Below are 62,963 nucleotides of genomic sequence, written 5' to 3' on the forward strand. Positions count from 1 at the left end.
ACGAGGGAGAATCTGATTGAAACTTACAGAGTGCTGAGAGGCCTGGATAGATTAAACATGAAGAAGATGTTTCCACTAGCAGGAGAAACTAGGACCCAAGTGCACAGCCTCAGAATGAAGGGACAATCCTTTAGAACTGAGATGAGGAAAGATGTCTTTAGCCAGAGGATGGTGAATCTGTGGAACACATTGCTACAGAGGACTGTAGAGACTAAATCATTGTAAGACAGTATGTAAGACAGTGATAGATAGGTTCTTGATTAGTAAGGGGATCAAAGGCTGTGGGGAGAAGGCAGGAGACTGGGATTGAGAAACATACCAGCCACGATCAAATGACCATACTCAATGGGTCAATTGGCCTAATTCTGCTTTCTGTCAGACAATTAAATTGAGGAATTTTGTGTACTTTCATAAAGTGTTTAAGTTTTGTGACAACTCCAGGAATAATTGGGGGTGAGGTGGGGGTCTTGATTTCCAGCGGAATGTTCCAGTGAAGTGTGACCCACTCTTCATATAGCAAAGCTCTTAGTTTCTGCCAATCCTGGTAACAATTGTGTCTTTTGTTTGGCAATTTATCCTGCGAGTGTAAAACCACTCATGGCTCTGCCACTCCACGGGCCCATTTTTAACGAGGTTAAAATGAGGACCTTTGTGCCTTCTTCCATCAACACTCCCAACAGCCTTGTTTGTAAACTGGATTCCAGTCAGTATAAACTTTAACTAGAGTACAAATACTACGGGTCCTATAAATCAATAGTCCAGGTCAAGTGATAGGACACACAAAATCTTTTCACGTTGTGTATTTCCATTGAAGATGGCATTTCATATTTTAGCATGTTTGTTATGTACCTTCACCGAAGTGATAATTGCCTCTTCACCAAGACAAGTCAGGTAACTCTGCGAATCTTACTCAAATTCCAAACTGTACCAGGGTAATTTGCATGCTATCAATTGTGACGATTCTTAAGTGTCCTTTCGATTAAGCTGGAATAACAGCTAAAAAGCGAGGCTTACTGTTTTTTTCATTCCTGCGCATTGCTCTTTCACAATGGAAATCAAAACAGCTTACATCTATCCACTCTGACTTCAGCCATGGTCCTGCACCTGCGGCAATAAACGTTTATGTGGATCAAACGCATATTTGAAGCATTTGATCAATAGTCACCTTCAAATATGCAGTAAGCGTGTGTGAAATCGCCCATTGAGAAATGGTTCAAAATTCTCTTCATAATCCATCACTAACTCAGTCTCACATTGTTTGCTTTTTAGAGACCAGGTTTTAGCTATTAAGCCGCAGTCGGATGAGGAGATTCAACTTATCAAACAAATATTCGACCAATATGAGGTGATGGTTCATTTTACTTATTTGGGCATTGGTTAATGTTTTCTTACCTTTTGCTGAACAAATTGCTTTGTTTTGTAATTTAGGAATCCTTGTACAATTTTCTTTAGAATTCCATGTGTTGGAGCAGTGTTCAAATATAACAGTTTCGACTAGATGTCATCCCAGTCCCTTTTAACCAAGATGCAATGCCTTTCTTCCATTGTCCAGCCTGTGGAATTACACTTGCTTAGTTCCACTCTATCTGATTGAAGCCAGAGCACATGCAATAAAATTGTATTAGGTTTTTTGTCCTAGATTTATTTTTCTTGACAAGCGACAAACATTCTGCCATTTTGTGTTTACCAATCGGCCACTATTTATCCCTTGACCAAAATCATTACTGTTTCTATCTTTACATAATCAGTTACCTCATCAGTTAATCAGTTAAGCCAGTTAATCTGGTACCCATGTTTATTTTCACACTCCGTGCTATCAGAATTTGATTTATTGTTGTCACATGTACTGAGGTACAGTGAGAAGTGTTGTCTTGTGTGCTTTACAGACAGATTGTACTATACAGGTATATCAAGGTAATGGATCAGAGTGCAGGATACAATATTACAGCTGCCTAGAAGGTGCAGAGAGAGAGATCAACATTAACATTAAAGAATTCCATTCAAAAGTCTGATTATGTTAGGCAGCAAGAAGTGTAGGTGGAGTCACTGGATGGAAGGTTGGCTTGTATGACAGACTGGGCTGTGTTCACAACTCTCTGGAGTTTCTTACGGTCCTGGACAGAGCAGTTGCCACACCAAGCCATGATGCATCTAGATAAATACTTTCTGCAGTGCATCTATAAAAATTGGTAAGGGTCTTTTCTGGACATGCTGAATCTCCTTAGCTTCCTGAGGAAGTGGAGGTGTTGCTATGCTTTCTTAACCGTAGTGTCAATGTGGGTTAGCCAGGACAGATTGTTGGTGATTGTCACTCCCAGGAACTTGATGCTCTTCATCATCTATACCTCAGCATCACTGATGGAAACAGGGATGTGCTCTCCACTCCGACTCCTGAAGGCAAGGACCAGCTCCTTCATTTTGCTGATGTTAATGGAGAGATTGTTGTCTTTACCCCATGCTGTTAAGCTGTTATCTCCTTCCTGTATGCTGTCTCATCATTGTTTGAGATCTAACCTACAACGATGATGTCATTTCCCAGCAAACTGGTAAATGGAGTTGGTGCAAGATTTGGTCACACAGTCGTGTGTGTACAAGGAGTTTAGAAAGGGGCAGAGTACGCAGTGTTAAGGATTATGGTGGAGGAGGTGTTGTCGCCTGTCCTTACAACTACAGTTTATGGGTCAGAAAGTGCAGAATCCAGTTATAGAGTGTGGAGTAGAGACCTAGGTCCCGGAGTTTGAAGATGAGTTTGTTTGGAATGATGGTGTTGACAGTGAAGCTGTAGTCAATAAGTAGGAGCCTGACGTGAGTATTCTTGTGATCCAGATGTTCCAGGGATGAGTGTAGGGGCAGGGAAATGGTGTCTGCTCTGGACCCGTTGTGTCGGTAGACGAATTGCAAGGGATCAAGGCAATCTGGGAGGGTAGAGTTGATGCGAGCCATGAGTAACCTCTCAGAGCACTTCATAATGATGGATGTCAGAGCTACCAGATGGTAGTCATTGAGGCACGCTGCATGAGTTTTGATTTGGCACTGGGATGATGACGGTCTTCTTGAAGCAGGTGCGGACTTCAGCTGGTGGTAAGAAAAGGTTAAAGATGTCAACAAATTCTCCTGTCGGCTCGTCCACGCAGAGTGCACGGCCAGGGACTCCATATGTGCCAGTCGTTTCCCGTGAGTTCACTCTCAAGGAGGTTGATCTGTGGCAGTGATTGAGGGTACAGGTGCACCCAAGGCTGATGGGATAGGTGACATCATTTCACCGACCTTCTGTTCAAAGTGAGCATAGAATGCATGGAGCTCACTGGGTAGGGATGCACTGTTGCCTGCGATTCTGTTCAACTTTGCTTTGTAATTCTGAATGCTTACAGACTTCTTGTTGTTTGTTCTGAGGAGAACTGAGTACAAATGTAGGTAGGTTATCCTTCAGTTGTGCAGGACATTGGTGAGATTACATCCGGAGAATCATGAAAATTGTTAGTCGCATTATTTAAGGAAGGCATTAAATCTCTGAAACATGTTCAGAGAAGGTTGACCAGACAAATGCCTGGAATGAACGGGTTGCCTTATGAGAAAGTGCTAGGTTTGTATCCGCTGGAGTTTAGAAGATGAAGAGATTATTTAATTGAAACGTTACAGATCCTGGAGGACATTGACAGGGTGTGGAAAGGAACTAGAGAGCCACTGTTTTGAAGTAAGAGGCTGTCTGTTTAAGACAGAGGTAAGAATTGCTTTTCTCACAGAGAATTGAGAGTGTTTAAGGCAGAGATAGATAGATTCCTAATAATCAAGGAGGTGAAAGGTAATTGGTTATAGGTGGGAGTATGGAGTAATGTTACAAATGGCGGAGCTGACTTGCAGGGCTGAGTGGCCTACTCCTGCTATATTGTCTGTTTGTATAAATCTGTCTCCTCTGGCTACCAAGCCTCCTGGCTGTGGAAACCATTTCTCTTTGTCTAATTATCGAATCCTTTCACAATTTTGATTTCTTCTATCAAATCTCCTCTTTATCTTCTCTGCTCTGAGAGCAACAATCCCAAAATCTCCAATTTCTCCACAAGTTAAAGGCTCTGATCTCTGGTACCTTCTTGGTCACATCTCCATTATTATCTGGTACTTTTGCACAGACTATTCCTCATTTAAGTGAAGGATGGTAAGTGTGTAGGACGGAAATTCTGATTCCAGTTCAGGACTCCTTTGCTTTTTTCGGGAGGGCATTACTTTTTGAACTATGAATAGGTGTTCCCTGAAAGTTGGCGATCATCGACTTGAGAGGTAAATCTCTCAATCCAAAGACTGGCCTGAGCAGTAGAAGCTATGGATCAAGGAAGTGGAAACATTTGGATTCACTAATACATTCCTTGTCACAAACCCCGTCCGTTGAATGGTAGGCTTTGAGCTATCTCAGTGGGAGTGGTCCTTACCAATCAGCTTCAGGAGCAGCCATAGCCATTGGGCAATCCACCTGCACTGCTGAGACTTGAGTATAAAGCCCTTACCTACTTATGGAGAGACATAAAGAATGTTGCAAGTTACTGATGAGTGACCCTTCTCCAGAGTAGTTGGCAGGCTAATCCACTTTAAACTCAGAAAATGAGGAAGGTATTGTTGAGTTTTGAGGTTCTGCACCCACTTGACACAGAAGGGTCATTGTAATTGTGATGGCTCCTAATGTTATACGGGATGTTGTTTCACACAGGCACTGAAATAACGTCACTTCTGGAATCTTTCTGGTCTCTATCAGCAAGTGAGAAGACTGGACAGCATAGGCCATTCAGCCCATCGAATCTGCCCTGCTGTCCAATGAGATCACACCTGATAATCCTCAACTCCACTTTCCTGCCTCTTTCGTTACTGATTAAAAACCTGTTTATCTCAGTCTTGAATATACTTAACCACCCAGCCTCAACGGCCCTTTGCAGTGAACAATTCCACAACTTCATTACCCTCTTGAGAGAAGAAATGCCTCTTCACTCCTCTGTCTCAAATGTGACTGTCTCTTACTCTGAGATTTGTAGGCAGAATCATGCAGCAACGTTTTGGTGCTTTGTGTTGGCATCTCCTCTTTGAAAGTGCTTGGCAATCTTCCCTCATTGCTGTTCTTTCCTCACAGCCTTGCAAGCATTTTGTCCTGATTGTATTTTCCATAAATCAGACAGTGGAATACTGGATGACCCAATGTTCGGTGTGTTTTAATCATTGATGCTGTGTTACTGTTTTAGTGAGGGGACATGAGATCTCTTAGGGTGGCAAGGTGGCTCACAGCACCAGGGACCTGGGTTCAATTCCCACCTCGGATGACTGTTTGCACATTCTCCTGTGTCTCTGTGGGTTTCCTCCCACAATCCAAAGATGTGCAGGTCAGGTGAATAAATTGTCGATAGTGATATGTGCATTAGTCAGAGGGAAATGGGTCAGGGTGGGTTGCTCTTCAGAGGGTCGGTGTGGACTTGTTGGGCCAAATGGTCTGTTTGCACACTGTAGGGAATCTAATCTAATCTTTAACTTAGTATGGTGCATGAGCTGTGGACAATCCCTTTAAAACCAAGTAGCAGGCAGACCCACTGAAAGGTGTCTTACTCACCTGAAAGACTGATTAAATGTTATCTTTTTCTTAGCAGCAGCTGAAATCTTTCCTGAAAGACAAATTAAAGTTCATTTGAATGTAGTTATGTGGAGAATAAATTTGTTAATGTGATACAAGAAGCTAATACCTGATTTCATTACCTGCAGGCTGATCTGTGGCAACCAAGCTCAATTGATAATATCAAAATCAACAAAGAAATCCACCTTTACTTCAATATATCCAATGTTGAAGAGGTGAAAACTCAGCTAGCTACATCAAGCATTGCATATAGGTATGCCAAATACATTTTTTAATATGTTATGATACAGATAGATAGAATGCAGAACTAAAAATGTTGCAAACCCCTCTAGTCTTGAAGTTGTACCTGACATGTGTGGATAGGCAGTGAGTACTGACAGCCAAACCTGACTTTTATACTCACCTAATATTCACACACTTCCAGCAGGGGGCAGTGGATAGCAATTTGCACTGATTGGAACCTTCAAGTGTTCCTCCTATTCCCTAAGCCAGTGGGGCTAAGTGCTAATTGTAGCACTCCCACTGCTGCACCAAATAGTCTTTTGGAAGCCAGAAGGGGCATGGGGCAGGCCAAGAGCTGGAAGGGGCGTAGGGGCAGGCTGCCCTAGAGTGGCTAGAAGGTGGAAGAGACAGGTGGCTTGCTTGGGGGGGGGTCTGTATTTTATGCACTTTTTAAAATGTAATTGGACTGTCTTATATGTATTTGTTACTGTTTTGTGATGACTGATGATTTGAGGTTTGTCCTCATTTCCCTGAAAACTGGTTGAACGGTAGGGTTTGGGGCCTAGCTTTGCTGCTCCTCTCCCTTGTAAATTGCTGTTACTCTGTATACAGCTGTTAATGTTAATTGTTTTGTAAATTGTGTATTGTTTAATAAAAGTAGAACCAGGAAAAGAAAAATAGTCTATTGGACTCACACACTCACACTGACCCAATGAACTGACCCCTTTGGCGGGGGGGGGGGGTTCAAATTGCAAATTCTACACTGTTAGCCACTGATATTTACCTCTTCTGTGCCTTTTGTTTGGTTGATCACTTACTTTCCTGTAAGCTCAGAATGTGTATCATTTTCAGGGTGTTGGTTGAGGATGTTCAACAACTCATAAAGAAACAAAAACACACAAATGTGGCTCTTACGCCCCGTGGCACTTCTTTGTATTATGAGATGTATCATCCACTGGAAGAGGTAGGCACTTGTTAAATGTTTTCATTTCCTGTTTATGTAAATGTGTTAAGGGAAAGTGAGTGGTGGAATATATGGTAAACTACAAATTCGCTGATTTAAGATACTTTTCTGGGAAGTTACTACAGGGATTTGCGATGGTAGGTCATATCTGCTAATCTAGTTGAGTTTTTTTGCACTTTCAGGATACATTTAATAAGGTTCCATGTGAGAGATTATTGAAAGTGCACAGACTTGCGGGTATCTTTGTGAAATTGGATGCAAGATAGAAAGCAGAGAATTAGGATACAGGTGATATTTTCTGATAGGTCAGATGTTATAATAAGTAGTGTTTACTGAGAGTTCAAATTTTAACAATTACAAAATATATTAACAAAAACTTATATTTTCAAATTTGAAGACAACAATACATTAATATCTACCCCCCCTCCCCACCCCACCTTCCACTGTCAGCCTTCTGCAGGGACCGCCCACTCCTCCATCACTCCAACGCTATCTCACTGCACCCATGGCAACCACACAAGGCTTAACACTTCACCTCCTCCCTGTCCATGGTCTCACACACATCTTCCAGGTGAAGCAGCGCTTTATTTGTATTTCATTGAATCTATTCACCTTTTTTCTCTGCACACAGAGTGGCCTCCTCTGCCACAGAGGGACCGAATGTGGAAATGGGTGACCATTTTGTGGACCACCTCTGCTCTGTCCGTAGGAAATGACCCAGCCCTCCCAGTCGCTTGCCATTTCAATAAACCACCATGCTCTCCCACTAACGTTTCATTCTAGGTCTCGCTGCAGTGTTCCAACAAAATACAAATCCAGCTCAAGATTTTCCTATCAGCATTTCAAGGCCTCTCAGACTCAATTCTGCAACTTCAGAGCCGGACCTTTTGTCCTCCATTTTCTTACCTCCTCTTTCTCCTCCAGCCCTTTCCTCCTATCTGTTCCTCCATTTCGGGCATTTTGGGTAACTCTCCCTTACAACCCAAGCCTCTCCAGGCAGGAAGAGCTCTATCTTTAGTGGTGTTTTCATTTGTTCCAAGTTACAGATTTTAACGCAGAAATGTTCCACTAACAATTTGTTTCTTAAATATCGGCTCTGGCAGAAAACTAAGCCTCATTTGTGTCACAGAAGGTGGGTGCGTTGTAAATATTGGTTTATGAGCTTGTTTCAGCAGCTTTTCAACTGCGAAGGGAAAAATAACTGGAGGGATTTGCTCCCCATCAACAGATTTAATCATGATCCTCACGACAGCAAGTAGCACTGATGATGCTGTCTGTCAAGTTTTTCTTGAGGTAAAGTTCCAAATGGGGAGGGGGGGGGGCGGGGAGGGAGGGGGGTTGGGGTTAAGGGGAATGATGTAGCAGTCATTGGAATTTGTGTAGGGTTAAATTTCAAACTCAACCTCACCAACATTATGTCCCACTACATTCCTAACTTTTTTTTCCTCAGCAAGCCTGGCCTTTCCCTCTGAAGGCAAAAGTGAGGACTGCAGATGCTGGAGATCAGAGTCTAGATTAGTGTGGTGCTGGAGAAGCACAGCAGGTCAGGCAGCATCCGAGGAGCAGGAAAATCGACATTTTGGGCAAAAGCTGATAGGCTTTTGCCCAAAACGTTGATTTTCCTGCCCTTCGGATGCTGTCTTTCCCTCTGTCGACCTTTCAACCATTCATGCAGTTCCAACGTTTTTGCCTCAAGGTCAGTTCCACCCAGGAAGATACCTCTCATCCACATTTTCAGCCTGTGCAGAAGCAAATCTCGCTTTCTTAACAGGAGGTTGGCATCGTTGGCTGGGCCAACATTTGTTGCACATCCATAACTGCCCTCAAGAAGGCGGTAGTGAGCTACCTGTTTGAATCACTGCACTCCATGTCTTGGTAAGTACATCCACAGAGCTTTCAGGGGGCATTATCCAAGCAGCTCTCGATAGCACATGGAGTGAATCTAAGTGGCATCTGTGATGCTGGGGAACTCAGGATGGATCTAGGAGAAAGTGAGGACTGCAGATGCTGGAGATCAGAGCTTAAAAATGTGTTGCTGGAAATTAGATTAGATTAGATTACTTACAGTGTGGAAACAGGCCCTTAGGCCCAACAAGTCCACACCGACCCGCCGAAGCGCAACCCACCCATTACCCTACATTGACCCCTTTTACCTAACACTACGGGCAATTTAGCATGGCCAATTCACCTGACCTGCACATCTCTGGACTGTGGGAGGAAACCGGAGCACCCGGAGGAAACCCACACAGACACGGGGAGAATGTGTAAACTCCACACAGTCAGTCGCCTGAGTCGGGAATTGAACCCAGGTCTCTGGCGCTGTGAGGCAGCAGTGCTAACCACTGTGCCACCGTGCCGCCCTTGAAGAAGGGCTTATGCCCGAAACATCGATTCTCCTTCTCCTTTGATGCTGCCTGACCTGCTGCGCTTTTCCAGCACCACATTTTTAAACTCAGGATGGATCGTCCACTCAGCGGTTGAAGATTGCTTCAGCCTTATCTTTTGCACTGGTGTATTGGGCACCCCACCCCCATCGTTGAGGATGGGGATATTTGTGGGGCCTCCTCCTCCAGTGAGTTGTTTCATTGTCCATCACCATTCACAACTGGATTAGGCAGATCTGATCCATTGGGTTATGGAATCGCTTAGCTCTGACTATCCCTTGCTCCTCCCACTGTTTGGCACATGCAAGTAGTCAGTCCAGTATTGTAGCTTCATCAGGTTGCCATACTATTTTCTTGTTATGTGGGATTGGAAAAGCACAGCTGGTCGGGCAGCATCCGAGGAGCTGGGGAATCGACGTTTCTGGCATAATTCCTGATGAAGGGCTTATGCCCGAAACGTCGATTCTCCTGCTCCTCAGATGCTGCCTGACCTGCTGTGCTTTTCCAGCACCACACCCCCGACTCTAATCTCCAGCATCTGCAGCCCTCACTTTCTCCAGTTTTCCTGGTATGACGGATGCTGCACCTTACATGCTGTTTCACAATTTTCATTGAACCAGGGTCGATCCCCCGTGGCTTGTGGTAGAATGCCAGGCCTTGTAGTTACAGATTGTGATGTTGGGAAGTTTCATTCAGATGTCAGTAATATTCGAAAATGTCTACACTTCTTTAATCGGTAAAGGTCTGGCTGGTGAGAAGCTGATGCCCTTTCAGTGCCACATCGATTTACGTTCTGGCCAATAACTAACATGCTATCATTCTGAAATTTGAAAATGGAATCTCATCACTACTCAGTAAAGTGTTTGACAGAACCAATCAGTAAAGTACAGATTGCTGGAATAGGTCAAAGGATCGGGTAGTTGGAGTGAACTGATGTGTGGCTGTGGCAGCACCAAGTGCTAATGGATGATGATACTGACCCCAGTGCCAGACAGTCTTGGGATAGAGCATACCTCAGAGGCTGGTGAACCTTTTGCCAGGATTTATTTATGAACAGCAGAATCAGCCATCAAAGGCCAAGAGTTGATGGATTTCAGACTCAGACCCCAACTGATGCTGTAAATTAGTTTTAACTCAAAAACTTGGCTTGGTAATATGGAGATGATACAAAAAGAAGGAAACGGATTTCAGTACAGTTACTCAGAGTCTTGAGCTCTCTGTGGAAAATACTCAAGTGAAGTCATTACTTCCCAGTGTATGTTAAAACAGTGCTTCAGGACAGCGGGAGCTGGCTGGTTATTTTAAAATCTTTGAGGAGAAAGTGAGGTCTGCAGATGCTGGAGATCAGAGCTGAAAATGTGTTGCTGGAAAAGCGCAGCAGGTCAGGCAGCATCCAGGGAACAGGAGAATCGACGTTTCGGGCCTTATCAAGAAGGGGTGCGACGGAAATCCTGGGGTTGGAGGGTTTGAGCAATAGGGAAAGGTTGAATAGGCTGGGGCTGTTTTCCCTGGAGCGTCGGAGGCTGAGGTGTGATCTTATAGAGGTTTATATAATCATGAGGGGCATGGATGGGTTTCTCCACCTCTTTCTGTTTTTAGCTCAGAATCCCAGCATCTGCAATATTTTGCTTTTATTTTAGTGCATGTGAATAAGGTAAAATTAGGTAGCACTGAGATGTTAATGACTGCAAACAGATCCCTGACCTCTCACAGATGGGATTCTCAACTGCCTGATAGGACCTTGGATGGAAAATTGGACATTTTCTTCTCAATGATGAGAACCTCACTTTTCCAATCTCCCTGTATTTTCCACCAATGCCCAGGTGCTCAGGAGCTAGAAAAAGAACCTATCCTTTTCCCTCTGTTCCATTCATTACCTGAACGGCATATAATTTAAGACAGAAGTTAGTTATGAGCATATCTCAACCAGCTTACAGGACATATCCTCTACAAATCCTGTTCAGCAATATCATTGAGTTCTCTTTTTACACAAAAGCCATCTTAGTTCAGCTGTCTAAAATGAACCTCTGGTCCTCCATTTTGATATGTCCAATTGTTTCATAAATGATTCGAGGATTTTCACCTCCATCACTTCATCTCAGAGTCCTTCCATGTGTCAATCGCTGTGAATGAAGAAATGATGTCCTGCGATCTTACCTTTACCTTTTAATAGATTGGGACCATATCCTCTGGTCTCACTGATATTTACCTTCACCACAACCCTGACTATCCAGCATCTCTCCGAGAAAACCTCTCTTTCAGGCTGAATAGACCAGTTTAATGCTAGCTGCTATTTTCCCTTGAATGCTCAATTGTTCCCTTTTGTTTTGGTGCCTACAATTCTGTACAGTTTGTCCATCAGTTTCTCTAAGCTATAAACGAATCTCCCCACTTCTTAACTTCCCTCCGTCAGAAGTGAGCGTGCTCACCAATGATTGCAAAATGTTTGACACAATTTGCAACTCTTTAGGTACTGAAGCAGTCCCATGTTCAAATGCAACAAGATCTCGACAATATCCAGGCTTGGTTTACGAGGTAACATTTGCACCACACAAATGCCAGGCAATGATCTTCTCCAATAAGATACAGTCTAACCACCGCTCCTTGATATTCAATGATGTTACCATCACTGAATCCCCCACTATCAACATCCTGGGGGTTACCATTGACCAGTAATTCAACTGGACTGGCCAGAAAAATACAAACTTTTGAAATACTGTGTTCAATTCTGGTCTTCCTGCTATAGGAAGGATATTGTGAAACTTAAATGGGTTCAGAAAAGATTTACAAGAATGTTGCCAGGGTTGGAGGGTCTTAGCTACAGGGAGAGGTTGAACAGGCTGGGGCTGTTTTCCCTGGAGCGTTGGGGGTTCAGGGGTGACCTTATAGAGATTTATAAAATTATGAGGGGCATGGATAGGGTAAATAGACAAAGTCTTTTCCCTGGATTGGGAGAGTCCAGAACTAGGGGGCATAGGTTTAGGGTGAGAGTGGAAAGATATAAAAGGGACCTAAAAGGCAACTTTTTCACGCAGAGGGTGGTACATGTATGGAATGAGCTGCCAGAGGAAGTGGTGGAGGCTGGTACAATTACAACATTTAAAAGGCGTCTGGATGGGTATATGAATAGGAAGGATTTAGAGGGATATGGGTGAAGTGCTGGCACATGGGACTAGATTGGGTTGGGATATTTGGTCAGCATGGACGAGTTGGACCGTAGGGTCTGTTTCCATCTCTGTGACATTGGAAAAAGATTAACATTACCAATGCATTCAGGAAGTGAATACCACTCACTCTTATCAATGTCCAACATCTCATTTACCTAGGCCCCGTGTGATCATCGAAATCATATTAATTCCTTGCCTTTCTATTTTGATACTTTTTTCCAGATTTATTTGTGGATGTCACAAATTACGAAAGCGTACCCATCTGTCATTCAAAAAATACTTATTGGATCTTCATCTGAGAAGCGACTAATTTATGTGCTAAAGGTAAAGGCTTTCTTCTATTTTGTTTGTGCCCCTTTTTTCCCACTTGAAAGAATGGCCATACCCTTATCTTGTTGCTGCGCTTCTGTGCCCAGGTTTTCAATGGCACCGCCTCACCAAGGGGTGCATTGTGGATTGATTGTGGCATCCATGCCCGTGAATGGATATCGCCTGCCTTCTGCCAGTGGTTCGTACAATATGTGAGTTTTATCAATTGCAGATTATACATTTTTAATGAATGTCTTCAAACGTATTACAACATATGTCTGGAGCAGGAGGGACTTGAACCCACACAGAGGGAAAAATCCAGTTAAAAAAAAACAGTAATATTTGGAATTGAACGTACTGGTTGTACTGGAGCACTGGTGTACAAACAACAGTCCTACAGCATGGAAATAGACCCTTCGGCCCAACTCATCCATGTTGTTTTCCAAATTAAACTAGTCCACTTTGCCTGCATTTGGCCCATATCCCTCTAAACCTTCCCCATTCATGTACCTGTCCAAATGTCTTCTAAATGTCATAACTGTACCTGCATCCATCACTTCTTCTGCCAGTTCATTCCGTATATGCACCACCCTCTGCATGAAAATGTTGCCCCTCAGGTCTCTTTTAAGTCTTTCTCCTCTCACCTTAAACCTATGCCCTCTAGTTTTGAACTCCCCCACTCTGGGGAAAAGAACTTTGCTATTCAGCTTATCCCTCATGATTTTATAAACCTCTATGAGGTAACCCGTCAACATCCTACACTCCAGGGAAAAAGGTCCCAGCCTACCTAACCTTTCCTTATAATTCAAACCCTCCAGTCCCAGTAACATCCTTGTAAATCTTTTCTGCATCCTTTCCAATTTAAGAATAACCTTTCTATAGCAGGGTGACCAGAATTGTACACAGTACTCCATAGGTGGCCTCATGAATATCCTGTACAGCCACAACATGATGTTTCAACTCCTATATTCAGTGCTCTGACCAATGAAGGCAAATGTGCAAAATGCCTTCTTCACCACTCTGTCGACCTGCGACTCCACTTTTAAGGAACTATGGACCTGAACCCCCAGGTCTCTCTATTCGACAACATTCCCCAGTGCACTATCATTAACTGGGTAAGTCTTGCCCTGATTGGCCTTACCAAAATGCAACACCTTGCATCTATCTAAATTAAACTTCATCTGCTACTCCTCAGCCCATTGGCCCATCTGATCAAAATCCTGTTGTACTCTTAGATAGCCTAATTCGCGGGCCGGTATACCACCAATTTTGGTGTCATCCCCAAACTTACTAACCACACCTCTTTTATTCACATCCAAATTGTTTATGTAAATGACAAACAGCAGTGGACCCACCACCGATCCCTGCGGAACATCGCTGGTCGAAGGACTCCAGCCCAAAAAGAAACCCTCCACCTGTCTCCTACCTTCAAGCCAATTTTGTATCCAATTGACTAGCTCTCCCTGAATCCTCCGTGATCTAATTTAATAATCAGTTGACTGTGCAGAAAGTCAGGCCTGTATGCTTCATTCACAATGTTTTCCCTTCAGGCCCTATAGTGGAAAAGCCCTGATAGCTGAGGGGTGACCTTATAGAGGTTTATAAAATCACGAGGGACATGGATAGGATAAATAGACAAAGTCTTTGCCCTGGGGTGGGGGAGTGCAGAACTAGAGGGCATAGGTTCAGGGTGAGAGGGGAAAGATATAAAAGAGACCTAAGGGGCAACTTTTTCACACAGAAGGTGGTACGTATATGGAATGAGCTGCCAGAGGAAGTGGTGGAGGCTGGTACAATTGCAACATTTGAAAGGCATCTGGATGGGTACATGAATAGGAAGGGTTTAGAGGGATATGGACCAAGTGCTGGCATGTGGGACTAGATTGGGTTGGGATATCTGGTCGGCATGGACGGGTTGGACCGAAGGGTCTGTTTCCGTTGGGTACATCTCTATGGCTCTATGACTCTATAATAAACAGATTATATGCAAAAACAAAAACGGCTTTCAGATTATATACAAACACAGGCCTGTTATTCTCCCACCACAACTCAGTAAAAACCAAGTCTCTATGAATTAGAAATTATCTCCAGACAACTGCTGTGAGAAACCCTGGCGAAAGCCCATGAAGAATTGAGATTTGTTTTGAAAAAAAAGGTGGCGAATACTTTTGTTTACTGCTGATAGAAATAATGATGCTTTGCTCAAAAGCCTATTTGCCTGGCAGCAGGGGAAAAAAAATCAAGCATGGAGTCATAGAGTTATTGAGATGTACAGCACAGAAACAGACCCTTCGGTCCAAGTTGACCAGATATCCTAACCTAATCTGGTCCCATTTGCCAACACTTGACCCATATCCCTCCAAACCCTTCCTATTCATATACCCATCCAAATGCCTTTTAAATGTTGCAATTGTACCAACCTCCATCACTTCCTCTGGCAGCTCACTCCTTACACGCACCACCCTCTGTGTGAAAAAGGTGCCCCTTAGTTCCCTTTTATATCTTTCCCCTCTCCTGAACCTATGCCCTGTAGTTCTGGACTCCCCCACCCCAGGGAAAAGCCCTTGTCTGAAGAGTTTGTTCCCTTTCCATTCAGCATGGAAAGGTGATGTGTCACTATTATCGGGGGGTCAATGGGAAAAATGTGGAGATAGGGCAATTAGAGGCAGGAAGTCAGGAGATATGGTGGCTCGGTGGTTAGCACTGCTGCCTCACAGCACCAGGGCCCTAGGTTCTATTCCAGCCTCGGGCGACTGTCTGTGTGGAGTTTGCACATTCTCCCCATGTCTGTGCGGGTTTCCTCCGGGTGCTCCGGTTTCCTCCCACAGTCCAAAGCTGTGCAGGTTAGGTGAATTGGCCATGCCTAATTGCCCGTAGTGTTAGATGCATCAGTCAGAGGGAAATAGGTCTGGGCAGGTTACTCTTCGGAGGGTCGGTGTGGATTGGTTGGGCCGTAGGGCCTGTTTCCACACTGTAGGGAATCTAATCTAAACACTACCTTCAGGAATATATCCCACTGAAATAGGAAACCCTACAATTTACAGAAGAACCTTGATTATCCGAATGTCATGGGCAGGAAGTATTTTGTTTGGATAAACAAATGTTTGGATATCGAATGCCGGATAACACAGTTTAGCCAAGCATCGGGACCTTGCGATCTTGTTCAGATAACCTGAAGTTCGGATAATCGAGGTTCCTCTGTACTGAGCACACAGTGAAGCCAGTAACACAGTGGCAGTCACTGGTCACATTCCTGAGTGTTCTTGAGACGCCAGTGAACCCTCCGATGTAAGTATAAACAATTCAAGGTTCCTTAAGATCCCACAATTTGTTGAAGAGACAATCTTCGTGGGGAGAGAATCTTGGGTGGCATTTGCTATGGGGTGGTACAGTGGCTCAGTGGTTAGCACTGCTGCCTCATAGCACCAAGGACCCAGGTTCGATTCCAGCCTCGGGCGACTGTCTGTGTGGAATTTGCACATTCTCCCCGTGTCTGCGTGGGTTTCCTCTGGGTGCTCCAGTTTCCTCCCACAATCCAAAGGATGTGCAGGTCAGGTGAATTGGCCATCCTAAATTACCCATAGTGTTCAGGGATGCATAGGTTAGGTGCATTTGGCAGGGGTAAATATAGGATAATGGGGTAGGGACGTGGGTCTGGGTGGGTTGCTCTTCAGAGGGTTGGTGTGGACTTGTTGGGCCAAAGGGCCTGTTTCCACACTGTAGGGATTCTATTCTGTGATATAGGGCCCACTTTGTCTCATGCATATACAAAGTGCTCAGCTGTAAGGTGAGAAACCATATTGTTGGGAACCAGCAGCTCTTCCCTGGGCTGTCAGTGCAGATATTTATTAGTTTCGTCTGATCAATTTATAATCTCTTAGAGTTCTCCCTCTTTGTAAGGTACTGTCTTCCCAAACTCCGACCGACAGGTTAGTTCAGTGACCTAGAGTCATACAGCATTGGAAGAGCTTTTGCCTGAATCATTGACTCTCCTGCTCCTTGGATGCTGCCTGATCTGCTGTGCTTTTCCAGCACCACACTCTCGACTCTAATCTCCAGCATCTGCAGTCCTCACTTTCGCCTTTGGCCTAACTAGTCCATGCTGACCACGTTTCCTAAACTGAACTAATCCCATTTCCCTGTGATTGACCCGTACTTCTCCAAACCTTTCCTACACATGTGCCTGTCCAAATGTCATTTAAATGTTGTAATTGTACCCACTTAACACTCCCTGTGTCAGCAAGCTCCATATACACACCGCCTTCTGTACGAAGAAGTTGTCCCTCAGGTCCCTTTTAAATCTTGCCCCTCTCACCTTAGGCCTATGCCCTTTTTTTTTGGACTCCCTTACCCTGGGAAAAAGGCTATTCACCTTATCTATGCCCTTCATGATTTTATAAACCTCTATAAAGGTCACCCCTCAGCTTCCTACACTCCAGGGGAAACATTAAGCATTTGGGAGGCCGATACAGATAGATTCATGACTATCTATCCCCAAGCCCTAACATTAACTGTATGAGTCCTGCCCTGATTTGCCTCACCAAAATGCAACGCCTCACATTTATCTAAATTAAACAGCATCTGCTGTACCTTGGCTATGAGTGTTAAATGGGTGAGTAGAACCCACTGTTGACATCCCCTCCCACCCCATTCCTGCCTTGCAAAGCTCCTCAGATTTGTTAAAAATAAATGCAAAACTATTTTTCCACACAAAACGTTTTGAGAACTTGGAATACACTATCTCAGAAGATCACAGATGTGAACCAACAGAGATATTCTAAGAAACAAATACTTACCTGTAAATATGAGATATTGATGTGGAATTAAAACAAGCTTCTACCGTTAGTAAATTGGTTAAACGAGTCGAACAGTTTGCACAATTCTATCGCAGCCTATATTCCTTGCACATCCTAAATAGATTCGAGCCTTATATACTTGTCTCTGATTTCAGTTAATGGTCTTTTGGGAGGGTAACAAAAGTTAAAGCGTTGGATCTGTCATGTTTTAGCTTGTCACTGCACAGAACACGGTCCTCACTAACATTCTGAAATCGTTCGAAATATATGTTCTCCCCGTCTGGAACGTTGATGGCTATGAGTACACATGGACAACTGTAAGTTTTTGAGTTCATTGTTAACTTTAGATTTAATGTGATAACTGCATTCGGAGTAACTCTATGGAGAGAAACACGTGATTAAATGAATGTTTTTCTCATAATTGTCTCATCTTAAATCTACATGCAGTTCTGATAAGGATAAGGGGAGTGTTTAAGAAGGTTTACCAGTGAAGGGTGTTTCTATCAGATGTGGAGGGGGTCACAGCTCCCCCCTTTTTTAACCCTTCTCAGTCAGTTGCAACTTTTTTTTTAACATGTGGCCTTCAGACTTCAATTAAACTTAGTTATCCAGATCAAACATGGAGAAGATCCAATTCCAAGATTTTCTTGAGTGAAAGAAATAATTATTGTAATGATTGAACCCTACAATCTTTTTTTTTGAGTCTTTTAAGTCAAAAATAATTTGAAGCAAATAGAAATCTGCTCAGTGAGCCACTTAACAAAAGGTCATTGGCCCTTTGACATTAGCTCTGTTTCTCACTCTACAGATGCAACCAGATCTGCATCATTTTATAGTATTACTTCAACATCTCCAGCATTTTACTTTGTCAAAGAAAACTGCTCAGGGTTGGTTTTCCTATGGAAAACATATATATAAAAGGAACTCAACTGGCAATATCTTTGCAAGGCCTTTGGTGTTGTGATTGAATTCATACAGAGTCATCATTAGAGAAGGATACCTTCTCAAGTTTAACGACATCCTTCCTATAGAAGGGTGACCAGAATTGTCCACAGTATTTGAAAAGTAGCCTCACCAATATTCTGTGCAGCCACAACATGGCATCCCAACTCCTAGACTGAATGTTCTGACTAATGAAGGCAAGCATGCCGAATGCTTTCCTCACCGTCCTGTCTATCTGCCACTCTGTATTCAAGGAACTCTGTACCTGCATCCCTAAGTCTTCTTGTTAGGCAAAGTCACCAAGCCCTAACATTAAGTGTATGAGTCCTGCCCTGATTTGCCTCACCAAAATGCAACGCCTCACATTTATCTAAATTAAATTCCATCTGCCACACCCCTGCCCATTGGCCCATCTGATCAAGATCCTATTATATTCTGAGATAACCTTCTTCACTGTCCACTATACCACCTATTTTGGTGTCTTCTGCAAACTTACTAAAGTTTGACTCCTCTATTCTACATCCTTGTTTTCCTGTCTGTGTGTGTAAGAGGAAGTTTATAATTGGATTAGAGTTTTAATTAGCAATATTATATACTGACAGTTTACCTGTAGTTGGAGTCTATTTGCTTGTAATAAATAGTCATTCTTGTTGCTAAGTGCGGATTCCTGGACTATACTTTCTGTTAACCTGGGAATTAAAATCGGGTGAATTGGGGAATGTCGGACTTGTTTTAAAATCTTTTACATTTGTCATAACTCCAGTCATTTGAAAATAGCAAGGCTTGATTTCCAGGTCACCACTCCAACAAAATCTGCTTCTCTGTAGTCTTGGGTATTTTATAAAATCCAATGGGGAAGATAAACCTTTGTTTGCCTATGTTTACCAGGTCAACATAGTCATGCTCCATTTTTTTTGATGGAACCATGGGATGTGGGCATCACTGGCTAAACCAGCATTTGTTGTCCAGAGTCAAGAATGTGGTGCTGGAAAAAGCACAGCAGGTCAGGCAGTATCCAAGGGGCAGGAGAATCGACATTTCAGGCATAAGCCCTTCATCAGGAATGAAGTTTGTGGGTTGGGGCTGAGAGAAGGAACACCTCATATTCCACCTTGGGACCCTGCAACCACATGGGATCAATGTGGATTTCAACAGTTTCCTCATTTCCCCTCCCCCCACATTATCCCATTCCCAAGCCTCCAACTCTGCACCACCCTCTTGATCTATCCATCGTCTTTCCCATCTATCCTCTCCACCCTCCTCTCTGACCTATCACCTTCTCCCTCATCTTCATCTACCTATCTCATTGTCAGCTACCTTCCCCCCAAACCCACCTCCCTCCCATTTATCTCTCAGCCCCGACCCACAAGCCTCGTTCCTGATTAAGGGATTTTGCCCGAAACTTCGAATTTCCTGCTCCACAGATGCGGCCTGACCTGTTGTGCTTTTCCAGCACCACACGATCTCAACTCTGATCTCCAGCATCTGTAGTACTCATTTCCTCCTTTGTTGTCCAGAGGACAGTTAAGAGGCAACCACATTACTGTGAATCTGGACTCACTTATATGCCTGTCCAGAAAAAAGACAGCAGATGGGAAGGTGATGGCCTCGTGGCATTACCACTGGACTATTAATTCAGAGACCATGGTAATGTTCTGGGAGCCTGGGTTCAAATCCTGCCAGTGGCAGTTAATGGGTTTTGAATTCAACAAATATCTGGAATTAGGAATCTAATGAAGACTATGAAATGACTGCCGGAAAAGCCCATCTGGTTCACTAATGCCCTTTAGAACAGGAAACTGCCATCCTGACCTGGTCTGGCCTACATGTGACTCCAGACCCACAGCAATGTGGTTGACTCTTAACTGCCCTCTGGGAAATTAGGGATGGGCCATAAATGCTGACCCGGGCAGTGACGCCCGCGCCCTTGAGTGAATTATTTTTAAAATTTCCTTGCTTCAAGAGACATTAGTGAACCAGACATGTTTTTACAACAATGGTTGCCAATACACTGGGTTTTAGTTCCAGATTTTTACTCAAATTTCACCATTAGGCAGGGTGGGAACCCATTTGGTACCATATCCCCAGAACATGCACCTGGGTTTCTGAATGACCAATCCAGTGACATTACCATGACACCACTGCCTCCACTGTTAAAACAAAATCCCCTATCTTGGACTTGGATGTTAGTGAGGCCTTTTGGAGTACTGAGCACAGTCCTGGCCACCCTGCTATAGGAAGGATATTAAATTGGAAAGGGTGCTGAAAAGATTTACCAGGACCTGGGACTGGAAGATTTGAGTAATAGGGAGAGGCTGGGACTTTTTTTCACTGGAGCGTAGGGGATTGAAGGGTGACCTTGCGGCGGTTTATAAAATCATGAGGGATATTGATAAGTTGAAGAGCAAAGCTCTTTTCCCTAGGATTGGAGAGTTCAAAACTAGAGGGCATAATTTTAAGGTGAGAAGGGAAAGATTTGAAAGGGACCTGAGGGGCAACCTTTTCACACAGAAGGTGGTGCTTATGTGGAATGAACAGCCAAAGGAAGTGGTCAATGCAGGTTTGGTACAACATTTAAAAGACATTTTGAGACATACCTGAATAGGAAAGGTTTAGAGGGACATCAGCCAAAGGCTGGCAAATGGGGTCAGTTTAGCGTGGGACGTTTGGTTGGCATGGACGAGGTTGGACCGAAGAGTCTGTTTCTGTGCTGTACGACTCTACGACAAATGTTGTGAATTGAATATTTCAGAGCCGCTTCTGGAGGAAGAACCGGTCCGAATATAATGGGGATCAATGTGTAGGCACGGACCTGAACCGGAACTGGGATGCGAGCTGGTGCGGTGAGCTATCTAAAGATTTCAAAGCACAAAGCTTAATCCAAGTGTTTCTTCTCACGTGTACTTTGAGTAATTTGTTTCCACCTTCGTAAGAATTAAAGTGACATTGCCAGGAAGCCCGTGTAACCAGTTTCAGGTGTGTGTGCTCAGTCTGCTGCTTGTGGTAAGTGAAACTACTGTCTGTGTTCTGACAACAAGTCGGAAGGAGACAATTTTTCACCCAGTCAGGTATGATCGAAACCAGGTTAAACATGCCAAAGCAACAGATTTTATTAATGAAATGCAGTAGACAAAGAATTGGCAATCAATAAAAACACCCAGGAAGTTTCAAATTCACTGTACATGAGGCTGACTTTGCTATTTACTACTGACTTTACTAAAGGGTGGCAAGGTGGCTCAGTGGTTAGCGCTGCTGCCTCACAGTGCCAGGGATCCCGGTTTGATTCCTGCCTTGGGCGACTGTCTGTGTGGAGTTTGTACATTCTCCCCATGTCTGCGTGGGTTTCCTCCCATAATCCAAAGATGTGAGGGTTAGCTGAATTAGTCAGGGGTAAATGTAGGGGAATGGGTGTGGGTGGGTTATTCTTTGGAGGGTCAGTGTGAACTTGCTGGGCTGAAGGGCCTGTTTCCACACTGCTGGGACTGTTTCCATACTGTGGGGAATCGAAAGAATTGAAATAAGCAGTTCCCAATCTCTGGAACAATTGTCACTTCTGATGTAGAGCAGCAGGAAATGGAGCCATGAAACGTGGTCGTACAGTGCAAATAGCAAACCTTTTTTTGAGAAAACACTTGCTAGAGAATAAAAATGACTTCATCATATAAAGGAGGGGAAGCATTTGTTACAGGAGATGATGCTTAATTGGCCGCTATGATGTCATTGGTAATTGATGATTGCACTGGCCAGAATATTGAACATGGGGTTAAAAAGACTAGGGTTAAGTAAGAGTCAATTATATCCCAAACTCTCAGCACTGAGCAAGAAATCTCTGGTTCTTATCTATGCAATCCCTCAAGTGGCTTTGTTGGGTTTCAAACGAACATAAGAACCAGGAGCAGGAGTAGGCCGCCTGGCCCTTCGAGCCTGCTCCGCCATTCAGTAAGATCAGGGCTGATCTTTTTGTGGACTCAGCTCCACTTACCCACCTGCTCACTGTACCCTTTAATTTCTTTACTGTTTAAAACATTATCTATCTTAGCTGGAAAAACATTTACTGAAGTAGCGTCAACTACTTCACTGGGCAGGGAATTCCATAGATGTGGGTGAAGAGGTTCCTTCTCAATTCAGTCCTAAATCTGCTCCCTCTAATCTTGAGGCTATGCCCTCTTGTTCTAGTTTCGCCCACCAGTAGAAACATCCTCTCTACTTCTATCTTACCTATTCCCTTCATCATTTTATATGTTTCTATAACATCCCCCTCATTCTTCTAAATTCCAATGAATATAATCCCAGTCTACTCAGTCTCTCCTCATAAGCCAAACCCCTCAACTCCGGAATCAACCTGGTGAACCTCCTCTGCACCCGCTCCAGTGCCAGTACATCCTCTCTCAAGTAAGGAGTCCAAAAATGTATACAGTACACCAGCACCCTGTACAGCTGCAACACAACCTCCCTGCTTTTAAACTGAATCCCTTTAGCAATGAGGGACAAAGGTCCATTTGCCTTCTTAGTTACCCATTGTTCCTACAGAGCAACGTTTGTTGATTCATTGCCATTGACTTTGTGCTAATGATGATTTGGAGATGCCGGTGTTGGACTGGGGTGTACAAAGTTAAAAATCACACAACACCAGGTTATAGTCCAACAGGTTTAATTGGAAGCACACTAGCTTTCGGAGTCTGATGAAGGAGCGGCGCTCCGAAAGCTAGTGTGCTTCCACTTAAACCTGTTGGACTATAACCTGGTGTTGTGTGATTTTTAACTTTGTGCTAATGAGTCAGTGACCCAAAAGCTCATGTTCAAATCTATTAATATATCGCTGATCAGGTCCAACAGTTTAGTTGATCAGGATACATATATGAACAGAGACTTTAATAAGTGATTAATTTATGCCAGCCCAGCCTGTTGTGCCCGTAGTTGTAGAAAACATACCTCAAGGCCCTGAAGCAGTACCACCATCGCTGCCTGCATGAGATCATGCAAGTCTGCTGGCAAGAAAGGTGCACCAACATCAGTGCCCTCGCCCAGGCCAACGTCGCCAGCATCGAGGCAGTGACCACCCTAGTCAGCAATGGGCTGGGCACATCGTCCCCGTGACCGACACGGGACTCCCCAAGCAGGTGCTCTGCTCCCAGCTCTGAAGCAGCAGGCAAGCCCCAGGTGGACAGAGGAAGTGCTTCAGGGATATCCTCAAGGCCTCACTGGGGAAGTGCAGCATTCCCACAGACACCCTGGGAATCACTGGCCCAAGACCATCCCAAGTGGAGGAGGAGCATCTGGGAAGGCATCCAGCACCTCGAGACTTGCCATCAGGAAAAAGCAGAAGCCAGATGCAAATAGTGAAAGGAGCGCGCTACCATACCAATGCCCATCCCTTCCCATGATCACCTTCTGCCCCAAGTGTAATAGGGCCTACGGTCACCCCATTTGTCTGTACAGACACCCTGAGAGTGGAAGGGAATCATCCTCGTCTATGAGGAACTACCGTTGAGCCAACTGATAAAACTCTGAGCGACAAAGACAAGAAATGACAGAAATAAATAGCAAAGAGAATATTGGGAGAGAAGAGATCTGAAAGAGAGAATGTGTAGTACTGAGAGAAATAATGACACAAAATATAATACAGGAAGTTATAACAGAATTACTTACTGGAATAAGAAAGCAAATAGATGCTCAGAAATAATCAGAAGATCAAAAGAAACGTACTGAGAGAAAATAATCAAACTTTTCCTTCAGCCAACAGTTGCTATTCCAGTATAGATTGTGTTTCTTTTTATTCATTTATGGGATGTGGGTGTCGCTGGCTGGGCCCAGCGTTTACTGCCCATCCCTAGTTGCCCCTTGAGAAGATGGTGGTGAGCTGCCTTCTTGAACCGCTGCAGTCCATGTGCTGTGGGTTTACCCACAATCCCCTGAGGGAGGGAATTCCAAACTTTTGATCCAGCCACAGTGAAGGAATGGCTTTACGTTTCCATCTCAGGATGGTGAGTGGCTTGGAGGGAACTTGCAGATTATGTCACACATTCTGAGAAAATCTCTCAGGAAATTGAATGTTTCTGCGGGCAGTTTCACTTTGCATGGAATCTACTGAAAGTCTGCAAAAAAATTGGAGACTTTGGATGATTCTGACAGGATTAAGTAAAATAATTACACGGTCAATAAAGTATTAGGTACACAGTCTACCTCCCAAATAACTATTAAACTGACCCAATATTTACTTCACACACTGCTAAACACATCTCCTCCAGACCCATTACATGTCCCAGACCCTGACCTGACACTTCTGGGATTATAATTCCCTCCTAGGGATTGGCTATCCCAATTCCTTGCCACAGGACGCGACATCCCTTGCTCCCAGGATCCTACATTCCTCCAGCCTATCCCACCCTCAACACATCCAGAACCCTGAACCACACACCTTATAGCAGACCCCCATTTTCCCCCCTCCAACTGGCTTTCATTGCTGGAGAAACTCAGCAGGTCTGGCAGCATCTGTCGGAGGGAGAAACAGAGCTAATGTTTCCAGTCAGTGACCCTTCTTCAGAAGTGAAAAATCCAAAGCATGTTGCTTATGAAGAAAGGTCACTGACCAGCAAATCCAAAGGAGGACCTCTGGCATATGATCATTTGTTTGTGTGTCAAATTCACACCCCTAAAACATTCAGCGTCACTTAGTAGAGTTCATTCCCCTGATTATAGATAGCACATGGTACCATAAAATGCTGAGCAATCTGCACTACTAAGAGAATCAACTCATGAAAATCGATACAATATTTTCATAAAACCACAAATATTTCGTACAAGAATTTTCTTATCACTCCAATTGTTAAACAGCAAATGTCTGCAACTGATTTAAGATGGTGCAGGAATCTCTATACACTGTCCTTCATTTATTAGCATTTTTAACATTAACAGGAATCCTATGGTTAGTCTGCATCCTACGCTCATTTTGGCTATTTTCATGTCCAGGTCCTGGAGCATCAAATGACCCATGCAGTGAAACATATTGTGGACGTTATCCCGAGTCTGAACCAGAGGTGAAAGCTGTAGCTGCCTTCATCAGGAAGAGATCAGATCACATCATAAGCTACATTTCAATACATTCATACTCTCAAATGGTTATGTTTCCATATTCCTACAAATTTTCTAAATCTAAGGATCATGATGAATTGGTAAGCGATTTACTCAAATATCCACATGATGTTGTATGCACGTGGGCGCACGTGAAATTGCAGCCCAGTTGTGTAAAACTGTGTGGGTGAACTAACATTCAGAATTTCTCTGTCCTCCAGAATTATATAGCATGGAAGGCAGTCACTGCCGTCAGGTCAGTACATGGCACCAGCTACAGTTTTGGAAACTCAGCAAAAACAATCTGTGAGTATGGCTGTTCAATTTTTAAAATTAGGGAGATTGAGGAAATCAGTTCGCAAGGCAGATATTATGGCAGTCGGGCAATTAAAAGTTCTTTAAGACAAAAATTGGTTTCCACTCAGAATGATATAGCACAGAGAGACAGCCTGTTTGGCCCAGCGTGCCTGTGATGGCTTTTTGGAGCAGTTATCCAGTTAGTCCCACTCCCCTTGCGCTTTACCCATAGCCCTGTAAATGTTATAGCTAACCCGGGTTCAAATATCTCTTCTGGATGCTTGCACCACTCTTAGGTTTCTTCACAACACACTGTATAAAAACTTTCCCTCATGTTGACCCTGGGATCTTTTGCCAGTTGCCTTAAACACATGGGGGGTAGAAATTCATCTCAAATAGGTGGCACAAAACAGACACTATTAGACCAGCCAACCATTGTATGTAGCTCCTGCTTTTCAGTGAATGTCAGGTGCTGTGCAGAAAATGCTGACTGAGAAAGACATTTTTAACCTTTTACATAAAGCAAGGAACTGTGGACGCTGGAGATCTGGTATTCACCTTTGGCCGCTTTAAGAGTTTTGGCATTTCTTTTAAAAGTGACACTAACTGTGTGCAAGGAAACATAGCGGGAAAGCTGTTTAAAATCTCTAACAGAATGGACCTTTCCAAAGTAAATCTCTGTCTTAAGAGAATGGATAAATTATTGGTACTGAGCATTTAATTAATGTCTGAACTCTATCATTACTTTATCGCAGAGGGAACAGAAAATCAGATCAAAATTATTGATCATTTAAATGATGCAAGACAAAAGAAATTCAGATTTACAATCATTAAATCCCTCAATAACCTTAAAAAACCAAAGTTTGCAAAGATTTCATCGATGACTATCAATCAAAATAACATTATGACTATTTATTACTTGAAGCGGCTGTAATGTATTTTTGCTTTCAAGAGAGAAACATTAGATTTAAGTGCAAGTCCAACAGAAGCTGGCAAGTTTTCTAATGGAAGAATAAATCTGCCAGATTCCAACTTTTCCAATTAAGTGGCTCGACACAGAGGCAGTGTCTATCTGGTCTTGCCAGAGAATCTTTGTTCATCCTGCTCTCAGTGACACCACCCCACACCACACTACCCAAGGATCTATCCTTGGCCCCCATCCTATTTCTCGTTTACTTGCTGCTCCTCAGGGACAGCAACTGTAAACATTACATCAGGTGACACATTTACACTGACAACATCCTAATTGATCTCTCCCTGATCTCTTCATTGTCTAATTTCTCAAATGGCGAGTTCCAATCTTCCCTATCTGGTTGAGCAGGAATTTCCTCTGGCTACATATGACTGAGGCTGAAGACATCCTCTTTGATCAGTGCCATAAACTCTGTTCCCTAGCCCATCAAGTCTTCCCATCAAACCCCCCACCACAGCAATTATCTTTGCTCCTTCTAGGTTTGACTATTCCAACATATTCCTGGCTACATAAACTTGTGTTTGTCTATTACCTGTATCCCAACTCACTCCAGAGTTGGTATTGATGTATGTGGTTAGTAACAGAGTCAGAGGTGATGTATGTAATTAGTTCCAGTGTCAGTGTTGATATGTGTGTAGTTAGTTAGTCAGTGGTGATCTGTAGTTAGTTACGGAGTCAGTGTTGATGTATTTAGTTAGTTATAGAGTCAGTGGTGATCTGTGCAGTTAGTTGTCTGGTGCATGAGTATATCACAACCATCAATGATTCATAAAGCTAGTTGTATTTTGCCCTTTGACTTGACCTATCAATGTCTCTTTGGTTTGTGCTTCCATCTATATTAATTACTATACTACCAATCATCATGTCAGACAAACAAGGATATACGGCTCTTTATTTTATTATCTATAAACACAGTAAAGATCATTCTGTGACACCACAGTCACTTTATGAGTACGTATTGCATTATCCCTACTCCATGTTTTCTACTGCCTAACCAATCTACTAAACCAATATTTTGCCATTGCTTCCATGTGCCTTTTGTTAACAATTGTTTACACGTTACTTTTTTGAATGCCTTCAGATGTCAATGTCAATGTCATCCTTCAATGTGCCCATCTGCTAATTTAGCAGCTTCCTCAAAAAATTAATTTGGTTTGTTAGACATGACAGAGGGAGTCACAGACAAGTCAAATATTGACTTCACTTTCATACACCTGCACTTCTATGGGCAGGCAAGCAGGAACCAGAATATAAACCAGCCTTTCCAGCTCTTGAACAACAGAAAAGGTCAATCATAAAGTCTTCATTGGTGCTGTGGCTGAGCTTGGTTGATTCAACCCAGGCGTGGAGCTGAAATTGGAATCTGTATGGCTCAACGACTCACTGGATTAATTTATCGACCTGTCACATGATCCTATCTTTTGGGATAGTGTTTAAGTAACAATGGCTAGCAAATCAAAATAGATTTCTAAATCTCCCTCTTATTATTGTAACAGATTTATCCAGTGGATGTTCAGATGACTGGGCTTATGACTTGGGCATCAAATATTCATTTACCTTTGAACTTCGCGACACTGGGACATATGGCTTTTTACTTCCAGCTTCCTTCATAAGACCAACTTGTGAAGAAGCTACGGCTGCTGTGAGCGAAATTCTACACTATATTGTCCATACGATTTGAATAAACTCATCTCTTCTCAAGAGTATCAATAGAAATGTTTAGTTACAACTACTCTGATGTTCTTTGTATATTACTAGCTCCCCATTTGCATATAATCAACACCCTATAATTCCAAGTGGTTTGCCCTCATTAAAATTGAATTATTCAATTATTTGAACTTAGCACACATATACATGTGGAATTTAGTACTTACAATTTGAATTAAGTAATTTTCAATTCAGAGTTTATTGTATATCTGATTTGGAACATTTTTGAAATCTTGAATTGACTTATACATATGAAAAAATGTTTATGTTTTAAAAACAGCAGAGATTATGCCAAGTGGAAGAGGACAAATCTAAAATTCACACCTGGAGTGTATTATATTAGAAAATGGTAAAATTGCCATGGTGTTTCCAGACCATCAAGCTGTTCTCTCATTAGAGACATTGCTGAGGGCCTCTTTAGGAATACTGTGTCTAGTTCTGGTCACCCTGTTATATGAAAGATATCATTAAGCTGGAGAGGGCTCAGAAGAGACTTATCAGGATGTTGCTAGGAATAGAGGGTTTGAGTTATCGTGAGAAGCTGGGACTTTTTTCACTGGAGCACTGTACATTATAGAAGTTTATTAAACCATGAGAAGCATAGATAAGGTGAAAGGCAGGTGTCTTTTGCCTCGGGTGGGAGATTACAAGACTAGGGGCATATTTTTAAGGTGAGAGATTAAACAGGGCAGTTTTTTTTATACATTTGTTTGTGTGTGGAATAAACTTCTGGTGGAAGTGATAGAGGCAGATACAGTTACGACATTTAAGACATTTGGATAAGTACATGAGTAGGAAATGGGCCAAGTACAGGCAGTGGCACTAGTTTATTTTGGGGCTGGCATGGACTGGTTGGCCCAAAGGGTTTGTTTCCATGCTGTATGACTCCATGACTCAAGACCAAGATGACTCATAGCGGTTTAACCTGAGGGTCACCACATTTCAGGTGAGGGGAAAGGTTGAGAGAGAAAGTCTTTCATGGTCACCTCAGCTGCTGCAGGAATTGAACCCACACTGTTGGCATCACAAACCAGCCTCCCAGCCAATGGAGCTCATCAACCCGCCCCAGAATAGATGATTCATGGAGGCCTAATTGATGTTTTTGCATGGGATCCTGACAAGAAGTGTCACCAAGCAATTGCCATTTAATTAACACGCAATTAACATGGGGTGTTGGGAGGGTTTGGAGGGTGGGACCCAAGGAGGTAGTGAGGAAAGAGATCAATTTGAGACAGGTACAGTTGAGAACAGAAGAGAGTCAAACAGTCAAGGCAGGAAGGAACAAAGCAGAGAACAAGGTAGGACTGATAAATTAAACTGCATTTATTTCAATGTAAGAGGCCTAACAGGGAAGGCAGATGAACTCAGGTCATGGTTAGGAAAATGGGTCTGGGATATCATAGCAATTACAGAAATGTGCCTCTGGGATGGGCAGGACTGGCAGCTTAATGTTCCAGGATATAAATGCTACAGAAAGGGAGGCAAGAGAGGAGGTAGAGTGGCATTTTTGATAAGGGATAGCATTACAGCTGTACTGAGGGAGGATATTCCCGGAAATACATCCAGGGAAGTTATTTGGTGGAACTGAGAAATAAGAAAGGGATGATCATCGTATTGGGATTGTATTATAGATCCCCTAATAGTCAGAAAGAAATTGAGAAACAAATTTCTAAAGAGATTTCGGTATCTGTAAGAATAATAGGGTGGTTATGGAAGGGGATTTTAACTTTCCAGACATAGACTGGGACTGCCATAGTGTTAAGGGTTTAGATGGAGAGGAATTTGTTAAGTGTGTACAAGAAAATTTTCTGATTCAGTATGTGGCTGTACCTACTAGAGAAGGTGCAAAACTTGACCTACTCTTGGGAAATAAGGCAGGGCAGGTGACTGAGGTGTCAGTGGGGGAGCACTTTGGGGCCAGCAACCATAATTCTATTAGTTTTAAAATAGTGATGGAAAAGGATAGACCAGATCTAAAAGTTGAAGTTCTAAATTGGAGAAAGGCCAATTTTAACATTATTAGGCAAGAACTTTCAAAAGCTGATTGGGGGCAGATGTTTGAAGGTAAAGGGACAGCTGGAAAATGGGAAGCCTTCAGAAATGAGATAACAAGAATCCAGAGAAAGTATATTCCTGTCAGGGTGAAAGGGAAGGCTGGTAAAGTTGTAGGGAATGCTGGATGACTAAAGAAATTGAGGGTTTGGTTAAGAAAAAGAAGGAAGCATATGTAAAGTATAGACAGGATAGATCGAGTAAATCCTTAGAAGAATATAAAGGCAGCAAGAGTATACTTAAGAGGAAAATCAGGAGGGCAAAAAGGGGACATGAGATAGCTTTGGCAACTAGAGTTAAGGAGAATCCAAAGGGTTTTTACAAATACATTAAGGACAAAAGGGTAACTAGAGAGAGAATCGAGCCCCTCAAAGATCAAGAGTGTGGTGCTGGAAAAGCACAGCAGGTCAGGCAGCATCAGAGAAGCAAGAAAATTGGTGTTTCAGGCAAAAGCCCTTCCACCTTCACACTCTTAGCTCTGATCTCCAGCATCTACAGTACTCACTTGCCCTCCTCAAAGATCAGCAAGGCGGCCTTTATGTGGGGCCGCAGGAGATGGAGGAGATACTAAACGAATATTTTGCATCAGTGTTTACTGTGGAGAAGCACATGGAAGATATAGAATGTGGGGAAATAGATGGTAACATCTTGGAAAATGTACATATTACTGAGGAATAAGTGGTGGATGTCTTGAAATGCATAAAAGTGGAAAATTCCCCAGGACCTGATCGGGTGTACCCTAGATCAGCAAGGCTGCCTACATGTCGAACCACAGGAGATGGGAGAGATGCTAAATGATTATTTTGCATCAATGTTTACTGTGGAGAAAAATATGGCAAATATAGAACGAGGTGAAATAAATAGCAATGTCTTGAAAAATGTCCATATTACAAAGGAGGAGGTGTTGGAAGTCCTAAAATGTATAAAAGTAGATAAGGTATACCCTAGACCTTTGTGGGAAGTTAGGGAAGTGATTGCTGGGCTACACACACACACTTACTTACTCACACAGACCCTCTCTCATACACAAGCTCTCTCTTCTATATACACACATACACCCCTCCACACTCACACACATGTGCACACCCTCTCACAGGCTTATATCTCATCACAGTCACACACATACTTTACCAAGCTTGCACACACACAAGCATACACTCTCTCACATGCACTCACACTAACACACGCACACACTCATTCTGGCTGTCTCTCCTGCATGCACACACACATAGGTTTATGGGGTGAATTTGCATTTGCAGAATCATACTTGCAAATACATTCTATTTTGCTCAAAAAATGCATAACCTGCAGGCAGTCAATCCATGTAATACTTTGTAAATTCCACTTTAGAAATAGAACCAGTCTGACTCATGATTGGGACACAGACAGACTTTAACCTTGCACCTTTAATGCATTGTCTGAGCTGAGACGGTACCTTTTGTTATAAAACCTTAAATTATCTTGAGAGTGTGACTTAAAAGAAGTTCTGAGTTTACATATCAAAGAACTGAAACTAGCAAACCCATTCTAGAAGATGAATGACTTAATTTAGGTTTGTTCAATCTATCATTTCAGCTGCATGACACTGTAATCTTTTGCCATAAATTCTGTGTCTTATGATCCTGCTTCACAACCACCAGATGAAGAAGCAGTGCTTAGAAAGCTCGTGCTTCCAAATAAACCTGTTGGACTATAACCTGGTGTTGTGTGATTTTTAAATTTGTACACCCCAGTCCAACACCGGCTCCTCCAAACAAAAATTGATCGCAGTTTCTTACTAGAAAAATATGTAGGGAGCACTTTTTCTTTGAAAATGGAGTTTTAAAAATAAAGTCTTCAACATGAAAAATTGCCCGTATTGGACTGTCTTTTGGATGAGACATTAAACTATAAGCCCATCTGCCAACTCAACGGCATACAAGAAATCCCAAGGCCCATTACTGAAGAACAGCAGGGGAGTTAACCATGGGGCTGTGGTCAATAATTAATTCTTAATCAACATCCCAATAACAGGTTATCTGATTGTTATCACAGTGCTGTTTGTGGGGGGTTAGCTGTATGCGAATTGGCTGTCACGTTTTCCATATTACAAAAGTGGCTGTACTTTAAAGTGTATTTCAGTAGTTGTATAGCACTTTGAGGTGTCCAATGGTCATGACAAGTGCCATAAAAACAAAAGCCTTTTTTGTTTAATCCTCCTCTGCACAAGCAGTTTTTTTCAAATTTGGCATGCAACTTTTGAGTAGAACTCTGGCAATCTGTGAATTGCATGGGAGGTAGAGGTCACCGAAGGCCGCATTGGAAACAAAGTAAAGTCCAATTCCAATTCACAGTGCATGCACAATGCAAGGTAAGTAAGTGTGGTGAGTTGCAAATGCAAATAGCCACATGGGAATATGATGTGGACATTCACAAAAGGGCATATGAAATACTCCTGGATACAAAATGTTCAGCAGAGAAGAGACATGTGAGTATTGTTTAATGAGAATATTACAGCACTGAGGAGCAGGATCTATTTGGTTCATATTAAGAAATGATAGGGATATCACTTTCACTACTGCTATTTTCTATATGCCATTAACTTCAATATGCAGGTGGACTGGGTAAATAATGTTGTTAGTGGATCTAAAGAAAGGGAATTCATGGAATGCTTACAGGATGGCTTTTTGGAACAGCTTGTCATGGAGCCCACAAGAGAGCAGGCTATTCTGGACCTAGTGCTTTGCAATGAACCAGACTCTATAAAAGATCTTAAAGTAAGGGAACCCTTAGGAAGTAGCGACCATAATATGATAGAGTTCAGTCTAGAGTTTGAAAGGGAGAAGGTAAAATCGGATGTAATGGTGTTACAGTTGAATAAAGGTAATTATGAGGGCATGAGAGAGGAACTGACTAAAATAGACTGGAAGCAGAGGCTAACCGGGAAGACAGTAGAGCAAAAATGGCAGGAGTTTGTAGGTATAATTGAGGACACTGTACAGAGGTTCATTCCCAAGAAAAGAAAGATTAACCGGGGAGGGATTAGACAACCTTGGCTGACAAAGGAAGTCAGGAAATGTATTAAAGAAAAAGAGAGATCCTATAAAGTGACTAAGAACAGTGGGAAATCAGAAGATTGGGAAGGATACAAAAGCAAACAGAGGATAACAAAGAGTGTAATAAGAAAGGAGAGGATCAAATATGAAGGTAGGCTAGCCAGTAATATTAGAAATAATAGTAAAAGTTTCTTTCAGTATATAAGAAACAAACGACAGGCAAAAGTAGACATTGGGCCACTTCAAACTGATGCAGGAAGCCTAGTGATGGGAGATAAGGAAATAGCAGGAGAACTTAACAAGTACTTTGCGTCAGTATTCACAGTGGAAGACATGAGTAATATCCCAAAAATTAAAGGGTGTCACGGGGCTGAGTTGAGTATGGTTGCCATTACGAAAGAGATAGTGCTAGAAAAGTTAAAAAGTCTTAAAATTGATAAATCTCCTGGCCCCGATGGGATACACCCTAGAGTTCTGAGAGAGGTGGCTGAGGAAATAGCAGAGGCATTGGTTGAGATCTTTCAAGAGTCACTGGAGTCAGGAAAGGTCCCGGATGATTGGAAGATGGCTGTTGTAACCCCCTTGTTCAAGAAAGGATCAAGGCAAAAGATGGAAAATTATTGGCCAATCAGCTTAACCTCGGTTGTTGGTAAAATTCTAGAATCCATCATTAAGGATGAGGTTTCTAAATTCTTGGAAGAGCAGAGTCTGATTAGAACAAGTCAACATGGATTTAGTAAAGGGAGGTCATGCCTGACAAACCTGTTGGAATTATTTGAAGAGGTAACAAGTAGGTTAGACCAGGGAAACCCAGTGGATGTGGTCTATCTAGACTTTCAAAAGGCCTTTGATAAGGTGCCACACGGGAGGCTGCTGAGCAAGGTGAGGGCCCATGGTGTTTGAGGTGAGCTGCTGGGATGGATTGAAGATTGGCTGTCTAACAGAAGGCAGAGAGTTGGGATAAAAGGTTCTTTTTCAGAATGGCAGCCGGTGACGAGCGGTGTCCCGCAGGGTTCGGTGCTGGGGCCACAGCTGTTCGCATTATATATTAATGATTTGGATGAGGGAACCGGGGGCATACTAGCGAAGTTTGCCGATGATACGAAGTTAGGTGGACAGGCAGGTAGTACTGAGGAAGTGGGGAGGCTACAGAAGGATCTAGACAGGTTGGGAGAGTGGTCCAGGATTTGGCTGATGGAATTTAACGTGAGCAAGTGCGAGGTCTTGCACTTTGGCAAAAAGAATAAAAGCATAGACTACTTTCTAAATGGTGAGAAAATTAATAAAGCCAAAGCACAAAGGGATCTGGGAGTGCTAGTCGAGGATTCTCTAAAGGTAAACATGCAGGTTGAGTCCGTGATTAAGAAAGCGAATGCAATGTTGTCTCTTATCTCAAGAGGGTTGGAATATAAAAGCAGAGATGTACTACTAAGACTGTATAAAGCTCTGGTTAGGCCCCATTTGGAGTACTGTGTCCAGTTTTGGTCCCCACACCTCAGGAAGGACATACTGGCACTGGAACGTGTCCAGCGGCGATTCACACGGATGATCCCTGGAATGACAGGTCTAACATATGAGGAACGGCTGAGGATACTGGGATTGTACTCGTTGGAGTTTAGAAGATTAAGGGGAGACTTAATAGAGACGTACAAAATAATACATGGCTTGGAAAAGGTGGATGCTAGGAAATTGTTTCAGTTAGACGAGGAGACTAGGACCCGTGGACACAGCCTTAGAATTAGAGGGGGTCATTTCAGAACAGAAATGCAGAGACATTTCTTCAGCCAGAGAGTGGTGGGCCTGTGGAATTCATTGCCACAGAGTGCAGTGGAAGCCGGGACGCTAAATGTCTTCAAGGCCGAGATTGATAGATTCTTGTTGTCTCGAGGAATTAAGGGCTACGGGGAGAACGCTGGTAAGTGGAGCTGAAATGCGCATCAGCCATGATTGAACGGCGGAGTGGACTCGATGGGCCGAATGGCCTTACTTCCACTCCTATGTCTTATGGTCTTATGGTCTTAATGTGATAGATATACAGGAACAAATTTGCATGGAAATTACAAAAGGTGCCAGAATTAAGACAATTAAGACAGAATTAAGACAGGTGCCAGAATTACAACAGGGGACTTCAATTATTTTAATATAAACTGGGAAATGTGTAAAGGCAAAGAAAGAGAAGAATTTCTGAAGTCTGTTAGGGAGAACTTCCAGCTCAGCGAGGGAGGGAAAAATGTTGGATTTGGTCCGGGTGAGCCAAGTGGATTACATCGTGCTCCCACGAGGAGGTTGAGCAGTTCATCAACTTCACCAACACATTCCACCCCGACCTTAAATTTACCTGGATCATCTCTGACACCTCCCTCCCCTTCCTGGGCCTCTCCATCTCCATTAATGACAACCGACTTGACACTGACATTTTTTACAAACCCACCGACTCCCACAGCTACCTGGATTACACCTCTTCCCACCCCACCTCCTGCAAAAATGCCATCCTCCGTGACTACCTGGTCAGGTCCATGCCCCCCCCCCCAACAAACCACCCTCCCATCCTGGCACCCTCCCCTGCCACCACAGGAATTACAAAACCTGTGCCCATACCTCCTCCCTCACCACCATCCAAGGCCCCAAAGGAGCCTTCCTCATCCATCAAAGTTTTACCTGCACATCCACCAATGTCATTTATTGTATCCGTTGCTCCCAATGCAGTCTCCTCTACATTGGGGAGACTGGATGCCTCCTCGCAGAGCGCTTCAGGGAACATCTCCGAGACACCCGCACCAATCAACCCCATCACCCCATGGCCCAACATTTCAACTTCCCCTCCCATTCAGCTGAGGACGTGGAGGTCCTGGGCCTCCTCCACCGCCGTTCCCTCACCACTCAACGCCTGGAGGAAGAAAGCCTCATCTTCCGCCTCGGAACACTTCAACCCCAAGGCATCAATGTGGACTTTACCAGTTTTCTCATTTCCCCTCCCCCTACCTTACCTCAGTTCCAACCTTCCAGCTCAGCATTGTCCTCATGACCTGTCCTACCTGCCAATTTCCCTTCCCAACTATCCGCTCCACCCTTCACCCTAACCTATCACCTCCATCCTCACCACCATTTACCTATTGTACTCTTTGCTACCTTCCCCCACCCTCCCCTCTGACCTATCATCTCCATCCCCACCCCCATTTAACTATTGTACTCTTTGCTATCTTCTCCCCAGCCCCCCCCCTTCCCCATTTATCTCTCCACCCTGGAGACTCCCTGCCTCCATTCCTGATGAAGGGCTTTTGCCCGAAACATCAATTTTCCTGCTCCTTGGATGCTGCCTGACCTGCTGTGCTTTTCCAGCAACACTCTGATCTAAACAAGTGGTTTAAATGTCAGTTGCAAAACATTTGGTAAACAATGACATAATGTTGAGATTAGCAATGGAAAAGGACAAAGAACAATCTAGAGTAAAAAAATCTCAACTGATAGAGGGACAATTTCAGTGAGTTGGGATCTGTCCTGGATAAATTGGAATCAAAGATAGGTGAGCTAAACTGAATAAGATGGTGCATAAAAAGTGAGAACTCCCTGGATGACACATGAGGCAAGATAAAGAAGGGTGCAAATTAAACTATGTCAAGTTGATAATGAGAACAAGGCTTAACGTACACAGTTCAGAGGAAGTGAAAAGTCTGAGAAGAAACTGGCAAGTAACATCAAGAGAAATCCAAAGGTACTCTATAAGAAGCTACAGGCCAGTTATTATATAATAACACGTGTCATGAGGAAAATGCTACAATCTATTATTTAGAAGATTATAGCAGGTAATTGGAAAATCATAAAACGATCAGGCAGAGTCAAAGTGGATAATGAGCAGCCTATAGATGTGATAGAATCATAAAGTCCCTCCAGTGTGGAAATAGGCCATTCGGCCCATCAAGTGCACATTGACTGACTAAAGAGCATCCCACCCCCTACCCTATTCCTGTACTGCATTTCCCACGGCTAATCCACCTCACATACACATTCCTGGACACTATGGGCAATTTAGCATGACCAATCCACCCAATCTGTGCATTTTTGGACTGTGGGACAAAACTGGAGCAGCCAGAGGAAATCCACAGAGACACAGGGAGAATGTGCAAATTCCAACAGACAGTTACCTGAGGGTGGGATTGAACCCAAGTCCCTGGTACTGTGAGGCAGCAGTGCTAACCGCAGAGCCACCATGACACCCACCCTAGGCTATGGTGTACTGGGAGTTCCAGAAGCATTTGACAAGGTGAAGTATCAAATGTTACCACACAAAATAAAAGCTTGTAGTGTAGGGGGTAAAATAGATAAAAGATTCAAAGTTTGTGCGAAGATTTGTAGCTCGGGTGCTCGTTGTTGTGGTTCTGTTCGCCGAGCTGGAAGTTTTTGTTGCAAACGTTTCGTCCCCTGGCTAGGCGACATCATCAGTGTTTGGGAGCCTCCTGCGAAGCGCTTCTTTGATGTTTCCTCCGGTGTTTATAATGGTCTGTCCCTGCCGCTTCCGGTTGTCAGTTTAAGCTGTCCGCTGTAGTGGTTGGTATATTGGGTCCAGGTCGATGTGTTTGTTGATGGAGTTTGTGGATGAATGCCATGCCTCTAGGAATTCCTTGGCTGTTCTCTGTCTGGCTTGCCGTATGATAGTAGTGTTGTCTCAGTCGAATTCACGTTGCTTGTTGTCTGCGTGTGTGGCTACTAAGGATAGCTGGTCGTGTCGTTTCATGGCTAGTTGATGTTCATGTGTGCGGATTGTTAGCTGTCTTCCTGTTTGTCCTATATAGTGTTTTGTGCAGTCCTTGCATGGTATTTTGTACACTACATTAGTTTTGCTCATGTTGGGTATCGGGTCCTTCGTTCTGGTGAGTTGTTGTCTGAGCGTGGCTGTTGGTTTGTGTGCTGTTATGAGTCCTAGGGGTCGCAGTAGTCTGGCTGTCAGTTCCGAGATGCTCCTGATGTATGGTAGTGTGGCTAGTCCTTTTGGTTGTGGTATGTCCTCGTTCCGTGGTCTTTCTCTTAGGCATCTGTTGATGAAGTTGCGCGGGTATCCGTTTTTGGCGAATACCTTGTATAGGTGTTCCTCTTCTTCTTTTTGCACGTGTTGACCTGGACCCAATATACCAACCACTACAGCGGACAGCTGAAACTGACAACCGGAAGCGGCAGGGACAGACCACTATAAACACCGGAGGAAACATCAAAGAAGCGCTTCGCAGGAGGCTCCCAAGCACTGATGATGTCGCCTAGCCAGGGGACGAAACGTTTGCAACAAAAGCTTTCAGCTCGGCGAACAGAACCACAACAGATAATAGATTGGTTAGCTAACATGAAACAGAGATAAGGAGTAAGGGAGACATTTGTGGGTTGGCAAGATGGGACAAATTCTGGATCAGTGGTGCTGGAAGAGCACAGCAATTCAGGCAGCATCCGAGGACAGGCAAAATCGACGTTTCGGCCTGGACCATCTCTGACACCTCCCTCCCCTTCCTGGACCTCTCCATCTCCATCAGTGACGACCGACTTGACACTGACATTTTCTACAAACCCACCGACTCCCACAGCTACCTGGATTACACCTCTTCCCACCCTACCTCTTGCAAAAATGCCATCCCGTATTCCCAATTCCTCCGCCTCCGCCGTATCTGCTCCCAGGAGGAGCAGTTCCACCATAGAACACACCAGATGGCCTCCTTCTTTAGAGACCGCACTTTCCCTTCCCATGTGGTTAAAGATGCCCTCCAACGCATCTCATCCACATCCCGCACCTCCGCCCTCAGACCCAACCCCTCCAACCGCAACAAGGACAGAACGCCCCTGGTGCTCACCTTCCACCCTACCAACCTTCGCATAAACCAAATCATCCGCTGACATTTCCGCCACCTCCAAACAGACCCCACCACCAGGGATATATTTCCCTCCCCACCCCTCTCCACCTTCCGCAAAGACCGTTCCCTCCGTGACTACCTGGTCAGGTCCACGCCCCCCTACGACCCACCCTCCCATCCTGGCACTTTCCCCTGCCACCGCAGGAACTGTAAAACCTGTGCCCACACCTCCTCCTCACCTCCATCCAAGGCCCTAAAGGAGCCTTCCACATCCATCAAAGTTTTACCTGCACATCCACTCATATCATTTATTGTATCCGTTGCTCCCGATGCAGTCTCCTCTACATTGGGGAGACTGGGCGCCTCCTAGCAGAGCGCTTTATGGAACATCTCCGAGACACCCGCACCAATCAACCAAATCGCCCCGTGGCTCAACATTTCAACTCCCCCTCCCACTCTGCCGAGGATATGGAGGTGTTGGGCCTCCTCCACCGCCGCTCCCTCACCACCAGACGCCTGGAGGAAGAACGCCTCATCTTCCGCCTCAGAACACTTCAACCCCAGGGCATCAATGTGGATTTCAACAGTTTCCTCATTTCCCCTTCCCCCACCTCATCCTAGTTTCTAACCTCCAGCAACTCGATACCCTGACCTGTCCGGACTTGTCCGACCTGCCCAGCTCCTTTTCCACCTATCCACTCCACCCTCTCCTCCCTGACCTATCACCTTCATCTCCTTCCCCACTGACCTATTGTACTCTATGCTACTCTCTCCCCACCCCCATCCTCCTCTAGCTTATCTCTCCACGCTTCAGGCTCTCTGCCTTTATTCCTGATGAAGGGCTTTTGCCCGAAACGTCGATTTTGCCTGTCCTCGGATGCTGCCTGAATTGCTGTGCTCTTCCAGCACCACTGATCCAGAATCTGGTTTCCAGCATCTGCAGTCATTGTTTTTACCTTAAGATGGGACAAATTGCCTGTCAAAAAGTGAGTGCTGGAGCCTCAATGAGGCTACAGCAACGATTTCGAGAAAGGGATCGAATGTCTGGCAGCTACATTTGTTGAAGGCATGACTAGTTACAAATTTGGCATACATTTGGTTCCAGCAGTGAGGGAATTTAGTTCAAAGGATAAATTGGAGACATTGGAGCTGTTCTTCTTTGGGAAAGGTGAGAGGAGATTTGGTGGAGGTGTTCAAACTCATGAGGAATTTAGATGGGAAGAGGCACATTCCTCTTAGTAGAGGGTAGAAGAACCAGAAGAGACAGATTTAAAATGCTTATAGAGTCAGAGAGTCATAGAGATGTACAGCATGGAAACCGACCCTTCAGTCCAGCTTGTCCATGCCGCCCAGATATCCCAACCCAATCTCGTCCCACCTGCCAGCACCTGGCCCAAATCCCTCCAAACCCTTCCTATTCATATACCCATCCAGATGCCTCTTAAATGTTGCAATTGTACCAGCCTCCACCACTTACTCTGGCAACTCATTAAAACGTTGCCCTATAGGTCTCTTTTATGTCTTTCCCCTCTCACCTTATACCTATGCCCTCTAGTTCTGGACTCCCCGACCCCAGGGAAAAGACTTTGGCTATTTACCCTATCCATGCCCCTCATAATTTTGCAAACCTATATAAGGTCACCCCTCAGCCTCCGATGCTCCAGGGAAAACAACCCCAGCCTATTCAACCTCTCCCTATAGCTCAAATCCCCCAATCCTGGTAACATCCTTGTAAATCTTTTCTGAACCCTTTCAGGTTGTACAACATCTTTCCGATCAGAAGGACACCAGAATTGCATGCAATATTCCAACAGTGGCCTAACCAATGTCCTGTACAGCTGCAACATGACCTCCTAACTCCTGTACTCAATACTCTGACCAATAAAGGAAAGCATACCAAATGCCTTCTTCACTATCCTATCTACCTGCAACTCTACTTTCTAAGGAGCTATTAACCTGCATTTCAAGGTCTCTTTATTCAGCAACACTCCCTAGGACCTTACCATTAAGTATATAAATTCTGCTAAGAGTTGCTTTTCCAAAATGCAGCACCTCGCATTTAATTAAATTAAACTCCATCTGCCACGTCTCAGCCCATTGGCTCATCTGATAAAGATCCCACTGTAACCTTCTTTGCTGTCCACTACACCTTCAATTTTGGTGTCATCTGCTTTGCGGAGGAACCAAAGATAACATGTAAAGTGTTTTCTTATTCAAGGCAGTAAGTGGTTCAGATCTGGAGTGCAGCACCTGAAACCTGGTGCAAACAAATTCAATTTTACCTTTCAAAAGGGAACTGGATTGAATTGGACAGGGTTACAGGAAAAGGTGGAACTAACTGAATTACCCTTGCAGGAAGCATGATCTCGAGAAGCTGAATAGCCTCCTTGTGAAATGTAATAATTCTACAACAAGTCCATTAAAATTAGGAAAATTTCTGCATTGAGAGATAGACGTGCCAAAGGAGAAAACTGGAAAATCTTGTTTATGCAGATGACCCTTCATGCCAGAGCAATTTAATTTTCTGGCTATTCTTTCGTGCATATATTTTCCTAATAATAAGGCAAGGTTATTAAAGGTTTTCATTCTTCCTTCTTGCTCGCTTTTTCCTTTTGTTCATAGGAAACAGGCATCATTGGCAGGCCAGCATTTGTTGCCCATCCCGAATTACCCCGAACAGAGTGGCTTGCTAAGCTATCTCATGGCAATTCAAAGCTTCATACATTGCTGAGGGTTGTTTCAGTCAAATATCCCATATGTTGAATTAGGCAGCAAAAGACCTTTGAGAGATTTACAGAGTGTCCCTGATTCGTTAATGTCCAACTTATGAATGCTTGTTCTTACAAATGCGATCCTGTACACAATTTTAAAGTTCAAAGACCCGACATATTACCTTATTTCCTGTACTTAAGATTGGGTGCTTTCCATTGTCTTGCATTGTGTTCCAACTTGCATATAAATCAACTTACACACAGATTCTGTAATGGAATCCATTTGCAACCCAGGGACTGCCAGTTTTAGTCTAAACATATAATTTAATGCAAACACCGTAGACTAGAATCCCGACAATGTGGAAACAGGCTATTAGGCCCAAATTTTGGATTAGTGGTGCTGGAAGAGCACAGCAGTTCAGGCAGCATCCGAGGAGCAGCAAAATTGACGTTTTGGGGAAAAGCCCTTCATCAGGAATAAAGGCAGAGAGCCTGAAGCGTGGAGGGACAAGCTAGAGGAGGGTGGGAGTGGGGAGAAAGCAGCATAGAGTACAATAGGTGAGTGGGGGAGAGGATGAAGGTGATAGGTCAGGGAGAAGAGGGTGGAATGGATAGGTGGAAAAGAAGATCGGCAGGTAGGACAAGTCATGGGGACAGTGCTGAGCTGGAAGTTTGGAACCAGGGTGAGGTGGGGGAAGGGGAAATGAGGAAACTGTTGAAGTCCACATTGATGCCCTGGGGTTGAAGTGTTCCGAGGCGAAAGATGAGGCATTCGGGTTTGTTTCAGGACATGGTTGAAGAGCTCCAGGGCAGAGGAAATGACCTGGGAGTTGCAGTGGGAGAGGGACTCCCTGAGATTCTTGTAGAGAGAGGAGGAAAACTTCTTCAAGGCAGGCATCCTTGCAAGAGGGTTTAAATCAACTAGGTAAAAACAATGACAGCAGATGCTGTCCACACCAACCCTTTGAAGATTAACCCACCAAGACTCATTCCCCTATTACTCTACATTTCCCCAGACTAAGCCTACACATCCCTGGACACTATGAGCAATTTAACATGGCAATTCACTTAACCAGTACAGCTTTGGATTGTGGGAGGAAACTGGAGGAAACCCATGTAGACACGGGGAGAATGTGCAAAATCCACACAGCCGCCTGAGGCTGGAATCGTACCTAGGTTCCTGGCACTGTGAAGCAACAGTGCTACCCACTGAGCCACCGTGCTGACCAGTTTACAACTTTCTCCTCTGGATCCTTTCCCTATCCAGATGCCAACCCTCTGCTGGGGAAGAACCCAGCTCTTTTTCACTTTGAGAAACCCACCACCAAATCACTAGTTAATGAATATCTAATACAATTACAGCCCAACAGTAGGCACTGTCACAATAATAAGAAAAGAAAAATGAGGAAACAAGTGGAGGAACTAACTCAAAATAGAATTGAAGGTGGAGATAAAGCACTCCAGCTCCCTTGTGGTGCCCACTCTAAAAGCTTCATGGGTGTTGATGGACAGTGCATTGTCCCTCTCCAAGAAGACACAGATACAAATGTACCTGAGGAAGACTGGCAGACAGGTGTGAATGACCAGCCCCTCCACGGTACGCTGACAATTTGATGGATGGGGGGGGGGGGGGGGGTTTCACCTTCATCCCCTCCCCCACTCACCTATTGTACTCTATGCTACTTTCTCCCCACCCCCACCCTCCTCTAGCTTATCTCTCCACGCTTCAGACTCTCTGCCTTTATTCCTGATGAAGGGCTTTTGCCCGAAACGTCGATTTTGCCTGTCCTCGGATGCTGCCTGAACTGCTGTGCTCTTCCAGCACCACTGATCCAGAATTTGATGGATACTTCAGCCAGACCCACCAGAAACCCAATGCCCCAAATAATCAACTAAACAAACAAACTACGAGCACCCCCATCAGGGGCAGTACAACAGTAACAAAACAAAAAAGGTGGAGAAAACAGGGAAGGAGCGAAATCTAAATGGTGTTGAGGGCACATATAATGCATTCCAGCCTCTGTAAACATAGCTTATTTTAAGACAGATCCATTTTTAAATTAAATAAAACCTCTACCAATTTGGCACCACATCCACTCCCTCCACCATACCACAAATTGGAATCATTGCATAAGAATGCATTTCTCATAAGCAAGAGGGATGCATTATGAATTTTCAAATACTGGGGATGTAGCAGAAGGTGACCATGTTGAGACATGTTGTTCAGTAGCGGCAGTGTGTACTATCTACAAATGCACTGCAATTTCCAAACCCACAACCACTTCCATCTAGAAGGTCAAGGGCAACAGATACATGGAAACACCACCCCCTCAAGTCAATCACCATCCTGACTTGGAAATATATCGCCGTTCCTTCACTGTTGCTCGGACAAAATCCTGGAATTCCCTTCCCTAGGGCTTTGTGGATCTACCTAAAGCAGGTGGATTGCAGTGGCTCAAGAAGGCAGCTCACCACCACCTAGTCAAGTGGAATTAGGGATGGGCAATAAACGCTAGCCAGCCAGCAACACCCATTTCCAACTCGTGTATAAAAATCACCTACTTCACCAATTAAAGGAACTATATACTGGGGCAATGTGACAACAAAAACAGAGAAAGGTAGGAGGAGAAGGAGGGATCTAAATTAAAATAGAGTTGGAGGGGGAAATAATGCACTCTAAATCTTGAGCTGCCCACCTTTCTCAAAAGATATCCATGACACTGCTGGACACCACGTGCTCCCTCTTTGGGTATGTTCAGTTCTCAGGATGCTACATTTGAAAGATTCAAACTATCCAGAACATTCAGTTCTGCCCAGCAATATGGGAGGGGTTTATTGCAAGTTTTCAGGTAAGTTACTTAGGACAATTCGGGGTGGGGGAAGGGGTGCAGAGGTTACAGGATGTTGGAAAAGGGAGTATGGAAGACAAACAAGAACAGAAGCCAACACTGAATGCAGTAATCAGCTGTATCACTGAATGCAGAGAATTCAGTGCAGAGGAAGCAATGAGGAGATGAGCAGTTAGAACGAAATCACTCAGACATTCTGGGAGTTTGTAGGCAGCTTAGTGTTGGAGTCAGGACCCGTCCTAGAGTGAGCGCTAAAGAGCTGGGAAGCCCTGGTGTTAGGGGAAGTTGAGAGAGGCTCAGAAGAAGCCTGCTTGCACTCATACTTCCGTGCAGATGAGAGACGTGGGGTTGGAAAGCTCAGAATCAGTGTTTGCTTGATGCAACCCGAGCAAGATGGAAGCTTGGGTAAAAACCCAAAGACAGAATAGTCTTGATAAGACTATCTGCTAGTGGACAGCCAAAGTTATTCCGGTGTTGCTGCGAAATCCATTTTGATCGCATTTGCTATTTCATTTGCACTGTGCAGTATTCAGTCACAGTCGAGAGTGTGGTTGCTGGGAAAGAACAGCAGGTCAGGCAGCATCCGAGGAGCAGGAAAATCGACGTTTCAGGAAAAAGCCCTTCATTGGGTTCCTGATGCTGCCTGACCTGCTGCGCTTTTCCAGCATGACATTCTCGACTCTAATCTCCAGCATCTGCAGTACCCACTTTCGCCTAGTTTTCAGTCACAATCCAGTCGAATTAATATTGGCAAATACAGGTTAGTATTAGCATGGTGTGCGGTATATTGTAAATTGTGTGGAATCGTGTTCAAATAACGATCGAAATTGGTGAGTGGTAAAAATAACCTCTTCACTCAGCAATCACAGCACAAATTCGAGGCGACAATAGAATCCTGAAATACAGTTCTTGCAAGAGCCCCTTTATACAAAGTTCTTACATATATTAAAATCCCATTACTATGGTGTTACATTTTTTATTTCTAGTACACAAAGGTTTGAAGGGCTTCTGTCCTGGGAGACAGGAGATGGGGTAAAACATGTGGTAAGTGCTGGCTGCTACTTCTGATGGGACATCTGTCCGGTCTGCTTGCATAATTAGGTGGTGTTAGTCCATTTGTCTTTTAAATGAGTAAAAATGCAAGGCCTATATGCTCTAAATAAGTTAAAAATTGTACCTCTACTTAATAAAAGAATTAAGGATATTAAACTGATTAATGCAGCTGGGTTGTGAGATTTATTTACTATTTGCCGGTGTGAGTTTCATTCATTCATGCAATTTCATGGAAATGCTTAAAGGGCTAATGGCCCAGTTGAAAAGTATTTAGCTCAATCTATTCAGGGCCAGGAGATGGTTGGTAAGGGCCGATTAATATTATAATGTTTCGTGGAGATTTGATGGGGATGGTATTGTTCTGTATGCTGCACTTATTCAGAGGTAAAGACTGTTTGTAGCAAGGGCCAATAAGGTGTGGAGATGCAGGAATGGGTTTGAAAGGGTTGTTTTTAAATTTGGATACAACAGAACTGCAGTTTTATGAATGAATGAATGAAACTGTGTTAAAGTAAATAATGGGTTAGTAAAGAGTTATGAATGAATGAACAGGAACCGGGTATTAATGAATATAGCAAGCTGGTGAGTGAGCTAATAAAGATAACCTATAATGCAATATCTCATAATACAATATCTCACAGTCCCTCATTTTGAATCTACTGAGACCTTTCAAAGAGAATCACACAATCGTTTTCGAAGCTTACAGACTTTTAACAGTTTGGCAACTATACTTTACAAAAAGAAAACATCCACAGTTGAAATAACAATAACAAACATCATGGTGGTCAGTCAGTCTCTGGTCCCGCTGTATTGTGAGATGCCCATTTGATGTGGGAGGCATGAATCCAGGCCTCCTTTCTTCGGACCTTGACAGCGCTGGTATGGTCCTTCCCACTTCACACCTAAGGGTTCCTTGTAGGTCTTTTTCACAAGAACCCACTCGGCTGGTAAAGTGTCGTGACCTCCCTCCAGCGAGGCTTCCCGGTGAGAAAACTGAGCTTCCAGCATCAGTTAGTACCTGACTGTAAGGCAACAAGATGACAGTCTGCAGCGTAGCGGGAGTCTGTGGAAAAGTTGGCAGACTGATCCTCTGTTGCTGTGCAGGCTTCAGTCAGAACCTGGAATTCTGTTGGCTGTGCAGATGCTCCGGGGGTAGGCTTCCCGATGTCATGACAGTGCTGAGTGTCATGACAACGCATCCAGCTTTTCTGTGATCTGCAGTTAATATCCATTCCTATTCCACTTGCTTTTTGCATGGGCCCACACCAGGCTTTTATAAGTGCTGTGGGTTTTTATTAAAGTCCCTGTTTCCTGTTTGGTACAAGGTGGAGGTGCTCCTCTAAAAGTGGTGGGTTCCATTTTCAGTCATGGGCAGTCATCCTTGTCTTTAGCCCAGATGGGGTGGTCTTTTAGTTCTTCTCTTTGCAGGGTTCTGATGGACCATGTTACGTGTCCATCATCGAAATGTGAAGAGGAATTCAGCTGGGAGAGGATATCCACCCTAGCAAGCAGCTGGGCTACAGGTCCTACCCATGTAAAGGTCACTAACTTGCGGGGGCCGAATCCAGGGTGTATCGGTTTTGTCCACTTGATTTCAATCCTGTCAGCTCCTGCTCCATAAGGTGTTGGGTATATGATTAGGAAGGGTTTAGAGGGATATGGGCCAAGTGCTGACAAATGGAACTAGATCAGGTTAGGATATCTGGTCAGCTTGGATGAGTTGGACGGGAAGGGTCTGTTTCCGTGCTGTACATCTCTATGACTCTGGGCTAGGCAGATCAATTCTGCTCCTGTGTCCAAAAGGCACTCAATGCCCAGGTCACCCACCTTCATGTTCACATCCCGTCTCCCCTCTGCTGGCATAAAGCCAGTAGGAGCGTGGAAGGGCACGGAGTGGGCTCTTTCAGCTTTTTGTCAACTTTAGCAGACCCTGCTGCTGCTGGATGGTTAGTTTTTTAAACTGTTCTACAAGATCAGTCCCAGCTTCCGGGGTCTCCTCTTCCTCATTGCTTATTCGGCGATTACTCCCTTTTCCTTTTTGCCAGCACCCCCTGGCCCAGTGGCCTTCCTTCCCACAGAAGTGACACTTCCCTTGGCATTTGTTTTGGGTCTTCCAGGGGTTACAGCGGGTCTGTTTCATTTGTCCTGCCTGAACAGTTCACAATTCGGCACCCATATCTCAGTTGAGCTGGTGGGCTTGGTCTACCAAATCATAATAATTAGTTCCCCCTCTGGACCCAGTCGATTTAGTCAGCTTTAACATTTTAGTGACCTCAGGTTGAAATCCGGCTACAAAAGCAGACTTCAGATGGCCATGACCACAACCTTCAAAATCCCTGTCGTCCTGCACATTTGGAACTCCTGCATATACTTTCCAGGTCGCCCTTTCCTCATATTTTGCAACTTCTTCTGTGGGTTTTTGACAGCAAGCTGTGACTTTTGTCCAATTGGTAATTTGCGGACTATACCCCTGTAACCAGTATTTCATTGCTGTCCAGCCAGCTTGCAGCTCCTGCTCATACTCTCCAAGAGCACCTTTGACTTGCCTCCAAGAGGGAGTGTCCTTCTCTTTTAGTTACAATAACATTCAGAACTTATACCCTGTCCCACAGATAGGACATATATATTCCCCTTAACCGGTCTAGGCTTTCCTATGTCTTCACTGGGCTTTTCTTTGGGTGAGGCATTTCTTTCGATGACATATTCTCGGGGGTCGCAGGTCCACACACAGTGGGCCTTTCAGTCCGGAGTACCAGAACATCCACCTCAGGGCCATCCTCTAATCCTTGTCTGACTGTTTTCTCAATCTTTACTTTCCTGGTTTTAAGAGGTTGTAAAAATGGTATCAGGGATATACAATCCTCATCGCTTTCACTGCAGGAGTCCCTCTGTTTCCATAGGTCAGTAGCTTTGTTTTTCCGAATCCCCTCCTGGATGTCTCAGGTGGTCGTGTATGTGCTTGGGAACCGGGGAAGAAACTGACAGGACTGTTCTCTCATCCTTCAGTTTCTTGTTCTCTTTTTCAAGCTCCTGATTTTTAAGGTGAGCTGTTTCCTGTTTGGATCTTTCTTTCTGCAATTGTTTATGCACTGCTTTTAATTGCTCTTTAAGTTGGTTACTTCACCATTGTGGGCTGATTGGGATATGACTTCATTTCTCAGGCAAATTTGTCCCATTAATGCAAGGGATCATTTAATCCTGTCTTTATGTTTCTGTCGGATGGTTTTTCCCCAGACCATTCTCATGTTATCTAGGTTCCACTGTCCTTAGACGTCTACCCAATTTTGGTTAGGGTCTCCCCGAATGAGAACTGTACCTCAAGGTAGTTCTGCAGCATTTCTTCCTCAGTTATGCCAGGAGGGGCTAGTCCACCTCTGAACGGTATAGGCACTCATGATCACCCTAATTCACGGGTCGTGGGCAATTTCCTGCCGTAGACTATGTTAGCTGATCTGAGGCCTAGGCGTGGGGGATTCGAAATACAATAGCCAACACAGGAAAGGTTTGAGATCGCGTTCAGGGACTAGATCATGACCCTAATAAGGAAGCTTCTTATCTTTGAAGAACTGTCAGTGACCAGTCAGTTTAGACGGTGTCCCCCAGCAATCCTGCCAACTACGCCAACTTGTGAGATCGTGTTCAAATTAACAACCAAAATTGGTAAGTGGCGAAATTCCACTTTATTCAGCAATCACAGCACAAATTCAAGGCAGCAATAGAATCCTGAAATACAGTTCTTGCAAGAGTCCCTTTATACAAAGTTCTTACATATATTAAAATCCCATTACTATGGTGTTACATTTTTTATTTCTAGTACACAAAGGTTTGAAGGGCTTCTGTCCTGGGAGACAGGAGATGGGGTAAAACATGTGCTAAGTGCTGGCTGCTACTTCTGATGGGACATCTGTCTGGTCTGCTTGCATAATTAGGTGGTGTTAGTCCTTTTGTCTTTTAAATGAGTAAAAATGCAAGGCCTATATGCTCTAAATAAGTTAAAAATTGTACCTCTACTTAATAAAAGAATTAAGGATATTAAACTGATTACGGCAGCTCGACACTGGAGCCCCCCAGGGGTGTGTACTCAGCCCCCTACTATACTCACTGTACAGCCTTGACAGCGTCGCCCAATACCAGGTACAAGTACGCTGATGACACCACCATAGTCAGTTGAATCTCAGATGGCAACGAAACAGACTTGATGGGAGGTGGATGACCTTGAAAAATGGTGCACTGAGAACAACCTAGCTCTCAATGCCAGCAAAATCAAGGAACTCATTGTTGCCTTTTGGCGGGATGTTACTCATGCCCCCCTCCCTCACACACACACACACCCACACAAACAGCACAGAGATGGAACGAGTGGAGAGAGTCAAGCTCCTGGGAGTGGTCATCCACAACAAGATTTCTTGGACTCTTCATGTGGACACAGTGGTTACAAAAGCCCAACAACGTCTCTTCTTCCTCAGGCAGCTGAGAAAATTTGGCATGACTGTAAATACCCTTGCCAACTTTTATAGGTGCACCATGGAGAGCATTCTATCTGGATATATCACTACCTGGTATGGAAACTGTACCATTCATGATCAGAGACGGTTACAGAGAGTGGTGAACTCGGCCTGGACCATCACAAAGGCCAACCTCCCATCTGTAGAATCCATCTACCAGGCCCGCTGTCAAGGAAAGACCGCCAGTATTCTCATAGATCCAACCCACCCTGGCAATGTTTTTCTACAAGCTCTACCATCGGGGAGAAGGAACAGAAGCCTGAACACACACACACACACACATCAGCTGGTTTCGAAACAGTTTCGACTGTACTGATGTTAGAATACTGAATGGTCTCACAAACTCTTAGCATTCATCTGTACCTGTATTTTGGTTTTTGCCATTGTTTACCTATTATTTACTATCTATGCTACTTAACTCAGTGATCTGCCTGTGTTGCTCGCAAGACAAAGCTTTTCACTGTGCCTCGGTACACATGATAATACATTCAATTGGGTTGGGAAAGTTATTTACTATTTGAGGGTAAGTTTCATGCATTTATGCAATTTTATGGAAACACTTAAAGGAATAATGGCCCAGTTAAAAAGTATTTAACAGGTACTTAATCTATTCAGGTCCAGTAGATGGTTGGTGAGGGCTGATTAATATTATGTGTTGTGGAGATTTGATGGGCTCGGTATTGTTCTGAATGAGATGGTTGGTGAGGACTGATTAATATTGTAATGTTTCTTGGAGACTTGATGGGGATGGTATTGTTGCACTTATTTGAGGTAAACACTGCTTGTATCAAGGACTGATAAGGTATGGAGATGCAGAAATGGGTCTGAAAGAGTTGTTTTTAAATGTGGACACTCCAGAACTGCAGTTTTATGAATGAAACCATGTTATTCTAAATAATGGGTTAGTGAAAGGTAATGTATGAATGAATGAACGGGAACCCGATGTTAATGAATATAGCCAGCTGGTGAGTGAGTTAATAAAGATAACCTTTCACACAATATCTCACAATTGGATTGCTATTTTAATGTTGTAAAGTTTTGCTCAACACATGGAAGCTTGTGGCTTCACACTGTTAATACGTCCTCCGAAGCTCATGCTTTGTCCAGTTTAAAAATAAAACTTACTGATCCCTAGCCAAATTGTAACATAAATTTGGAAATCTGGTCCTGGAGAATAATTGATTGTACTGCCAATTATGTTCTAAAGGTCTCACTAAGCAGACAGCGAATGTCAGGAGTTCCTCATGAGATGTCTGGCTCATTGCCACTATCCTGCTCACTATAGTACTGATGCTTTCTAAAGAGGGATTGCCTCAACTGATGGAGGCCCAGAGTTACAGCAGCTCGATCAATACATAAATACAGTAGAATCCTGGATATATTACTGCAAATTCTCATACTCAGGTCATTCCTTCTAGCAATTGTTGTCCCACCTCACAATTTGCCCATTGTACATGTACATGTTTATCACATACAATACAGCACAGGAACAGCCCTTAGGCCAACCAACCCTCCGCAGATTCTTAATCCTTATTTAGACCTACTGCTTTTCTGCCCATGCCCCTGTTTACCTCCTGTTCAAGTGTCTATCAAGATTTGCCTTAAACTTGCTAATATGCCTGCTTCCACTACCTCCACTGGAAATGTGTTCAGGCACCCACCACCGCTAAACTTCTCCCCTAAACTGTTCCCCCGTCTCACCTTGAACTTGTGCCCTCTTGTAGGTGACCTTTCCATCCTGGGGAAAGGTCCTAATCACAGCTCCTAATCTCCCTATAATCTCTCTATGCACTGTCATTTTCACCTCTTTATTGCTACCTTTGCTTCTGGAGCCATGACTCACCTTCCCTCAGCCTCGTATAAATACCTCCCTATTTCTCCCTTTTTTTTTTAGCTTTGACAAAGGGTCAGTTAGACTCGAAACGCCAGCTCTTTTCTCTCCTTACAGTTACTGCTAGACCCGCTGAGATTTTCCAGCATTTTCTCTTTTGGTTTCAGATTCCAGCATCCGCAGTAATTTGCTTTTTCTAATTATGGCTTAGTGGTTAGCACTGTTGCCTCTCAGCGGCAGGGACCTGAGTTGGACTCCAGCCTCAGGTGACTGTCTGTATGGAGTATGCACATTCTCCCAAAGTCTGCATGGGTATGCTCAGGTTTCCTCCCACAGTCCATGGATTAGCCATGGCAAATGCAGGGCTGGGTCTGGATGGGATCACCATTGGAGAGTCAATGTGGATTCAGTAGGCCAAAGACCTACTTCCAAACTGTAGGGACTCTAAGAATTGTTTTCCTTCTTTGCTACAATTCTCATATATGTATCTCACTGCTCACAGCTGAAAGAAGTACTAGTGCATGCACAGGAGTTCTGTTACACCAAAAACTGTTAGACACACATTCTGTACAGCTGCGGCTTAATCTAGGTTAGAATATTATTTGAAAAAAAAATTACTGCACCATTCATCCCTCCTGAACCGGTATTCAGGATAACATGAGCATCCACTAGAACAGGAGAAAGTGAGGACTGCAGATGTTAGAGATCAGAGCTGAAAATGTGTTGCTGGAAAAACACACTTTCCTCATTCCTGAAGAAGGGCTTATGTCCGAAACGTCGATTCTCCTGTTCCTTGGATGCTGCCTGACCTGCTGCGCTTTTCCAGCAACACATTTTCAGCATCCACTAGAACAGTTCAGTTTCTACGATGAATTGGGATGGGCAACTTGTTATACCTTTAAGGTACTACGTGTGCATGAACTTCTATTTCTACTGGAATGCTCCACAAAGTACACTTGATTCTCTGTCAAATTCAGCACCCCTGCCTCATGAAAGAGAATACTGTAGCTCCTATAGTTGCCTATTATTCATTTGCATAGACCTTAAAATATCTTGCTGAGACAAGGAATGTACTCTTTTAGCTTCCTAGTGAGAGGTACAGGGCATTAGGTCAGCCTTGGATTTCTTTTATGTATGCGACATTCATAAACTTGAAGAACGGTGCAAACGTAAGAAGTTAAAAGTCACACAACACCAGGTTATAGTCCAACAGGTTTAATTGGAAGCACACTAGCTTTCGGAGCGATGCTCCTTCATCAGGTGATAGCATCAGGAGCGTCGCTCCGAAAGCTAGTGCTTCCAATTAAACCTATTGGACTATAACCTGGTGTTGTGTGACTTTTAACTTTGTACACCCCAGTCCAACACCGGCATCTCCGAATCATGGCAAACGTAAGAGTTAGTGAAAGGTGCCTGATGTTGTGCAATATATTCTGGCAGCATTATATCACATGGGATTGGAAAAAGGTCTGTTTAGAAGGGTTTTCAATTGCAAATACAGTATACATTTGAAATTTAAAAAAAGCCATCATCCTTTCTATACGCTTCCCCAAGGAGAAATGCCATCTTTTTTTTGCATAGATGTCCAAAGCTTTGACAAGGATACTGCAACAATAAAAAAATTTCGTTACACAAAATTAGAAAGAGTCCTTAGTAGCTTCTGACTCACTATGATTCCCCTGCTTAATGTGTACACACAGAATGAAATACTGAACATATAATTATCTCAAAAATAAACTCCCCACCCTCAGAAATCAAGCTCTATCAAGACCTCTATTATTTTCCAATCCCGGCTTGAAACATTTAGGAATTCTTTGTCCAAATGATCTTAATTCATAAATTTAGACTTCACATTGTGTCACCAGCTGTGTGGTGATGCAGGGATGGCCAGTGGATTGGAGGTCCGAGTGGAGCGGGAGAGTTATTGTATTGGGCACTGGTACGGGCAGTCAGCAGCTTGTCAGCGGGTCAGACCACATGTGGAAGACCTCTGCGCTGATGTAATATAGGTCCTTTACAGAAAAACTGTTATGCGTGTCTTTATTTCTCACTTTTTCTAACTTATACTATGCATGTAAGTGAATCGGCTGAGGCTAATTTCCCTGGAGCATCAGAGACGGAGGGATGATCTTATTGAGATTTATAAATCACAAGGGGCATGGATGGTGTGAACAACCAAGATGTTTTTTTTGCAGGGTAGAGGGGTCCAAAACTAGAGGCCATATGTTTAAAGTGAGAGGGGAAAGATTTAAAAGGGATCTGAGGGGCAACCTGTCAGGCAGAGCTGTTAGAGGAAGTGGTGGAGGCTTGTACAACCGCAACATTTAAAAAGCATCTGGAGGGGTATCTGAATAGGAAAGGTTTGAAAGGATTCGGGTCAAGATTAGAGTAGTGCTGGTCAGGAGGAGCAGGAAAAATCGACGTTTCAGGCAAATGCCCTTCATCAGGAAGGGGGAAATAAAACACTCCACTCCCTGTGGTGCCCACCTCTCCCTAAACAAGGGTGTTGTTTAGCTTGAAGGGATTTGGGCCAATTGCTGGCAAATGTGGACCAGATTAAATTTAGGATATCTGGCTGGCATGGATAAATTGGGCCAAAGGGCCTGTTTCCGTGCTGTATAACTCTATGACCCTATAATGTAACTTCACTTTTCTCCGTAATCTCTCTATTTTGTATCTAAGTTCTGTACCTAGACGCCTTGTATCTAAGGTGGCAACATGTGGGGCAACATTCTAAGCTTTTCACTATACTCCTGTACTTCCACACTTAAGTACAGGCAATAATAAAGGATATTCTAATTCTAATCTCAAAAACGGTTCCTTGAAACGTCTCAATTTCTCCTTTCAAATTCTTTACCACCCATTAGGTCACAAAGCACTAAAATGGAGAGGTTACATTTCTCAGACTATTCCTTGTCGGAAAAAGGATGAAACTTAATTCAATGCTTGAATGCTCACCTCTCAGAAATATGATTCACAATTAACTTGAAAATGAAGCAATTGCAGCTAAGTGGGCAGTTCAAATAAAACACTAACATGTTATGTTCGAGCCCGGCTGTGCCTGGAGAAGGAGCATGTGGTGTCCACCAACACCCTTGAGTTGTCCAGGGAGAGGTGGGCGCCGCAGGGAGTGGAGTATTTTATTTCCTCCTCCAACTCTATTTTGGTTCAATCTCTGCCGTCCCCTTCACTTTTTTGATCAAGCAGCATTGCCCTTTGTCACCGGCCACTCTGGTGTTTTATTTCTTTCTGGTGGTGGAATATAAATTAAAATTATGCACTTGTTGTTCTTCAGTGTCCTATACCTGTACACACAAAAAGAAATAAACAGGGGATTTGTGAGGAGGTCACACTAAAAAAAACTAACATGCCACAGTTATAAAATTGCCGATGCACTCAACAGGAAGGTTAAAGATGAATTTAGAGTTAAATAAAAATTGAAATTTCGAGTTAACATAGTGTTAAGACAACTTAATTTAAGCAGAAAAATTTGAGGGGCTTCTGTTACATTAATAAGTATATTTGTTATTAAATGAAAATAACACAGTTTGTATCCTCCACTATGTGAACAAGTGATGGTGTGGAAATGCCAGAGTTGGACTGGGATGGACAAGGTCAAAAAGAAAATCAAATGACATCAGGTTATAGTCCAACAAGTTGATTTGAAATTTGAAACTTTTGGTGTTCAGCTCACGCTTGAGAAAGGAGCTGAGCTCCGAAAGCTTGTGATTTCAAATAAACCTGTTGGACTATAACCTGGTGTTGTTTGATTTTTTGACCTTATGTGTACAAGCTAATGTCACTGCCACAAGAAATTTTAGTTTTAAGAACTGATCAGAACTAGACTAGTGAACATAAGCGGTATAGTTAGTAATTTTACATATGATACCAAAACTGGACAGGATCTTGATCAGATGGACCAATGGGCTGAGGAATAGCAGATGGAGTTTTTTTATAGATATTTTTATTAGAAATTTAACATTTTTACAAGTTTACAAAAATAAACAAAACTCTCAGATATAAACATTGATATACAGTTAGCTCAAATATACAATAGCCAAAATTTAACAAAAACAAAACAAAAAAAAACCCGAAAAAAGAAAAAAAACAAACAAAACTCAACTATCTACTAATCTAACCTACAACTAACCAGAGTGTATATTTAAGTCTCTTACATGCTCGGAATGTGTTAGCATCAGATGTAATAAAACCCGTATTCGTGTGGGATTCCTCCCCCGAGGGGCCCCGGACCAGCCAGGTTTGTAATCTCAATTAAATAAAAGCCCTTGTTAGGATAGCCGATATTTATGTAATTCAAGAAGGGCTGCCATATTTTATAAAATAATTTGGTCTTTCGGTGCACCATATTTGTAAGGAAGTCAAGGGGAATACCTTCCATAATTAGTCTGTGCCAATTTGAAAGTCCAGGGGGGCCCTCAGCCGCCCAGTTCACCAAAATATTTTTCCTTGCACAGGAAGAAAGAATAGAAAATAGTCTCTTCCCGTACGTGTCCGGGGAGGGAAAGTTCGAAAAGCCCAAGAGGAGAGATACAGGGTCCACTTTAATTTCCGTTCCTAAAATTTCTGTCAGGGTACTTGCTACTTTAGTCCAATATCTACGGATCTTATAACAGGTCCATAGACAATGTACAAGAGTGCCCACCTCTATTTTGCATTTAGGACACATTGGAGACGCTCCTGCCTTAAATTTTGCCAATTGAACCGGTGCTATATAGGCCCTATGAAGTATCTTCAGCTGGATAGCCTGGGTTCTGTTACAAATAGTAATTCTTCGAGCATTTTCCCAAATATCATTCCACGTTTCTGTAGAGATTTCTAGTCTCAAATCATGATCCCATGTTTTAAGCAGATTATCCATATCTCCCGATACTTCATCATGTAGTAAATGATAAATAGTACTGACGGAAGATACCCCCACTGGTCGTAGGACACTACATTCTCTATCGGATTTATAAAGACTATCTAATAATGTAGTCTTCTTCTGTATATAATCTCGAATTTGGAATTATCGAAAGAGGTCTCCATTGGGTAATCCGAATTTCTGACGCAGTTGTTCAAAAGACATCAGGACCCCGTCTTTAAATAGATCCCCTAGACATGAGATACCCCTGGATCTCCAGAGTTTAAAAGTGGTATCTGTTAACCCCGGTTGGAATCCCCATGCTCCCACTATCGGTGCATAGGGGGATGTTTTATGTGAATTTCCCTCATTTTGCCGCATTATATTCCAAGCCTTGATTGTATTTAGTATTATAGGGTTTTTACAGTGATCTGTAATGATTTTCCTCTTGTCTGAAAATAAAAGGTTAATAAGTGGGTATTTTACTTGAGAGGCCTCGATGTCCAACCAGATTGATTGTGGATCAGACAAGACCCAATCAGCTATGTAACTTAATAGGGAACTTAACTGATATTTCCTAAAGTCTGGGAAGTCCAATCCACCCCTTGCCTGTGGAAGCTGTAGCTTCTTCAGCTTAATGAGGGGCCGCCTATGATTCCAGATAAAGGAACCCAGCCAGCCATATAATTTACGTAGAGCCATCCTTGGCAGCATCACTGGAAGCATTCTCATAGGATATAGGAGACGGGGCAGGACATTCATTTTAATTAGTGCTATTCTACCCAACCAGGAAATTGGTAGGTCTCCCCATCGCTGGAGGTCCTGCCTTATCCTTTCCAGTAAATGCACAAAATTAGCCTTATACAACTGACCAAATACTGGAGTAATAAAAATGCCTAAATATAAGAAGCCCTCCAGGGACCAGCGAAAGGGAAAAAGGGATCCGTCTGCTAAGCGGGGTATCATAGCAAGGCCACCCATTGGCATAGCCTCCGATTTTGAAAAATTAATTTTATAGCCTGAGAATGCACTAAATGTATTGATAACTTGGATTAGGCGAGGTATGGACATCAGAGGATTACTGAGGAATAGAAGAACATCATCTGCATAAAGGATAATTTTATGTTTACCTGTACCAATCCTCGGGGCCGTTATATTAGGATCAGCTCGTATAGCTTCTGCTAATGGTTCAATTATTAGCGTAAATAACAATGGCGAGAGGGGACATCCCTGACGGCAGCCCCTACCCACACTGAAGCTATCCGAACCTAATCCATTGGTAACCACAACTGCTTTGGGATCACTATACAATGTTGAGACCCATTTGGTAAACACCTGTCCAACGCCAAACCTCTCCAATGTGTAAAACAAATATGACCATTCAACTCTATCAAATGCCTTTTCCGCGTCTAATGAAACCACTACTCCTGGTATCTTTCCCTGATGACAGGCTTGAATCATATTCAGAGCCCTTCTAACATTATTGGATGATCTACGGCCCTTAATAAACCCCGTCTGATCCTCCTTTATAATATGTGGCAGTATCCTTTCTAGTGTCAGTGCTAACGTTTTAGAGAGGATTTTAAAATCTACATTTAGCAAGGATATTGGTCTGTATGATGTACAATCTTCTGGGTGCTTTCCTTTTTTAAGGATAAGAGAGATATTTGCCTCTTTCAGCGAAGGCGGGAGACAGCCCTGACTATATGCATAGTTATACATGTCCATAAGTGGACCAGCCAGTATTTCTGTAAATTCTTTATAGAATTCAGCTTGAAAACCATCTGAGCCCGGCGCCTTACCATTCTGAAGTTGCCTAATTGCATCAAGTATTTCTTGGAGTGTAAGAGGAGCATTTAGGACCGATACTTGTTCCGGAGTTAGGCCTGGAAAAGTCAAATTTTTAAAAAATGACTGCATCCTCCTAGTCCTATCTTCACAATCCTGCGATTTATATAACTCAGAATAAAATTCTCTAAAGATCGCATTAATCTTTTTGTGATCATGAGTCAAAATACCCGTACTTTCCTTGATAGATGTAATAGTCTGAGGGGCCTTTTTTTTCTTTGCAAGAAATGCTAAGTATCTACCCGGTTTGTCGCCATATTCATATAACCTTTGCTTTGCAAATAATATTTCCCTCTTAGCCGTTTGAGTAAGCGTAGTGTTTAGAGCTGTCCTAAGAGCTGTAATCCTTTGCAATTTAATAATAGAAGGTCTATCAGTGTATGCTGTTTCAGCTGCTTTTAAGCGGGCTTCAAGCAGACGCTGTTGTTCTCCCTTCAATTTCTTCTGGGTCGCTGAGTAGGAGATGATCAAGCCTCGCGTGTAAGCTTTGATGGTCTCCCACATCATTGATGGGTTGCTAGCTGTACCTGAATTAATTTCTAAAAAAGTTTTAAATTCTTGAGAGAAGTACTTTACAAATTTACTATCTTTCATTAGGAAGGGGTCCATACGCCAATGCCGAGAGGATGTCCCATTGTTCCTCGCCTTAGTTTCCATATATACAGCAGCGTGGTCGGAAATTGCTATACTACCTATTTTACAGGATGATATGGAATTTAAAAAAAGCGAGGGGGCAAAAAACATATCAATTCTGGTATGACATTTATGTGGATTAGAGTAGAAAGAAAAATCTCTGCCCTGTGGATGAAGACATCTCCATACATCTACTAATCCTAATTCTTTGTTCAGATCCATCAATTGTCTAGATCTGGGAGATACTCCTGCAGTACTCTTGGGAATCCTATCTATTTCCGGATTCATAATACAATTAAAGTCTCCCCCTATAATTATATGACGGGCATCAAAAGCCATCAATTTTGAAAAGTCTTCCGTTATAAATTTAAAGGGGTGTGCCGGGGGGCAGTACAAATTTAAAATCCCATATTCCTCTCCATTTATGAGGGCTTTAATCGAGATATATCGTCCAGATTCGTCTTTTATCTGCTTTAGGATTTTGAAAGGGAAATTCTTCCGAACAAGAATAACAACTCCCCTGCTTTTTGAGCTAAAAGAAGAAAAAAAGGCCTGATCAAATCCACCCTGTCGTAATTTCAAGTGTTCTTTATCTGACAGGTGTGTCTCCTGTAGGAGAGCTATATCAACTCTTTCCTTCTTAAGATTTGATAATATTTTCTTCCTTTTGACTGGCGAATTACTCCCCTTAACCACTTAACCAACTGATCAACCATAATCATCTGGGCAAATCCGAGACCCCTCGGGAGGGGAAACCTTATCCAGAACATCCCGAGCATAGAGCTTATAAAATTTACAAAAATAAAGGCTGTCTAATACACTCTCAACAGTATAATAAAAAACTATTTCTAAATAAAAAAAAATAAAACGTATCTAAGTGGAGATTTTCCCCCTTGTTCCCAGGGGGTGTCACTTCCTCTCCAAAAGTCCATCATATCCTCTCCCAACCAATGCCCCACCCTTGACCCAGGCGCTCCTCAATAAAATGAGGAGAATTCAATATAATACAAAGCTAGAGTTAACAGTGAGCTACCCCCACCGATACCAACACCTGGGTCTATTTGGTAATGTTAATACCAAATATAAACATATAACTATAAAATTACCACCTCAACAAATAATAATTAAATATAATAATACAAAATAACAAGGGGAAAACAACCCCACTCCTGGAGACAGAGGTAAAATTGAATAAGGTAACCACTTCCCCCCACCAACATTAACCAAACCTCCCAGCTTTTATATATATATATATATACACACATATACATACATCCCTCATGTATACATAAAATAATAACAGAAAACAACCCGGGGGGGGGGGAGAAAATCAAATCCCTCTCCCCACCCCCCATGATAATATTAAACAGTAAGGTAAGAGAAAAAAAACAAGGGGGGGATACAAACCAAAGCGGGGGGAAAGGCAGACCAACATCCATTATGTCTTACAGTTTATCTAAGAGAGTCCAAGAATTCCTTAGCCTTTTCTGGTGATCCAAAGTTATATACGGATCCTTCATGTTTAAAGCGTAGCGTCGCTGGGTAGCATAAGGCGTACTGAATATTTAAGTCCCTTAAACGCTTCTTCGCCTCGTCGAATGCCTTCCTCTTTCGAACCAGAGCCGGGGAAAAGTCCTGGAATAACATGATCTTGGATCCTTTGTAGATCATAGCTTGGGGGTCTTTTCCGAGATTTCTAGAGGCTTCTAGGAGTATCTGCATCTCCTTGTAGCTCTGCAGCCGGAACAGGACCGGGTGTGGGCGCTGGTTCGAGCCGGGCCCGCGTATTGCGACCCGATAGGCCCATTCTACCCTTCCCTGGCCTGATCCAGCTTCCAGATTTAAAAGCTGTGGCAGCCACTGCTCCAGGAATGCTGTAAGCTGGCCTTCCTCTACCCGTTCGGGAAGGCCCAGCAAACGAATATTTTTTCGATGACCTCGATTATCGAGGTCGTCAATATGATTTTCCAAGGTCCGGACTCACTGCTCGAGAGTCCGGACCTGATCCACGGCCGATTGAGTGGTATTTTCGGAGGTCGCGGCCTTTAACTCCGCCCCTCTGACTCGGCGTTCAATTTCTTGGATTTCTCGGTCGTGCTTCTGCAGCGCGGCCGAGAGCAAGTCCCAACGATTTCTGGATTCTGCAATAAAGGCATCGATCTTCGAGTCCAGCTTGGAAAGCATTTCTGCAAGGCTTGTTACTGTTGGTAAGTCCCCCGGGGCGGCTGTGGACACCTCTGCTGCTGCTGGAGAGGGTGGGGGAGGGGTTCCTGCTTGCTGAGAGCTGCGGGCTCCCTTCCCTTTAGTCATTTTTACTTAGGATTAAATTGTTTAAATATAATATTACACAACTAATTAAATTACACAACTGTTATAAATGATTTGTTGAGCATGGTAGGGGGTGGGTGACCCACTGTACCTAAGTCTTGGGAGGAGCACTATAGACTCAGTCTTGCCGGGTCGCCACCATCTTGGATCCCCCAGCAGATGGAGTTTAATTTAGATAAATGAGAAGTGCTGCATTTTGGAAATGCAAATCAGGGCAGGACTTACACACTTAATGGTAAGGTGCTGAACAAAGAGACCTTGGAGTGCAGGTTCATAGTTCCTTGAAAGTGAAGTCGCAGGTAGATAGGATAGTGAAGAAGGCGTTTGATTTGCTTTCCTTTATTGGTCAGAGCATTGAGTATAGGAGTTGGGAGGTCATGTTGCAGCTGTATTTTTAGGCCACCTTTGGAATGTTGTGTGCAATCCTGGTCTCCCTCCTGTAGGAAGGATGATATGAAACTTGAAAGGGTTCGGAAAAGATTTACAAGAATATTACCAAAGTTGGAGGGTTTGAGGTATAGGGAGAGGTTGATTAGGCTGGGGCTGTATTCTCTGGAGCATTGGAGGCTGAGGAGTGACCTTATAGAGGTTTATAAAATAATGAGGGGCATGGGTAGGGTAAATAGACAAGGTCTTTTCCCTGGGGTGGGGGAGTCCATAAGTAGAGGGCTTAGGATGAGAGGGGAAAGATATAAAAGGGACCGAAGGGGCAACATTTCATGCAGAGGGTGGTGCGTGTATGGAATGAGCTGCCAGAGGATGTGGGGTCGAGAGTGTGGTGCGGGAAAAGCACAGCAGGACAGGCAGCATCCGAGGAGCGGGAAGATCGACGTTTCAGGCAAAAGCCCTTCATCAGGAATCGGGTGCTGCCTGACCTGCTGTGCTTTTCCAGCACCACACCCTTCACTCTAATCTTCAGCCTCTGCAGTCCTCACTTTGTGCCAGAGGAAGTGGCGGAGGCTGGTACAATTACAGCATTTAAAAGGCAC

The 62,963-nt window shown here is 43.5% G+C and overlaps 1 protein-coding gene across 1 annotated transcript; it reads left to right on the forward strand.

Annotated features, from left to right (window-relative positions):
* The first annotated feature begins 744 nt into the window (after positions 1 to 744).
* cpb2 (carboxypeptidase B2 (plasma)) lies at positions 745 to 28,431 on the forward strand. Its single transcript, XM_043700339.2, has 11 exons — positions 745 to 891; positions 1,270 to 1,345; positions 5,734 to 5,858; positions 6,680 to 6,791; positions 12,565 to 12,666; positions 12,759 to 12,863; positions 17,660 to 17,764; positions 21,142 to 21,232; positions 25,359 to 25,561; positions 25,682 to 25,766; positions 28,227 to 28,431. Exons 1-11 carry the CDS (start codon positions 815 to 817, stop codon positions 28,409 to 28,411), a joined length of 1,266 nt encoding a protein of 421 aa, XP_043556274.1. The 5' UTR covers positions 745 to 814; the 3' UTR covers positions 28,412 to 28,431.
* Positions 28,432 to 62,963: the final 34,532 nt, after the last annotated feature.

Source organism: Chiloscyllium plagiosum, unplaced genomic scaffold, assembly GCF_037043375.1.
Source record: "Chiloscyllium plagiosum isolate Xiang-an unplaced genomic scaffold, Cpla_swu_hap1 HiC_scaffold_12, whole genome shotgun sequence".
Classification (NCBI taxonomy): domain Eukaryota; kingdom Metazoa; phylum Chordata; class Chondrichthyes; order Orectolobiformes; family Hemiscylliidae; genus Chiloscyllium; species Chiloscyllium plagiosum.

Coding starts and splice junctions, on each gene's coding strand:
- cpb2 (XM_043700339.2), top strand. CDS start 815: ATGGCATTTCATATTTTAGCATGTTTGTTATGTACCTTCACCGAAGTG. Junction 5,859..6,679: donor ACATCAAGCATTGCATATAG/GTATGCCAAATA, acceptor TATCATTTTCAG/GGTGTTGGTTGAGGATGTTC. Junction 21,233..25,358: donor CTGGGATGCGAGCTGGTGCG/GTGAGCTATCTA, acceptor TTTCATGTCCAG/GTCCTGGAGCATCAAATGAC.